At 33.5% G+C, this 72,089-nt stretch overlaps 4 protein-coding genes across 4 annotated transcripts in view; 2 read left to right on the plus strand and 2 right to left on the minus strand.

The window, feature by feature from the left end:
* Positions 1 to 5,228: 5,228 nt before the first annotated feature.
* LOC138943792 (uncharacterized protein PF3D7_1120000-like) lies at positions 5,229 to 5,999 on the minus strand. The gene has a single exon (XM_070314732.1). The coding sequence runs from the start codon at positions 5,997 to 5,999 to the stop codon at positions 5,229 to 5,231; it is 771 nt and encodes a 256-aa protein (XP_070170833.1).
* A 4,722-nt stretch (positions 6,000 to 10,721) lies between these two features.
* On the plus strand, positions 10,722 to 36,218 carry LOC138943793 (fatty acid synthase-like). Its single transcript, XM_070314733.1, has 10 exons — positions 10,722 to 11,009; positions 30,308 to 30,509; positions 30,925 to 31,085; positions 31,373 to 31,690; positions 32,195 to 32,700; positions 32,865 to 33,169; positions 33,404 to 33,805; positions 33,901 to 34,916; positions 35,047 to 35,291; positions 35,522 to 36,218. The coding sequence occupies exons 1-10, from the start codon at positions 10,731 to 10,733 to the stop codon at positions 36,216 to 36,218; spliced, it is 4,131 nt and encodes a 1,376-aa protein (XP_070170834.1). The 5' UTR covers positions 10,722 to 10,730.
* A 17,583-nt stretch (positions 36,219 to 53,801) lies between these two features.
* Positions 53,802 to 55,001, plus strand: LOC138943794 (uncharacterized). The gene has a single exon (XM_070314735.1). The coding sequence runs from the start codon at positions 53,802 to 53,804 to the stop codon at positions 54,999 to 55,001; it is 1,200 nt and encodes a 399-aa protein (XP_070170836.1).
* A 14,212-nt stretch (positions 55,002 to 69,213) lies between these two features.
* Positions 69,214 to 72,089, minus strand: part of LOC138943795 (fatty acid synthase-like) — a 5,283-nt gene continuing 2,407 nt past the window's right edge. The window contains exons 5-8 of the mRNA XM_070314736.1: positions 71,627 to 72,028; positions 70,516 to 71,531; positions 70,141 to 70,385; positions 69,214 to 69,910 (exon numbers count right to left, since the gene is read on the minus strand). Coding sequence (XP_070170837.1) covers positions 69,214 to 69,910; positions 70,141 to 70,385; positions 70,516 to 71,531; positions 71,627 to 72,028 — 2,360 coding nt within the window. The remainder of the gene's footprint in view (positions 69,911 to 70,140; positions 70,386 to 70,515; positions 71,532 to 71,626; positions 72,029 to 72,089) is intronic.

Below are 72,089 nucleotides of genomic sequence, written 5' to 3' on the forward strand. Positions count from 1 at the left end.
GCAGTGGTATCAACGCAGAGTACTCCTTACAATGTCATATACTTGACACTATTCTAAGACGACTTTTCCTTTGCCAAAATTTTTTCGAGGCTTAATTTTTAAATTATAAGCCAAAATAGTTAACGAATTACGGCCGCGTACGTGAGGCAAGCAGGGGTGGCGCAACTCACCGTCCGATGCTGGTGATTACGTGAGGCGCTCGCTGCGATCAACTGTTTGCTACATACGATGGAGTGTATGTGTGAGAGAGAACGTATCGCGTATACACACACATACACATTCTCTCTTTCTCTCTGTCTCTTTCTCCCTCTCTGTCTCTTTTACACCCATCGTATGTAGCAAACAGCTGATCGCACACACGCACTCTCTCTCTCTCTCTCTCTCTCTCTCTCTCTGTCTTTCTCTTTTACATCTATTGCGTATAGCAAACAGTTGATCGCACACATGCACTCTGTCTCTCTCTCTCTTTCTCTCTTTCTCTCTCTCTCTCTCTCTCTCTCACGCTAATTCTTATCTTTTATGTAGTAATTCGTTGCCCTCATACGACTCAATAAGTAATACTTCCGTATGATAGAACGAGTAACTAGCAAACTTTTTTCACTCATAAATTGTACCACTTATCGAACTTTTACGAATTAATCTACGCACTTTATCGATAAATTGAATTTATTAACGATTATAACGGGTAATCACAATCTACCGATTACTACCGATTAATTATTAAAATGTCTCGAAGAAAGAAACGCGTTATTCGATGCGGAAACTGCGCGACGACAACAAGCAAGTTGTATCGGTACTAGCGTTGCCGGCATGCCGGCTGCCGGCTGCCGAACAACTGAATGTATCACATTACGCGTGATCGACGCGGACGCTATCATGTGTCCCGTGATCGGCTAAAGCCTCCAACATTGTAAATTCGATAGTTTCGAAAATATAAAACTATAAAATATGAAAATATAATGACGTATAATAACATCGTTTTTTTAAATAAATTCAGTTTATCGATAAAGTGCGTGAATTAATACGTAAAAGTTCGATAAGTGGTACAATTTGTGAGTGAAAAAAAGTTTGCTAGTTACTCGTTGTATCACACGAAAATATTACTTATTGAGTCGTATAAGGGCATCGAATCTCTACATACAAGGTAAGAGTCAGTGAGTGAGAAAGAGAGAATGTGTATTTGTATGAATACGCGTATACGTTCCCTCTCACACATACATCCCATGTAGCAAACAGTTAATCGCAGCGAGCGCCTCACGTAGTCACCAGTATGGGACGGTGAGTTGCTCCGCTCCTGCCTGCCTTGTGTACGTGGCCCGTAATTCGTTAACTATTTTGGCTTATAATTTAAAAACTAAGCCTCGGAAAAAATTTTGGCAAAAAAAAAATCGTCTTAAAATAGTGTCAAGTATATAACAGTGTAAGGACAGAAGGTTGTTTTGAATCACCCTGTATATACATTTATATATGAATTATATATATATTAATATAGAATTAGAATTAGAATTAGAATATCTTTATTGTTCCCCAAAGGGGTTACAAATATTTACATCCTTTAGCGTATCACATACATTTCCTTAATCTAACTTATACTACTTAAACTACTTAAACTAACTTATGCTATCCTTATTCTATCTTTCCTTCCTGTCTATACACACACACACGCTAAATTCCTAACCCTTCTTAATCTATTTTGGACCTCCGCTTCCGGTTTTTAGTCCTTTACTTCACCTTCTCTCCTCTTTCCTTCCTTTCTCAATCACTCTCTCTCATTCTTTCACTCCCACTCTTCCTCCCCTTCCCCCCCTCTGCCTTATCCTCCCTTCTCCTCAATACTTCCTTCATCCATTCTTCCCCCTCCCCTTCCTCTCCTAATATTCTTTCCACCGCCTCTTGCCAGCTTTCCTCCCCTCTCCTTCTCTCCTCCCGCATCCCTCCCATACATGTTCCCATGTCTCTCTCTCTCTATTACACACCCCTACATACTTTTTTCTCTTCACTTTCCCAATATCTACTTTCCCTCATTTCATTACCTAGCCTAAATCTTGTCACCCTTCCCCACCTCCTCTCCGACCAACCCTTTTTCAAATACTTTGGTATTCCCTCACTCCTTATTCTCTTGTACCATCTATTAAACCTCGACTCCTCTATTCTTTCTTTTCTTTCCTCCCTCTGTAACTCCTTGTCTTTCCTTTCCACTTCCTCATACTCTATCATCCCTCCCTCTCCCTCTCTATTCCATGCCAATTCCTCTAGCCCTTTTTCACTGAAATATCTCTCTCTTTCCTTCTCCCTTTCCGACACTCCTCTCTCCTTTTCTGATCTTTTCTTGATTTCTTCCAAACATTCCTTCGCTAAACCCCCTCCTTTCCCTTCTTCTAGTCTTTTTTCGAAATTCCATGCTCTTCTTGCCGCCCTACTTCTAAGTTTATCTCTTTTTAATTCCTCCCTTACCATGTATTCTGGTGTTCTCCTGTCTACTCCTAGTAACCACTTTAAGAATCTTTCTTCTACCTTCTCTACTCTATCCCTCTCCTTCCAGCCCCATACCTCCGCTCCATAACTTAACACCGTCCAAACTAATACATCAAAAAGCCAGATCCTCTTCCCTATATCTTTTCCAAATTTTCTCTTTTCTATACTCCATACTTGCCCCATAATTCCTACCGCCTTCCTTACCCTGTCTTTTACATGCCCTTCCTGTCTACCATTTGCCTGAAACACGTATCCTAAATACTTTATTTCTTTAACCTCCTCTATCTTCTTCCCTTTCCACATCCACTCTACTCTTTTTCTCCTACCCCCTCCCTTTCTAAATACCATGACCTTTGTTTTCAATACGTTCACCTCCAGTCTCTTATTGTCCATATATCTTTCCGTCCTTGCTAACATTGCCCTCATCTCATCTTCCTCTTCCGCTAACAGCACTATATCGTCTGCATATGCCATGGAGAATATCTTCCCCTCTCCCAACTTAACTCCACCCCAAATTCCCCTGGCAATTTCCTCCTCCATATCTGCTATTACTATGTTAAATAACATCGGACTTAATGGGCAACCCTGTCTCACTCCTCTACCCGTCCAGAATTCTTCATTTATTTTCTCTCCTATCCTCACTCTACTCTTTGTCTCCCCTATCACCTCTTCTATCCTTTCTATCAGTCCCTCTCTAACCCCTCTTTCCCTTAAGGCTCTTACCAGCACTCCCCTGTCTACTGAGTCAAAAGCCGCTTTCAAGTCTATAAACACACTTATTAATTTCTTTTTCTCCCTACTAATCTGTCTTTGCGCCAGATAATTCAATACATATATATTGTCCATCACCCCTCTTCCCTTTCTAAATCCTGTCTGATTCTCTGGTATTATACCTTTCTCTTCTACTTCCTCTCTTAACCTTTCTGCCAGAATCGATGTGTATATTTTATACAGCGTTGACATAAGCGTCACTCCTCTATAATCCGTGACTTTATCTCCTTCTCCTTTTTTCACAATCGGTGCTATTATCCCTTCCTTCCATCCCTCTGGCCATCTCTCTCCTCTCCATACCTTGTTACACGTTTCCCATACCCATTTTCTTATATCTTCTCCCCCGTATCTCCATACTTCATTTGGTATATTATCCAACCCCATAGCTTTGTTTAACCTTAAATTACTCATAATCTTATTTATTTCTTCCAACTCCCAGTATTTCCCTTTCCATCTCTCTTCTATCCCTTCCCCCTCTTCCTCTCCGAACTCTTTCTTCTACTCCTCCTAATAACCCCATAAAATACTCCTTCCATTCCTTCATCTGTATCCCTTCCTCTACTCCTTTCCTTTTCCTCCTCTCCCTATTAACTATCTCCCATACTTTACTTTCCGTTCTCGCCTCTCCTGCTTCCCTTATTAATCTTTCTCCCTCCTCTTTCTTTTTCCTTTCACACATCTCCTTGTATTCTCTCTTTTCCTCTCTATACCTTCCTCTCTTTTCTTCTCCTCTCCTCCATTTCCTCAACTTCAGCCTTACTTCCTTCTTTTTCTCTATACACTCCTTATCCCACCACCCCCCCTTTCTTTTCTCTTCCTTTCCTTTCCCCTTCTCGCTCTCTTCCAAGGCCTTCTTTATCCTTTCATTCATTTTCTCTATCTTCTCTTCCGTCCCTCCTTCTTCCCCACCTATATTTATTTCTCCTATTTCCCTCCTAAATTTCTCTCTCCCCTCCTCATTCCAAACCCCTCTCCTGCCTTTCTGTCTCCCTTTCCTTTTCTTCTTCCAACTGTCTTCCCCTTTTATCCAGCAAATCACCGGGTGATGATCCGAGTCTATGTCCTCTCCTATCTCTAATCTTTCTATTTTTTCCCATATCCCTTCATTTCCTAATACATAATCTATTACCGTGTTTCCCCTCCCCCCGGTATACGTGTATTCTCCTTTTTCATCTCCTTTTATATTCCCATTTATTATACTCCATCCAGTTTCCTCTAGCACCTCTACCAATCTCCTCCCTTCCCTATTACTCTTCTTATCTTTGGAATTCCTATTCTTTCCAATTTCCTCCTCCTCCCCCAAATTTACCCTTTCTCCCATTTCTCCAGTTCTGGCATTAAAGTCACCTCCTATTATTATTCTCCTTCCTTCCTCCTCTCTCTCTTCCATCCACTTCTTTAAACCCTCTATCTTCCTCTCTAAGTCCTCGTTTACATATACTCCCACTATTCTCCATTCCTCCCCTCCTCTTTTCAATGTCTCCGTCATCATCCCTTCCTCCGTCATTTCAATTTCTCCTATCTCCATTTCCCTTTTCCTTCTTATCCCCATTATCATTCCTCCCATTGCTCTTCCTTTTTTATTCTTTCTACTCGCGCATTTAAAACCCTTCTGTAACTTGTTTTTTACTCCCCTCCATCCTTTCTCGTCCACCCATGTCTCCATGAGTACTATGACATCCCACTCTCCAATCCTATCCCAAAAACCCTTATCTTTGTTTTTTAAACCTGTTACATTCCAGAAAGCCATCTTCCATATCTCTTCCTCCTTACCGCCCCCCCCACGAGTCTCTGTTCTCCCTCTCCTCTCCTTCCCCCCCTTATTACTCTCCCACTTGTCCTCCCCTCCCTCTCCCCTGTCTCTATTACTAGTCCCCTCTCAACTACCTTCCCCCTTATTCTCCCTGTCACTCTCTCCTATAACCTACTCTCTCCCCCTTCACTTCCCCTCTTTCACTTTTCAATACTTCCTCTTCCTCATTCTATTTCCACCATTTGCCATCTATTTGCAATCCCCCATTACCTATCCGTACCCTCCTTCCTTCTCCTTCCTCTTTCCTGGCTATCTCCCTGAGCCTCCATCTAACCTTTCTTTCCTCCCATGTTAAATCATCCTCTATCCTTTCCTCTCTTCCCCTCAACTTTTTCTTATTCTCCATAACTTGTCTTTTCTGTTCCATGCTCCCTAACGTCACCACCGCCATTCCTCTCTCTCCTTCCGTCATTATTCCAACTCTTTTCACACTCTCTATTTTTATATTTACACCTAGTATTTCCAAGATCTTTTCTACTCCTCCTCTTACGTCTCCTTTTTCCACTTCTACTCTCCTAATTACTATATTTCTCTTTCTATCCTCTCGTTCCTTCCGCTCTAATTTTCTTTCTATTACCTTTATTTTTGTTTCTAATTCACCTTCTCCTACTACCCCTGCTCCCTCCTTGCCCTCCTCTCCAACTCTTCCTTTCCCTTCCTTTATCCATTTTTCTAATTTCCTTTCCAGATTTTCTATCCTTCCTCTCATTTCCCTTCTCTCTTCCTCCCATTCCCTCTCCCTCTCTCTAAATTCCTCCCTTATCTTTTCCAATTCCTTTTTTATCCCTTTTCTTTGCCCCACTAAACCATCTTTGATCTCTCTTAAATCCTCTCTTATCTCTTCTCCTAGCAATTTTATCCCTGTTATTATGTCCTTTCTTAATTCCTCCCTCAATTCCCTCTCCCATCCCTCTCTATCCTCCTCCTTTCTCTCCCCCATTGCTTTTGGTGATCTTACTATGATTTTACTTGATCTAAAAATAGACTCCTCTCCGTTCTTATTCTCTCTCTCTCTCTTCTTCTTCAAAAACTCTGATATATCTCCTACACTTCCTTTTCTCTCTTTCGAGTGCTTTATCCCACCTTTCTCCATTCTCCCCTGCTTATTTATCCTTGTTTCCCTTTTTCAGCTTCTTGTTTTGTTTCCTTTTCTCTACTTATATTCTCCTTCTCTTCTATATTTGACTGTCTTTGTTTCCCCTCTATCTACTCTCTTTGCTTCGTGCTCTGCCGCTCACTAGCGCTACCCCCACTTTTCCCTATCGCGCGCTGTTTCCCTAGCGCTCCGTCGCGTCTACTGCTCTACCTATTCTATACTCCGTGCCCACTCGCCCCTAGCCGCCGACTCGTAAATGCCCTTTTATTCCCTTCCCTTCTCACTCCCAGTTCTCCCTTCACTCCTTCACTCGCTCTTTCACCTCCACTCGCTCTCACTCAACCCTTCTCTCTCGTCACCCCTCTAATTCTCCTCTCAACCACCGTCAAACAGCACCTTCCACATACACACGTGTCACACTCTACGTACCGGAAACGGAAGTTCATATATATTGATATATAAATTATATATATTTATATATACAAGTATATATAATTATACATGGGTCATTTTTCTGCGGATGATTGCCATACATTCCAGAAAATTTGCCCATATATAATTATATACAAATATATTTGATTATATATAATATATAATATGTTATATTCAATTGTATAAAATTATATGCAATTATATATAACATGATATATAATAATATAAAACTATATAAGATCAAATATAACTTTAATGTAAGGGGAAATTTTTGGTTTGCTTAAATATAATATTTATATATTTGATTATATATAATTATATATGTATACATACATCGTGTCATGACGTATGTACGATGCAACTTTGGTAGCTGACAACAATCTCATAGTAATAACGTATATAAAATTAAGCATTAGTTTAATTCTGAAGTCATTAAACCATTTGCATCTACATACAAAAGCAATAATTGATAACAATAAGGAAATATAAAAAAGAATTAAATCAAAACTCATAGAGATGGTTCACAACGATATATAACTGTATTTTTATTTCTTTGATACACTTGTATAATCATATAATAAAAGATAAAAGAAATAACGGTAATTATTTACATTAACGGACACTTCGCCGATGATCTTGACCTTGACATATGTTGTCAAAGACATAATCCTGAGTAACTTTTCCTTATAACGTAATCGGCGGTCATTGTTTATTAGAAAGTTATTAACAAATAAAGTTTGAGAAATAAAACGTAATTTTTACATGAGTTTGTAATTTCTACGCAAGAAGCGAGATCCATCCGCATCAAGACGTTGTATAACACAAATCAAATTTTCAGAAATAGGTTTGGATTAGGTTGTATCTTCCGAAAGTGGAGCCTTTCCGTAGGGGGAGGGGGGGGGGGCGGAACCCACTGCGTTCACGCATACACTTTCCCATTCACACAACAATTCTGAACTGAACGTTGCTTCGCATTGTAAAGTATATGCATGGATACAGTGGGTCCCGCCTCCCTCCCCCTCTCCTATGATGAGCTTCATTTTTGGAAGATATAACCTAGCCCAAACCTATTTCTGATATCAAACTAAAATTTGATTCAAGTTACGAATGGATAGGACGCATAGCGGTAAATAAATAAATAAATGAACTAACGGCTGAAGTATGAACTATCTTTTTGTAAAGTTTTGAAATGTTGCGCGGAGTAACATTTTTTATGCAATATTAAAAAATAATAATTTTGGATATAGATAAACATGTACATCAAATTCAATTATTAATATTAAACAATATTTCAGAGTTTCGTAATATAATAATACCGTATTTTTAAGGATTTTAGACAGAAAGTCATGTAAACTTTATAAATATCATAAAATATTTATTATTTTCTTTATATAAATACGTTAATTTTAATATTGACGTATTTACAACATTACTTAGTAATGTACTCAGTAAATAACTTTAAAAAGACGATTATATGACGTTATTTCTGTGACGATAATATGTTATCAATAATACCACATCTGTGTTACGTCCTTATTTAGTCGACTTACGTCATATGACGAGAAATTACCTTAAAATAACATTATAATGACGACACCTTTCTACCTGGATAGTTGACTACAGGTGGAAGATATTATTGACCACTGTACATTAACTTATAAAAAAAATATAATTACAGAAAAATCTTACTGTTTTATGAAAAAAGTATCTAGTATAAGTAGTGATCATCAGTTAAAGAAAAATTGAGGATCTTGCTATTTTTAATTTGACAATTACTTTAGTTGAATGGAAGAAATATAGAAAATATTATATGAATACTACGAAACTTTTTTATCATTTCTTTTATCTTTTAATATATGATTATAAGTGTATCAAAGAAATAAAAATACAATTATGTATCATTTTGAACCATCTCTATGAGTTTTGATGATTTAATTCTTTTTTATATTTCCTTATTGTTATCAACTATTGCTTTTCTATGTAGATGCAAATGGTTTAATGACTTCAGAATTAATCTAGAGCCAGCGGCACACAATGCTATTTTATTTGCTGGATCGCTTGCTTGAAACTGTGATAGCAGTTGTGTTGCAAACGGTGATAGAAAGTGACGTCACTGAGGGTCATGCTACAGGCTAGCCTGTTGAAATTTGGTAATTGAACCCGTGCTATTTTTCTAGCATGTTTCTTTACTGGTTCACGAGAAAAGCCAATCAAGGCACAGCCTCAGGTTAGATTATTCTCTGACAAATGTTGAATGGAAAGAAATATGACGTCTACTAATTATAAATAATGCTATTGCATTTTTTCGCCGTTATTGCAGTAGCAATTGCCTGCTCCATATTTATTTATAGGATACCAGTACAAAAGTCATTACGAACCAGCACCAAAGCTTGCATCGTCTGAAGCCAAGCCAGTAACACAGTCAGTAGCATTGCCAGCATAGCTGCCCACACGGTAACAAGCATGCAAATCCAGGTAGCAATCTAGTAGATAAAATAGCATCGTGCCACTGGCTTTATGCATAATTTTATACAGGGTTGGGAACGTTACTCTATAAAAGTAACGCGTTACCGTTATGGTTATTTTTTGTAAAAAGTAACTCGTTACCGTTACTCGTTATTGATTTTAAAAAGTAACGCGTTATAGTTACCGTTACTTTGGAAAGTAACGATTTGTAACTTGTTCGTTATCTTTTTGTTTTTTGTTAGGTTTATGCTGAAATAAACTATTGGATTATAAAATTATTTAATAATCAATATTAAATGTAATAATTTATGTTACAATTAAAAAATCTAAATTAGTCTCTATATAGCAAGCGTTTTTTATATTAAACTTATTTAATGGTTCTAATTTTTTATGTTAATATTTTTACTTTTTAATACACTTATCTTTATAGGAATTTAAATTGTAATTTACAAATTTCAATTTTGTCGAAAATTTTTATCAAACATTGTTTTTAAATATTGATAAGAGAAATATTGATATTATTAAGAGTGTATTCCAATATTCACTCTGTCAGTGTTGTAAAATCTATAAATTACGTTATTGACTATCAGAATGTGGCCTATGAAGGCTACAAAATATTTTTCAAAAAATACATCTATTAAATAGATATAAGATAATAAAGAAGCAAAAAATAACGATAAAAGTAACGGCTAATTTGTTACCGTTACTGTAAAAATGTAACAACGTTACCGTTACCGTTACAAACAGAAAAACGTAACGATCGTTACCGAAAAAAGTAACTGTAACGGTAACGACGTTTCAAATAACGCGATACTTCCCAACCCTGATTTTATATACCTTATTACTATGAGAATGTTGTCAGCTACCAAAGTTGTATCGTACATCATGACATGATGTATACATACTGTATATACTTATATATAATCAAATATATAAATATTTATGCAAACCAAAATTTTTCGGTTAGATTAAAATTATATTTGATTTTATATAATTATATATAATGCTATATATAATTGCATCTAATTTTATACACAATTGCATATAACATATTATATATTATATATAATCAAATATATTTGTATATAATTATATATGGGCAAATTTTCTAAAAAACATGCCCGGAAAAAATGGCCCATGTATAATTATATATATATATATATATATTTATATAATTATACATGGGCCATTTTCTCACGCGAATCTGACGACCAATGTTGGTACAGTCACAAAAAGAATGATCATAAAGATAGTCATAAACAAAGATCAAAAAACAAAAAACCAAGAGAGAAAGACTAATGCGGCAAGTTTAGTTAATTTTTAAATCCAATTCAAACTTTGAAATCAAATTCAAATTTAAGTTTTTCAATCAATCAGTTGCTGAACTTTTAACAAATTCTCCATTATAAGGAAGATACATATAGGTCACAAAAACAAGTCATAAACAAAGTCATAAAACTAAAAACGGCGAGAAAAAGGCAAATACGACAAGATTAATCAATTTTTAAATTCGATCCAAATTTTTGAATTTAAATTCAAATTCAAATTTTCAAATTCATCAATTTTTTGTAATTTGATAAAATAGTAATACAATTATATAGTAATGCTTACATATTACAAGTTTATGCAAATATTTCTTTATTTAAATGTTATTTTTGGATAAAGGTTTTAATAGCGATGGAAACTGGTATAATGGCACCTACTATACATTTTAAATGTCCACGAAAGGATATGACTGCCATTATTGAAGGAAGAATAAATATAATCACTGAACCAACAGAATATAAAGATGGTTATATCGGTATTAATTCCTTCGGATTTGGCGGTGCTAATTGCCACATATTACTGAAATCAAATTCAACAATTAAAATCAATAATGGAGGAGACGATAATTTACCTAGGCTCGTAGCTATATCTGGATGTACGGAGGAAGCAGTTAAAATTATATTAGACGACGTAAGTACAGATTACAATTTCTTCCATAAATAATATAATTTTTCTTATATTTATCTTGTATATTATTACTGTTATTTTAAATTATTTATAAAATTATTCGTTAAATATTTGTTAATAACAAACGATAAAAGAATAACTACACGTGTATTGCACACACAAAAATATGATAATGTATTAAATGCATAAAATATATACAGCAAGTTCATTTGAAAACTTTCCACCCTATTTATATTGTGATCGACTAATTTTTGCGAAAAATGTTTCATACAAAAATTTTATGGGTTCAAGGGAAACATAAAATAGTGCCATTTTGGATAATCGTTTGAAGATCATATAAGGGTCATCTTCAATTTTTTAAATAAAAACCCCAATTTTTCATTGCATATTACGCAATGAAACTTACCTTAACAGCTCTTCAAAATACTATAATACTATAATAAAATTCATTAAGCATTTTCCAAATTATGAGGCTTGAAAGATATATAGTACTGTCAGTATTAGTATTGTACTGTAGCAATTCACAAATGACACTGTTACACTGACCGGGAATCGGGACAACAAAATCAAATTAGAAAAACACGTAGATGTATTTTTTTTATTGGATAAAAGCAATAGCCTGGGAAGAACCCATCCAGCCAGCTGATACACATATATAATTTTGAAAACTTGGCTAAAAACAGCTTAGTTGTTTAACTTACATAGGTTAATAGAAAAATACAATCTTTTGAGAGCTTACAAATTAATATAATTTAAAAGAAACTAAGATAATTTAAAGAAATCACAAATTAAGAAGATGAAAATTATTCAATTACTAATAAAGATTAATACTAATGTTAGAATAACATAAGGAATGAAGAAACAACTTATCGTAAAATAAAAATAACCTAAAATGAATTAAATACCAAAATATAAATAGAAAAACTATATAAATTAATGAAAAACTATAACTAAATTTACATCTAGATATTCAGATTTAAAGATTTTTTTTTTCAATGAGATGAATATAACACAAAATTTGGGTTCGCAAAATAACTGTGTAACAAGAACTTAAAATAATCAAATCTTTTTGTCAATATTTATAAAAAATGATTCCAATGATATATTTATCATTATTTAAAACCAATAAAATAGATTCAATTGGCAAAGGCAATATATTATACACTCTGCATACCTCCTTCATTAATGAAGCCCTTTCTCGGTCAAATAGCGAATATTCCCAAAAAAAACATGGTTGGCAGTATCCAGCTGGTTACATGACACAAAAATTGGGGAGTTTACAATACGGAATCTGCACAAACTCTCGCTAAAGGACGTATGTGAATTTCTTAATCTGCAAATGTTTACAACTATTTTCCTACTAAGAGATAATTTATGAAACCAGCTGCATCTAGAAAAAGAAAAGTAATTATTAAAATAAAAGGATCCACGGTCAGAACCAGAAGTCTTACACCAATCAAAGAATTTTTCAAACATTTCATCTTTCTACAGAAGCTTGAAATCCTGAGTGGGAATATCAATTTAAGTATCAATACCTAATCTAACTGCTATTTTAGCTATGCGATCCGCTAATTCGTTACTACGGATTGCTTTATGAGCGGGAATCCAAACCAGTTTAATGTCAAATCCTGTATTTTTGAGAGAGAGAGAAGATCTTCTCTAATATTAAAAATAAGATAAGATTTCTTGCCAGAAACATCAAAACGAGATAAAACAGGAAGGACCGATTTTAAATCAGAAAAAATTGTAACAGATTTAATACCTCTTTCACGAATAAAATCAATAGTCTTTAACAAAGCCATTGCCTCGACCGTAAAAATAGAGATAAAATTTGAAGCTCTGAAAAGTCTAGATAAAGATTCATCAAGATTAGTAATAGCCAAACCAGTAAATGTAGCCTCTTTTTGTTTCGAGCAGTCTGTAAATAAACAAAAGAAATTATCAAGATTGACAGCAAATTTATTTCTAAAAACTAAATCAGGCTGACAAACATGAGAAAGATAATGCCCAGATTCTAAGTCGATAAAAGGTATATACGAGATAGATTCATAGTTTTTAGAAAAACCTAAAGGTTTTTCATTTTTTTCCAAAAGATGAGAGTAATTTTTCAATTCTAAAGTTGATAACCAGAGGAATAATCAAAAATCTAATGATTTTAGTGGGATTATCACAATTAGCACAAGATTTAGTTAAAAAATGTTTGCAAATATAATCAAATCGAATAGACAAAGGAGGCTCTTTGGCTTCTCCCAATATTACATTTGTGGGAGTTGAATTCCTCAATTCCAAAACGAATCTAAGAGCTTTATATTAAATCCGATTTAATTCCAGAAAAAAACTTTTAGAAAGTTTGTGGAATAGAAAACCTCCATATTCAATCCTAGAACGAATTAAAACAATAAATGATTAGTAATCTAGGATCTGTATCCCACCAAGTGTGTCTAAGGCATTTAATAGTATTAAGAGGATTCTGACAATTATTATAAATGTGGTCAATAATAAGAGTCCAGTTCAAAGTCGACGTAAGAATTAAGCCTAAAAATTTGATTTTCGTTGAATTTTTAATAAACGAATCCTTAAAATGAATACCTAAATTATCACTAAGTCTTTTACCGAAAGAAATAAAAGTTTAGTTTTTTCTGAGGATAACTCCAAACCTAAATTATTCAAAGTGAAATTCACTTTGTTAATAGTTTCTTCCAAAATATTAAATTTTTCTTGAGTAGAATTTATGGATGAATAAATAGCCACATCATCAGCATATTGTAAAAAGTTAGAGGATTTTCCAAGAGTGACAAATCAAGAACATATAAAGTATATAAAATAGGGCTTAGAACACTACCCTGTGAAAGACTTTTGAATGTCTACATCCTTCTCATCCATTTCACCATATCTACAAAGCAATTGACAAGAAGAAATCAAATTATATATAAATTTAAGAGTGAGGAAATTTCAGCTTAACTAATAAATTAATCAAAATGTCAGAGAGCACATTATCTTATGCTGCTTTAATATCTAGAAATAGGAAAGAAGTAGTTTTACCTAGTTTAAATGCTTTAATAATAAAAAAATATAAAATAGATAAGTTGTCAATACAGGACCTATTACGACGGAAACCAAACTGAGAATTTGGAATAATATCATAAAATTCAACCCACCAAATTAATCGATTACAAATAAGTCTTTCCAGTATTTTATTAACACAAGACGCCAACGAAATAGGTCTCATTTTGCATTCATCATTTTTCGATATGAAACAAACTAAAAATATATGCTATTTCGGAGGAAAAATCCAAAATGCAAAAATATCATTTAAAATATCAAGCAAATAAATGAGTCCTATTTGGGGAAGTGTAGAAATTATCCGGTATCAATACTATCAATGCCTGGGCTAGAATTGAGTCTTAAATTCTTAATTACAAAATCTAATTCTTGTTATGAAAGAAAAAAAACCAAGAAAGGATCATAAAGATGTTGATCAAGAATAGGGGGTGCTGGGACAACCCAAGGAGGACACAAGTCTGAAATTAAATCTCTAACATTCGATTCCTTTTGAGAATTAAACATGTTATTATTGTCTTGATAATTCTATCTATTATTAAAACCTTTGACCGTAGCCCATATTTTTGAGGGATTAGTCTTTACATAAATTTAAACAAAAGTCTCGGAATAAGTCTTTTTTAATTTTTCTGAGACCTGAGCGGGCTTTAGATTCACATTTTTTAAAATTTATAAAATTATTCCAAGAACGATTTCTTTTGAAATTAATTAACGCACATTTTCTAGCGCTGATCAATTCGTCACAATCTCCATTTCTCCATAAACATGATAGGGGTTGATGAATATGTTGTGAAATATTTTTTTTTCCATGCGTCTTTTATCAGGAGTAGCATTCTTGAGCGTCTAGGATGATGTTCGTAAAAGCATTAAATCTAGATAAAATATTAGGAAAATTTTCTTTAGAATATAAATCTGAATTAAGCGAATTTTCTACAATATTCTTAAATAATTTCCAATCAGTTTCGAGAGAATAAATTTTTTGTGGTTTCTTAAAAAGGGTATAATAAGAAACTCTAGAAAATAATGCGATAGTGATTGGGAGATGATCACTACCCCAAGTATCATTACATATAGACCACTCTAAATTCAAACAAATATCCGAGGTCGCAAAAGAGAGATCAATATATGATTCAGAACCCGGATTAATCGAACTGCAGAAGGTGGAAGAATTTAAACAAACAAACTTTAATTCAACTAAGCTTTTTACTAAAGAGTAACCCACTGAACAACATCTGTCATTACTCCAACTAGAATGATGTGCATTAAAATCATTATCAACAATGCTTCTATCTTGAAATTGATTGAAAAATGACTTCCAGTCGGAGGTACTAAGTCTAGGACTATTTGGCAATCCGTAACACGAAACAACAGTAAATTCACCGAAAAAATCATAAATATCCGCAGCACATACTTCTAGAGAATTATTACAGTCAGATACATTTCAAATATTATATTTAAGACCATTTTTAATAAGTATCACTATTCCTCCTTCTCCTCTATGATTTATTCGATCTTTCCTTATAATATCGAATTCTTTAATAATCACAAAATCAAAACAGGTAAGCCATGTTTGAGACAAAATTGCAATATCATAATTTCTAATTTGATAAGAAAACTCAACTAACTTTGCTTTAAAACTTCTATAATTCCATTGAAGGATTTTCATAAGATCGATAAGGAAGTCTCCCCAGAAGAAGTAAGCGAAATTAGAGAAACTTTAGAATTTAACTTTTTAAACCATAATTCTCTACCAGGAAAATCTAGTAAGGAATTTTCAATGATATTAATAATAGATTTTATACTATCTGTCAGTTGAGGTGTCTCCTTGGGAGGGGGTTGGGGGGAGGGGCGATTTACAATCGTCCTTGCCTGTTCCGCTGCAATCTTCCTTGCGTACGAATATCTATCTTTAGATACAAAGTTCTTCAAATCCTTGGATTGGGGAAGATTCGGGAAATGTTTTGACGACAGTATAATAGAAGAAGGATTTAATGAATGTGATAAGTTATTAGATAAACCATCTACGAATTTTCTGGCTTCCAAAAAGGAAATATTGCCTTTAGCCATGAATTTCAAGATATTAGAATGTCTGATAAACGCCGGGCATCTTTTATCTAAAACGAAATGAAAGTCACCACAATTTATGCAGTATTTCTCCGCCGTATATCTGTTTTCTTTGCTGATAATATGAGCCTTACCACAATTTAAGCACTTTTTTTCTTTATTATATATATATATATATGTTTTACCTATATGACCAATAGAATCACATTTATAGCAGATCCTTACCGAAGAAATATAAGGTTGGACTGAAATGCTGATTCTCCATATTTTGATTAAATCTGGCAATATTTGACCTTTAAATTCAAGACAAATACTGTTTGAGTCTTCTCATTTACCTGACAATCTGTTGCAGCTTATCCGTTTAAGACGAAAAGCGTTTTCTGCAGTGAAATTGTTTTCAATTTTAACAAGAGCTAAAATTTCTTCTAAAGAAATGTCCAAGAGGACTCTTTGAATAATCCTTTTTCGTTTTTTAAGGAATCTTGAGATATAGGCTTCAATTTTTCTATCTTTTAAAAATTTATTTTGGATAGCACGATTTGCTTCCGCAACAGAGTTGAAAGTAAGCTTCCAGCAGGATCTAGATATGGATAACATACAACGTATTCAACATCAACCACAAACAATATTCTAGCAAGTTCAAGGATTGGAAGAGGTCTGGGTTCTTTTTCCAATTTATTTACATTGAGGAAAATGTAAAAAGATCCTTTGTTTTATTATCAAAAAGACAATCTTGAGCAATGTTTAAATCAGTTTTATTATTGACATTAGGTGAACAGTCTGAGCTAATAGAACTAATACCTGAAACTTTCTTAAGTTTCTTATAAAGGTTTCTTATTACGTTTTGCTTTTATAACTAATGGAAGACTTTCTGTTGTGCTTCTAGCCGCTAAGGAAGAGGTCTTTCGGGATTTGTACGCCCAAAGGATTAGGATCCACCCTCGAAATACGACCCTTCCGGACGTTAGGTAGAAATGAGTATATTTTGCAAGATTCTGTACACTTTTCACTTATTCGCGATTATAATAGTCGGGCGCGATATGTACGGTACTTCGATACTGTACGATAATATTACTGAGCGAGCGAGCGAGCGATGTTACTGAGCTATGTTACTGACATATATTTCTGAGCTAGCTCGCGGTGTATCTTGCGCTTATTGTATATCTTAATTAATTAGGTCGTTGATTAGAGAGGGATGTGGTGTTCCTGACCGCAGTATGTCTCGTGCTCTGCTTGTCAATCTGTCTCGTCAGCTGCTTATTCAGCTTCCGAGAACTTGATCGTGACTTCCTTCTCTTTAGTCGCGTATTTTTACTTTATTTCATTAATAATCTTTTATTCTTTATTCTTTCTTAATTCCTTTTCCTTGGGCTCTTTTCCTAATTTTAATGCTTTGCTTTAGTCAGCTCTTTCCTAATCTTTTCTCTACTTCGCTTGTTTTATCTTTTAATATTAAGAAATTGATCGGGTTACGACATCCCTCCCCCTTTGGAAAAAGAAAATTAACTATACTTGAATTTTCGTTTACATATTGTTTGCTATACATTTTTCTCATTTTACAATTGTTTCTTATATCTACTTTATTTTAATATAATATCGCAATGTTAGTTATCGCGGTGTCGGTTTCTATCTCAGTTGTTCTATTCGATCCGCTTGCGGTGCCGTAGATGTGCTCTTGAATTATTCTCGGTTTACACATCGGATTTGTATTAGTTTCTGGTAATTTTTTCTTTTCTATCTTACATTTCTTTTTAGCGTATATAATTGCTATTATGGTAATTATTATTATTATTATTATTCCTGTGCAACTTGAAGCTACGGGATATATAATGTGTTCGTTAGTAGGAAATTAATCGTTATTTAAGTCTTCGTTTGTTTCGTCAAGTCTTTCGCTTAAGTCCCTTAATTTTGTCGGGTTTCTAATGACTTTTCGTAATTTTATGGGTGTAATTTTATCCAATGTTTTTTCGTTTCGTTTGCCGTGTGTCATCGTAAGATTGTAATCAGGTAGATTCGTCTGTATGATTGTTATTATTGCAGGCTTTTTTGTTCGTATTATGACATCTTGTGTTGTTTTTACATAATTCACATTTTTTAGTATGATTTGCCCGCTTCTTTTTATTTCTAGTTTTCGCGTTGCGTCGTTTTCGCACGTTATTTCGATCGGTTGATTTGCTCGTGTAGAGTATATGAGTTCGCATTACTCAGCGCTATCCATATTGTTGTATTCGTGTGTACCATATGTGCCGAATTTTACAATTGTTTACGTATGTTTCTAACTGTACATTGTACTTCGCATAGCGCTCCTTCGTCTAAGTCTAAATAATGTACGGGATAATTCTGTTCGCAGACATATTGATCATTATTTCGCACGCATTTATTTAGGTCGTTTACGGTAGGCGTAAAATATATTCGGCTATCTATCGCTATTATTGGTTGATTTACTTCTATAAATATAAATGTATTATTAAATTTGTGCGTAGGTAGTGAGATTGCCTTTATTATTTCATACTCGAGGTATATGATTAGTGGAATCTTTATAATCGTAAATATATTTGTATTATCGTAATATGCGCTGATTGTTAAGAACGTTTGTTCTCCAATCTTCTGCGAATATTTGAAATAGGAAGTGCGTTTCCTACGGTATTTGTGACGCTGTTTCCTTGAGGTTCTCTAGAATGCTTTCTATGAGTAATAATCTTATGTTGATTACCCCTCTTTTCGCGTTAGTCAGGTGCGCGATAATGTCCATAAGATCGTTTGTTAGATCTTTTATTATAGTATTTAATATTATAAAGTGTTCGTTGAGATCTTCTCGTTGTCCATAGCCGACTTCCGCTTGTATCCAAGCTTGTCGCATCTTCTCTTTTATATTTTTAATTGTTATATTTATAACTGTTATAATTGTTCTTCATTTTCTTGCAGAATTTTTTCAACATTATCCACATGCGCAATTGTTTAATATTTTAATCTGATTTTTCATCGCGTGTTGCAGCGTTTGCTGATTTCTTTGCATGAGATTTAATTGCTCCTTTATAATTTTTTCGTCGTCTGCGTCCATTGTGCCGAGGAGTGTTTTGGCTATCGTTCCTAGACCGTCGATTAGCCCTCATTTTGTTTTCTTGGGTGTTTGATACGCAATTTTCAGACGTTTTAGCAATTTTTCTGCTTGTCGTCTGTCTTTTTCTGCTATTTGTAGCAGGTTGTGGCAGGTTTCTTTCATTTTTGTTTGCAATGGTTTATCGTAGCATAGGGCTCTCGTCTGTGCCATATAGTATCTCAATTGTTCACGTCGGTGGTTTATTGCGGCAATGTCTAGTTTTATCACCATTTTCCACGTGGATTCAATTTGATTTATCTTGCCCATTTTTTCGAAGTAGATACCCGGTTCATATTTAAATTCTTTTATTTCGGCTTGGGTATTCAGATCGACTTCCTCACAGGTGCTCCATGCAATAAGACTCCTGTAATAGAAAGCTTAGTATTATATTATAATATTTTCTTAGAATCGTTTGTGGTGCATTTCTTTTTCTCTAGATGCATATGCAGCTATTTTTGCTTTTGTCTAGCCCTTCCCAGGCTTTTTATTTGCTCTTCCATTCAATCTGTCTTCCGGCGTCGTCTTGTCTTGAGCGTTTCCGTTTTATTTTCTCTCGCGCTGTTTTAACGTGTTTTCATAGCTCTGAATTCGAGTGAGCTTCGTTTCGCTGTGAGACAAGATTCGGTGCACGATAACGGGCGTCGCGCGGGGCAGGATCCGGAGGAGCACGACCATTTTGCTCGCTCCTTTCGGGATCAAATCTCGGCGCCCGTACTTGTTTGCGAGATCGACTTACTAGGTCTTCCAGATCTAGTAATTGATCGTGCCGTTGATTTTGTGCCTGAAGTGGCTGAAAAAAATTGTGGACGCTCCGCCGCCCCATTTCAATCGGGCTCGCGGGCTTGAGTTCCGCTGGGATCCGACTCCTCGTTTCGTAGATCGTGGTTGGTTTCTCAATCCTAAGCCTCGTCCTGTGGGTCGTGGCGCCGTGGCGCGGAGGCCTCGATCCCGTCGGCGCGGTTCGTCCTGGGTCGCCTCTTCTTCAGGCCCTCCTGGGTCGTGGTGCTAGACGTGGAAGTGTGGAGCGTTAAGGTAGGAGTATATTTTATTGTTAATTTTCCTTATTATCTATCTTATTTTCTTCTTATTCGTGCATTTTTCTTTCTCTTTCATCTTTTCTAATCTTTTTAATTTTTAATAAATGGTCTCAATTGGTTTATGTGGACGCGTATGGTTTTCCTTCCCCTTTTTATTATGTAGTTTACTTCCGAATTCTTTTCGGTTATCGTGTAGGGTCCGGTCCATAGGGAGTCCAATTTCTTCGATCGTCCTCGGCGAACTGTTTCGTCGTACAAGAGGACTTTTTCTCCTATCTTGACTTTGATTTCTTTAGTCCTTTTATCGTAATTTTCTTTAATTTTTATTTTTTCGTTCTTCAGATGCTCCTTTGCAACTTGCTGTGAAGCGTGTAATTTTTTTTTTAATTCCTGAGCGTAATCATCGTATGTATACATGGGCTTAGGCAGTTGCAACAGTGTTGTCGGTAAAGTTGTTCGGTGCCCATAGATTAATTCGAAGGGGGTAAACCCTGTCGCCGTATGCGGTGTCGTATTGTACATAAACATCGCGTAAGGAATCCATTCGTCCCAATCCGTTTGATAGGCGTTTTTATAATATCTGAGATATTCGGCTAGGGTCCGGTGAGATCATTCTAGCGCTTCGTTGCTTTTTGGATGATACGCGGTTGTTTGAATCTTTTCAATTTTTAGTAGTTTACACATGTTTTTAAATATTTCACTTAAAAAATTTGTTCCATGATCTGTTAACATTTTTTCTGGAGTACCGTGCTCGAAAATTATTTTTGTCGCGAACTCTTTTGCAATTATCGCGGCATTTTGATTCGGTACAGGAATTGCTTTGCTAAATTTTGTTAAATTATCTTGGAACGTTAAGATATATTTATTTCCATTATTCGTAATAGTTAGTGGACCTACAATATCTAAGGCACATTTTTCAAAAGGCTTATCGGCAGTATCCGTTATTATTAGCGGTACTTTAATTTTTTGCGATAATTTGTTTTTCTGACAAAATTCGCATTTTGTTATACATATAATCTTCGACGTCTTTTGTTAATCCTCGCCAATTGTGCATTAGGCGAATTCGATTAATCGTGCGCTTCTTTCCTTGATGCCCTCCCACATGGTGCATCGTGGTATTCGTATAGAATATGTCGCTTCTTGTCTTCCGTGTATTCTCGCGTTATCTTTGTGTCGTTGCTCTCATCCTTCTCGACTTTGTTGATATCCGCCACGTGTCGATTTAGCGCGTCAACGTTTCTGTTCACTGTCCCGGCCTTGTGTATGATCTCATAGTCGTATTCTTCTAATTTTAATCTCCATTTAATTAATCGAGATCCAGGGTCAGTTACATTAAATAACCATACGAGTGATTTATGGTCGGTAGCTATTGTAAATGTTGTCCCATATAAGTACGGTCGGAAATGTTTAATGGCCCATACTATTGCTAATAGTTCCTTTTCGGTCGTATTATAGTTTTGCTCGGCTTTTGCTAATATTCGACTGGTATATGCTGTTAATTGATCCTGGCCTATTTGTCCTTGCGATAATATCGCTCCGATTGCATAGTCTGATGCATCGGTCGTTACAATAAACTCTTTTTCAAAATCTGGATATTTTAATAAACCCATACAGCACTAAAGCTTGCAACAACATTGCTGCAATATTGCAATATTGCATATTGTAGTTTAATGTTGCAGAAATATTACAAAGACATTATTTTACAATATAACTTTAGTAATGTTACAGCAACATTTCAAAAATATTCCAAAGAAAGTATTCGATAATCGCTATTTCATTCGTTTACCGCTATGCGGCGCATATTGCGCTATCTATTCCGCATTTAATTTTTAGTCACGATGATTATATAAAGTTTACAAAGAGCGGCTAATAAGATTAGAGATATAATAACTATTTTTATTAGTTTAAATTGTATGATATAACCCCAATACAGGGGACTCAGACATTGGACTAAGAATTCTTTTAATAGTTTCCATTCTTATATAAAATCAAAAATTTGATAATAATTTTTGATTTTATATAAGAATGGACAAACATACAAAAGATACTTCAGATTTTAATAAATAAATTTTGAGATTATATGAAGACAAGAGAGATGTGAAAAAACTTGTTGTATGCGTAAATCCACCACAATCTTTTTGCATATCTGAATATTTCGGATACAAAGAGATTGTGAATTTACAAAATTGCAAATTGAGTTTTTTCTTATTTCTCTTAGATATTATTTGTCACTGAAGGAAGTCGAATGTGTACCGAAAAATTTACAATTTATAATTTCGTTATTATTATAATACAGAAAATCTATATACACACTAAATCCTGATTCTTATATGCCTAATTTCTTATTATTTTTTTCATATGTTAAAGATATTATGTCGATAAATATACATAAAGCATTATTGCATATACATATATTATATTGCTATGTTGCTGCAATATTATATTGCAATATTTCTGTAGGCGGACATTTTACTGTTGCTGCAATATCATAACAACGTTGCAGCAACATTTCGTAATGTTTCTGCAATGTTGCAATCTTGCAGAAAAATGTTGCTGCAACGTTGTTGCAATCTTGCGGTGCTGTATGGAAAGGTGCCGTCGTTAATTTTTCTTTGCGCACTTCAAATGCTTGTTGTTGTTTCTGCGTCGACTCGAATTTATTTTCCTTTTTTGTTAGCTTCGTTACTGGTTTCGCAATTTTCGAAAAATTTCCAATAAATTTTCTATAATATCCGGCTAATCCTATGAAAGCTTGGATATCTTTTACTTTTTTAGGCGTCGGAAAATTTCTTACGGCTTCCAATTTAGATGGATCCGGCGATATTCCGTTTTCTGCAATTATATGACCTAAATATGTCATTTCCTTTTGTAGGAATTCGCATTTGTCCGGCTGTAGTTTAAAGTTATTTTCTCGCAGTCTTCGTAAGACTTCGACAAGTCTTTTATTATGTTCCTGTAAACTAGCTTCGTAGATTACGATGTCGTCTAGATATATGGTACTAGACATTTTATTCCTTGTATGTCTATCAGTATTGAGTTCATTAGCCTTTGAAATGTGACTGGCACGTTTTTTAATCCGAAGGGCATTCTATTGTATTTGTAATGCCCGTGAGGTGTAGAAAAAGCGGTTTTGCATTTGTCGCTTTCTTCCATCGGAATTTGGTAGTATCCGGATGCTAAATCCAGGGTTATAAAGTACTTGGCATTTCCCAGCTGACTTAATATATCCGTTATATTCGGTAAGGGAAATGAATCTCCTATAGTTAGATCATTTAATTTTCTAAAATCTACGACTAATCGTAATTTTGGTTTTCCTGATGCATCGGCTTTCTTAGGGACTACCAATAACGGTGCGTTCCATTGACTCGTGCTTGGTCGGATTATTTTATTTTTTAACATTTCTCGGACTTGTCGATTTACATCCTCTTTATGCTTCTCCGGCAGGCGGTAAGGCCGTACGTTGAACGGTGAGCTATCTGCTTGCGTTGCAATCTTATGCGCGATTATGTGCAAGTCAGTGGTTCTCCTTCGATCTAGAATATATCGCTGTAATTTTCGCATATCTCTTTTATTGCTCTTAATTCTTCCTTGCTTAAATGGTTGATTCGAAGGGCTCGTACCTTTTCGGTACGCGGAATGTCATCTTCTCTTTTTTTCGCTTGTTTGGCATTTATTTCCACCGTGTTTTCTTGTGCGATTTCTTCAATTGTTACTTGCGGCATTAACATTTCGATTACATTATCAGTCGTGTTTATTATATTTGCGGGACATAGATAATTTTGTGAGTCGACCAGGCAGCTTCCTATAAATACTCCAGGTGCGGCTTCTTCCGCTTGGATGATACCTATCGTATTTTTATTCGTAGCTACTTGTATTATTGTTTCACTACAGGGTTGCAATGTGGTCTTTTGATATGGATATAATTTCAAAGCATTCCGTCCGATTCTTAGTTGTTTCTTCAAGTAGTTGCAACTGGCTCCCTGTTTTTTCAGGAAGTCTACTCCTAATATTCCGTCGTATTCGATCGGAAAATCATCTTTTACGACGTATATTCTATGTTTCATTCTACCGTCGTTTAAATTTATTGTGGTGTTGATTCTTCCTATCGTATATACCACTTTATGTCCTGTTATACTCCTGTAAGTGCTATTTTATCTTCTGTTATTAGCGTTTCGTCTTTTAAGTATTTCACTTTAATTACTGATATAGCGCTCCCGTGTCGAACAATAAATTAATTTTTCCTTTCTTTGATTCTCGTATGGGTAAAGCGACTAAATCTAGTGATATATGCGTTCGCGGGGTACGCTTCACGTGTGTAACACGATATTCGATTGCGGGTTGTTGTTGCTTCGTTTCTTCTTTGTCTTCCTCGTCACTACTGTGTGCACTGTTAAATCTCCTTTTCCCTTGCTCGTTGTTTTTACGATTTTTATTTTCCAGTTTATATTGTATGGTTCGGCTCGATTGATCTCTATTGGGTCGTCCGTGTAATAACGAACATTCTTCGCGATCATATCCGGATTTTTTGCAATAATTGCAATATTTATTTATCGTATTTACGCGGAGTTGTCTATCGGGTTTCTGCAATGAAAATCGATTCGCGTATCGGTTGGTTCGACAATCTCGGCCGTAATGGCCAGTTTTTCCGCATTTTTGACATTGCACGTTAATTTTATTTTCCTGTTTATAAGTCGATGTGAACTTTATTTTGCTTCGCGTGCCGATCGCGGGCGGTCCTTTAACCTTTTCTTCCGCGCTGGCCGCTGCTATTGCTTCTTGCAACGTAGCATATCCTCGCGATCGAATAATTGTTTTAATTTCGTCCTGCAATCCTATTTGGAAATCCTCTAAGGCTTGCTGTTGTATTATTTCCATTATTGCGCATTTACTATTTACTGTATGATGACGTCTTTCCATCATTGACTCGTATAGCTCCATGGCTAATATGTCTGCTCTAAGTTCGTAAGTTCGTACGCTTTCTTTTGGTTTCTGCTTTAGCGTGTTAAATTCAATTTGTAGATGGGTCGTACTCTTTTTACTTGCGTACCAGACCTCTAATTTTCGTTTCAATTGTGCGAAATGTCGAATTTTTCGCGTTTAAAAATCTAGCATCGCTCTGCCTTTTAATTTTATGCATAATATTGCTTCTAATACCGTTACTTCATCTAACGGGTCGATATGTTCTACTGCATATGTAGTCGCGCTCAAAAATTCTTGTAGTTTATTTGGTGATCCGTTGAATTCCGGAATCATTCCGCAAGCCTCTTTTAATGGTAAAAATCCGCGTCCTCTTCGATGACGTACATTTCGGGGGTGGATTCATACGCGGTCTCGGTTCTTTCTCCCGGCGGAGTTCTATGCCCGTTGTTTTGTCGGGGTTACGGTCCTCTAATTCTTAAATCGTATATCTCGGCATGCATACTTCTAATTTCCTGTCTATTTCCTCTCTCATTTCCCGCAATATTTCCCTAAGTTCGTCGGCTGCTTCGTCCGTTTCTTTCTGCGGTTTGTGTTGATCTCGCGCGTTTGATTGTGTCGCTTTTCTAATTGCTTCTTCTTGTAATCGCTCAATTCCCTCATCGATATCTTTCAATGTGATGGGTTGCGATGCGGAAGCGTTTGAGTTATATATGTCTCGAGTGCAATAGATTTTGTCGGCGTCAAAGATATTCGAATCGTATGACGTTAGTGAGAATTCGCGGCGGTGTGTTAGTCTACTAGACGCGCTTATTGATGATCTCAACATCCAGTTCTATATTATTCGCTATTAAACTGTTATCTATTTCGCCGAATGAAAATTCGTGTTCGATTATAACGTTTGCTCCGAGTTGTGGTTCGGACAAATTCTGGCTTGAATTTAATGCGCTTAAATTTCATCGCACATTATCCCGGAGTGCTTCTGCTGCTACTCTTATAGGGCTTACTCCGCTATTTCTAATGGTTCTATGCGCTGGTTCGCTGAATAGCCACGATTTATTCGCAATGTTTTTTTGTTGTGCGTTTCGGTTTGCCGACATGCACGCGTTTACAAATTTTAATTTCTCGACTTACAATAATACGATGAGCAGCATTATCTCTCGTTCGATGTCGGCCGTCGGGTGTCGATCGTCGCGTGCCGTTGAAATAGGTCGGTGCGCCTTCTCAGGTTGCGCTTATCGTTGTCGCCTCGATATGCCGGGTGATTCGAAGTTCCGTATAGACTTCCTTTTCCTTCGGTTGTAGGTGTCGACTGTCTGACGGAGTTATCCTTGCTGTCTCTTGTTCTGTCGATTCCACGGAATTTTTTTTCCTCGTGATTATGGACCTTTGCCGGTGTTGATCTTGTTAAAGCTGGCGTATCCCACCGCTGCCACCAATTAATGTTATGCCTCTAGCCGCTAAGGAAAAGATCTTTCGGGATTTGTACGCCCAAAGGATTAGGATCGACGCTCGAAATACGACACTCCCAGACTATATTTTGCAAAATTTTGTACACTTTTCACTTATTCGCGATTATAATAGTTGGGCGCGATATGTACGGTACTTCGATACTGTACGATAATATTACTGAGCGAGCGAGCGAGCGATGTTACTGAGCTATATTACTGAGCTATGTTACTGAGCTATGTTACTGAGCTCGCGGTGTATCTTGCGTTTATTATATATCTTAATTAATTAGATCGTTGATTAGTGAGGGATGTGGTGTCCCTGACCGCAGCATGTCTCGTGCTCCGCTTGTCAGTCTGTCTCGTCAGCTGCTTCCGAGAACTTGACCGTGACTTCCTTCTCTTTAGTCACGTATCTTTACTTTATTTTATCAATAATCTTTTATTCTTTATTCCTTCTTAACCCCTTTTCCTTAGGCTCTTTCCCTAATTTTAATGCTTTGCTTTAGTCAGCTCTTTCCTAATCTTTTCTCTACTTTGCTTGTTTTATCCTTTAATATTAAGAAATTGGTCGGGTTACGACATTTCTTCAAGATTACTCTTGCTCAAGCCTATGCGAGAGGTCGAACTCTCGCCTTCAGATGTCGAAGATTCTAGAAACCGCTTGGATCTTTGATTTTACTCAGATTCAAATTCCAACTTTCCTTCTTCTATTCTGATTTTTACATCGTTTTGAAATGAATTAGGATCATTATTGGAAGATTTGTTAGCAGAATTTACGAAGACTTGCAAGCCCTCTCTTCCTCTTGCGATCGTATGATTCCTTTGCGCTGGTATGATCCCGATTTCGTACAAATTACAAATATACGAAAACTAGAATAAAAATAATAAATGTAAACAAACTTTAAATAGAAGAAGATCGTTTGCGCCCTTGAAAAATATATAAAAATATAGAAAACTCTCTTTGATTCTTGTTAAATTGTATTTGAAATAACTTCCAATGCAATGTTATCGCTATGCGGGCAAAAGACGATCTCCCACATAGACGTATAATATATACACTGCGTGTCTCTGTATCTCCCGTAGTCAGAACGCATCAAAAAATAGAAAAAGGTAGTTGCCGTACGATCACCAATCTGTCTTTGTCTAAAGATGCGTGGTAGAAACGCTTTCGTTGACTGGGAAACAGAAAAGTAGAGGGAATGAAAAGACGAAGATAGAATTATAATACAAAGCATGTTATCTCTATCTAATATTTAACAATCTCCATTCCTTAATACTCGGTCTAGACTATACTATTCTATAGAAGAATCAGGTTATATAAAAGAAGATTAAGTTACGAGTCTTTTGCAACCCATAATGCAATGCAAAGAATCGATTATGTGCAGTCGCTATTGAAAAGAGATGCTAAATATTGAAAAGAGATGCTAAGTAAAGTAAATTATGTTATTGGCTCTCGCGGTCTTTCGCAATGGATTGTGCAAGTAAATATATACATTAAATATGAAGACTTAACTTTCTTTTATATAATCTTATGGAAAAACAACGACACTTCTGTCCTCTAGCGATTGACTTGCAAACATACTTGTGATGTTATTCCACGGAGACACTGATGCCAGAATTGAGACGCGAACAACACGACTTCGTAATGCGCAGAACGCTCTGCGCATTACATGTACACGATTTACGCTTGGTGTGTATCCCCTCCATTACGGAGTCGTGTTGCTCTCAATTCTGGCATCACTGCACGGAGATATCGTTTCAGACATATCTCCTGTGAATTTAACTTGGAATGTGAGTTTTTTGAGTTGTGACATTATTCTTCTAGGAGTGTATGATATATCATGTTATTGTCATTTAATCATAATACTCAATCCGAAGTTGGCCATATCGCAGGGTCGAAAATGAAAAGGTTGCCCGCGATATTTCAAATTGATAAAACAATAATATATAAAATATTTATATTATATCATATATCGTTGTATTCGTTTCAAACAGCGCTACAATTTTTTTCATATCGAAATATTTATTTTATTATAAAATTATGAATATCTCTCTGTTCGTTAACACAGATAGCAAACTGCTTTTAGATGATAGCTTTTAAAAGCAACCATTATGTAAACAATAAAGTTCAGTTTAAACTATTTAATTTAATATATATTTATTACGGTCTATCTCTTTTAGTTTAAAAGATAAAAGAGGGTGGCTATTTTTGGTGGGACATTTTATATATATATATATATATATATATATATATATATATATATATATATATATATATATACATACATACATATATACAAGGTGTCCCATTTTTAACAGTCAAAACCTGAGAAAGCTCGAAAACTGAGCCCGATAGACAAAAGTGTTTCCGACAAAAATTGCATGGTTTTTGGGGGACTAAATGATGAAAATATGGACTTCCCTTGAGTGACCTCAAGAACAGGTCAATGTGATCGATGTTTTCTTAAATGGAAACCTACATTTTTTATTACACATTCTTGTAGCTTATCTCGAGAGTTTTCCAAAACTCTATAATAAAGTATTTTTTCATTAAGTACTTTTAGAGTTATTTTATATCTTAATTTAATATATTTTGATATAAAAAATAAAATATCTTGTATAATTTAGTTTTCGATAATCTTATCGTAATACTTTTATGTACAGAATAATGAAACAAATCAATTAGTATAAAAAGATAATCGTTTTTAAGAAAAAGTATATAATTATTTACAATAAATTTTTTCAAACAATTATTTGTTTTTTTTTTACACTAATTGATTATTTTGTATATAAAAGTATTACGGTAAGATTATCGAAAATTAAATATTTTGCGAGATATTAAATTTTTTATATCAAAATATATCAGATTAATATATAAAATAACTCAAAAAATACTTAACGAAAAATTACTTTATTATAATGCTTTGAAAAGCTCTCGAGGTAAGCTACAAGAATATGCAAAAAAAATAGGTTGCCATTTAAGAAATTAAAGGTGACCTTCACGTGACCTTGACAACGTTATTCAAGGTCATAATAATATTGCTATATAATGCGCCATATCAAACCCTACAACTTTTGTATAAAATATTTTCTTCTGTAACATAATCCCTTCAAGATTTTAGGGGGTCCCGGTCTTTATTGGACACTGTATATATACATATATACAGAATGACCCGCAATGACCACCTATTAAGTACATAGCATTATTTCTTATCAAAAACTGAGACGAAAAGTCCTGAGCCATTTTTTCGTATAACGCTTAATAAAGGAGTTATTATTGAGTAAATTCTGGCAAATCACCGCCGACCTTTAGCCAGTGCACGTCGGTGAGTCGCGCGCCCTTAGTTGCGGCGGCACATATTTCACAACGCGCGGCTAAAGGTCAACTGATTGGCCAAGTTTTACTCAATGATAACTCTTTTATTAACTCTTTTATTTTTATAAAAAAATGGGTCAGGACTTTTCGTCTCAGTTTGTGGTAAGAAATAATGCTATGTACTAGGTGGGTGATCATTGCGGGTCACCCTGATATATATATATATATATATATATATATATATATATATATATATATATATATAATATCAATTTAAAAAAAAATTAATTTTAAGAATAAGCTATTAATTACGATATAAGATATCTTTATAGGTCTGTAACACGAAATCTCTATAGGTCCAGAGTCGATCGATAGATGTAGAATATATTTCTCTCCTACATCATATTCATAGTAACAATATCAAAGGTCATCCCTACAGAGGATACATAATTACTGGATCCAACGTATCCGATAATGCAATAATGGAACGAAACTTATGTAGAAAAAGACCGGTTTGCTTCATATTTTCTGGAATTGGATTTCAATGTCTTAACATGGGTAAGTAAATCACAAAAATAATATATTACGATGTAATATTTAACAATTATTAAGATGTAACATGTTTGTTTGCAATTAAAATTTAACAATTTTTAATTTACACATATGTTGATATTCTTAAGTAATTGTTAAAACATAAAACAAAGTTAACACATATAATATCTTCAGTTTGTGAATTTTGTAATCCTTTGAGTTACATTTATTAGGTATAATGACTAAATTTTGATTAAACTAAACTAAAATATAGTAATAATACTGTAGGAAAAACGTGTAAAATAAAGATCAACAATTTCTCTAGAGATTTTATTTTTATTTGTTTAGATCAAATAAGCAAAAATATTATTTAAGACTATGTATTACACGAAATTATAAAATAATGTAATTATATACGAGTATTCTTTTTAAATATTGATAGGTCGAGCTTTAATGAAATTTCCAGCATTCATCAAAACAGTCCAGAAATGCGACACAATTTTAAGACCTTACGGTATATCGGTGACAGATATTCTAACAAATGAAGACAAAGATATTGTCGATAACGTAGTTAGTTTATTTGTAGGTCTTATTGGATTACAGGTACAAACATATATTTATAAATAAAATATATTGTTTATAGTATATGCTGCAGAACTTTTTTGTATTGTCTAATTTTTTACAAAGTATCTTATATTTAAAGACCAATATTTTATAAACAGCTAAAATTAACTATAAATTATATAACTAAAATCATAAAGAGTTTATTACATAGTTATTACATAATTATATATTGTACATAATGCTAAATTTGTAATAATTTATAATAAGATTTTATTCAATAGAAAAATACATTAGAAAGTTGTAATAAAAAATTATATGTATTACAGATCGGAATAGTTGATCTTTTAGCAAGTATTGGTATCATTCCTGATATTATAATGGGTTATTCCATTGGCGAGTTGATTTGTGGATATGCCGATGGATGCTTGACGGTTGAAGAAACGATCATGTTAGCATATTATGTCGGCTTAGCATTTCTTAAGTCAAAAATAATAGAAGGCTTAATGGCCGAAATTAATCTCGATTCCAAAACTGTGAAAAATCTCTGTCCATCGGATATTGATGTAGCATGTTACAATACCTTATGTAATACTGTTGTGAGTGGACCAACGTCCTTTGTAAGAGCATTCCTCGCTAAGCTAAAGGTTTGTAAAAACGCTTAAATAGTATCAAATTATATATATATATGTAAAGTGTTACAAGCTAATAACTCTAAAAATATTTGTCAAATAAAAAAATTGTTTTGGAGAAAGTTTCATATTTTCGAGGGGCCTTTCTAACTACATAAACGTAAAATTTTCTCCGCTCTTCCTCTAAGCGGGGCGAGGGGTAACTTTAAAATCTTAAATAGAACCCCCGCTTTTTTATTGCATATTTTTATAGCTTATCTCAAGAGCTTTTCAAAACACTATAATAAAATATTTTTTCATTACGTACTTTTTGAGTTATTTTATATCGTAATCTGACATATTTGATATAAAAAATAAAATATCTTGTTAAATATTTAGTTTTCGATAATTTTACCGTAATACTTTTATGTATAGAATAATGAGACAAATCAATTCGTGTAAAAAAAATTATATATATATATATATATGCTTACAATCATGTTTAATTTTAAATAAATAATAAAGTTTATTCTTATTTAGAATGACAATATTTCTGTAAACGAAATTTCCTTTGGACATATACCTCTTCATAGTCGTTACGTCGAACCCGCAAGAATTAAACTTTTGGAATACTTGAATCAAATATTGCCACAACAAGTATTTCCAAGCTCAAAGTGGTTGAGTGTACCGAATGAGTCTTATGAATGGTTCAGTGCATTTCCAAAGTCAAGTCTAGCAGAATATTACGCAAATTATTTGCTAGCCCCCGTATTATTTTCAGAAACTTTACGCTTTATTCCAAACGACGCAGTGACGATTGAGATAGCGCCGCACGATATTCTACAATACATTCTTAATAATTCTTTAGATACCACAGTGACAAATGTCGCTTTATACAAATTCTCTCACAAACCAAATATTGAAATATTTTTACACGGAATTGGAAAACTTTATAATGCAGGATTACAGCTGCAAATCGCAAATTTATATCCAGAAGTTAAGTTTCCTGTAAGTCGTGGTACACCGATGATTTCTCATCTTATAAGGTAAATTCTACTTAATGTAACACAAGATTTTTTTAGTCATATTCGCTATAGAAAAATAGTGAAATTTTAAAAAGCAGAGAATTAAATTGTATTATTTTTAACGACGGTAAAAGAAACGCGATATAATATTTTATATATTATTTAATTAATGATATTTATTGTAGATGGGATCATTCCAAAGATTGGTATACATATCGTTATATCGGACAAAGAACAATTGACAAAGGAGAAGTAATTGTTACTATTAATGTATTAAAGGAAGATTTTATATATATGACTGGACATGTTATTGATGGAAAAAATTTATTACCGGCTACAGGATATCTTTTGCTTATATGGAAAATGATCGGCTGGTTAAAGGAACAAGATTATCTCGATATACCAATTATATTTGAAGATGTCAATTTTCTACGCTCTACAATATTATCAAAACAAAACTCAGTCGATTTAATTCTTATGATACAAAAAGGTAACTTGTACAATTAAATAAATCTTGCAAACTAGATATACAAAGAATGAAAAATTTTTGCATAAAATACAAATGAAAGATAAGACTATATAAAATATAAATTAAGAAAAGATTTGTATCCAATAAATAAATTATTAGAGCAATCTGTCAATAGTATGACCGTAGATTTGAGCAGGTAAATACAGTATTAGCACTAACTGCGTTTACAAGAAACTGATATCGATATTCTTACAGGTAGTGGCAAATTCGAGATAATGGAAGGGAGCAATGCTGTCGTTACTGGAACAGTACGAATTCCAATTAATATTGAAGACGAAAAAATATGTATTACATTTATTGATCGTAATGACAATGATGAAGAGGAGATGAATATGAAAGATATTTATAAAGAATTGAAGCTTCGTGGTTATCAATATACTGACAAATTTCGTGGATTAAAAAGCGCGTCAATTAGGGGAAAAAATGGTCATATTGTCTGGACTGACAACTGGACAACATTTATTCACAACATGTTACAGATGATGATTTTAGGACTGGATTCGAGAAATCTCTTTGTACCAACCAGAATTCGTAAAGTAGTAATCGACCCAGAATCTCATATAGAACAAATTGAGAAGCTTCCAAATGAAGAAAAACGTATGTTGCAGTAATATAAATAAACACAATATTTAGCCCGATATTATTTTCCGAAAAATATATGTATAAAATTGCACTATTGTGTCATATTGCAGAAATCCTTGTACAAAATTATAAGCATTTAGATGCTTTGATATCCGGAGGAATTGAAGTAAGCGGCGTCGTGGCTACAACTATATCTCGCCAACAAAGATCAATCCATCCCGTTCTTGAAGAGTACAAGTTTGTTGCTCATCGGGATCTAGATGTAATGTCTTTAGAGGATATAACAAGAATGTCGGTGCATATTGCGGTCGAATGTTACAATATGATAAACGTAAAAATCATCGAATTTGTGGAAGATAGCGATCAAGTGATGCCGGAGGATTTAAATTGTTTATTTGTGAATAAAATTCTAGATGATTTACCGCAAATTCAATCCGATATCAAACTGATAGCAACACATAAGCGATTCAAAGATATCACCTTGCCTGACAATATTTCTACAATAGAATTTGATGAACTGACAAAAAATCAAAATTGTTTGATGATTATAGGTTTTGGAATCTTAACAAAAAATAAAAACGAATTATACGAACAATTATTATCTGTCATAATGTCAAAGGGATTTCTTCTAACATTCGAAGAGTTGGATGCTATTTATGATTACTCATGTCTGGATAAGTATTGGTTAAAAGTAATTTTGGAGAAATGCACCAACGATAAGACAATTATATTATTAAGAAAAATACACAATATTAAGAGGAATGAGCAGATTGTGCTTGTAAACAATTATGAATTCTCATGGATAGACAGACTTAAATCATTCATGAACGTAGAAAATGAAATTACGAGAATTATAATCGTCGCAGAAGGGGACTTTGATTGCGGACTAATCGGCCTTGTAAATTGTTTACGAAAAGAACCAGGTGGTAAAATGATTAGAGGTGTATTTATTCAAGATAAAGATGCGCCTATTTTTTCATTGCAAGAATCGTTGTACATGAAGCAACTACAACTGGATTTGCCCATCAATGTTATACGTTCTGGTAGCATTTGGGGTTCTTATAGGCATTTTCCATTACCATTACTACAACCGAAACTCGTACAGAGTGCTTATGTTTCTCAAATGGTACGTCAAAAAGATTCAGTATTTAAGAAAAATTGCAATAATGTTTTGTGATATTTTTATTTATAAATTAAGTAATGATTTACTGTAATTTTAATAGGATTAAAATAATTGTTATATTTATTTATTTTAGGTGCGAGGTAATCTCAGCACTTTTTGTTGGGTGCAAAACAGAATATCTATGATCAACAATGACGAAGAAAATCTGATAAGAATAGTTTACGCATGTATCAATTTTAGAGATATCATGATAGCTAGTGATAGACTCATTTCGACTTCTGTCGCATCTTTCGAACGAAATAATAGCTTTTTAATCGGAATGGAATTTGTTGGTTTTAATAAAAATGGACAAAGAATAATGGGATTGTGTTCAAATGGGTAAGATAGTAAGATAGGTCACGCACAGATGTTAATTAATATATTTTTAGTAAATAAACAGTTCAACATATTTTTTTTTATTTAAGGTAATGAAGCTTTTGATGAAATAAAAAAATGAAAAATTATTATATTTTGCATGTTTTTTTTGTATATATAGGATATCATTGAAAATAAAAAATTTTTTTAAATGTAACTTTAATATAATAAATAATATAAATCATTATTTTTAGGTTTGCAAATATTTGCGTAGCTGATAAATATTTCAGTTGGATCATACCTGACGAGTGGACGATGGAAGACGCTGCGACGGTTCCTTGTGTATATACCACTTGCTATTATGCTTTGTATTTGAAAGGTAAAATGAAGAAAGGCGACAAAGTATTAATTCATTCTGGTACGGGAGGCATTGGTCAAGCAGCAATTAATCTTGCACTTGACCAAGGTTGCGAAGTATTTACAACGGTTGGAAGTATCGAGAAACAACATTTTATAAAAAAAACATTTCCTTCTATTCCCGAGGATCATATCGGAAACTCTCGAGATACAAGTTTTGAACAAATAGTTATCCAGAAGACGGAGGGTCGCGGAGTAGATATCGTATTGAATTCTTTAGCTGAAGAAAAACTGCAAGCATCCATCCGTTGCTTAGCAAAGGGTGGTCGTTTCCTCGAAATTGGAAAGTTTGATATGATTTCCAATAGTCCTTTAGAAATATTTGCATTCTCAAAAGGCATTAGTTTCCATAGTGTAATATTGGATAATTCTTTTTATGACAGACCAGAAAGTAAGATAATATTGTCGAATAAACTAATAGAAGGTTTAAAGGAAGGGGCTATCAAACCATTGTGCAGAAAAGTCTTTGAAAGAGATGAAATAGAAGCTGCGTTTAGATATATGGCTGCTGGAAAGCATATTGGCAAGGTATGATCATTTTTTGGTATACATACAATACCCAGACAGCACAAAACATCCTCAGGATCATCCTGAATATGCCCAGGACGGTTCAGGACATTTGTAGTAGGATGTTTTAAGATATATTATTATAAATATATTTATAAAAATTTAATATGCATACATAATTATTTTTAGTTGTGTCGGCTATTTAATATAATTTAGAAATCTTAAGTATTATAATAAGTATTAATGTCCTATAAATGTCCACTGGATAACCCCTGAATGTCTGTAGGATATATCTGCCCTGTCTATTATATTGGATGTCTTTTGGATTTCCAGAGGACATATACATGTGCAATTAATTGTTAACATTAATTTCATTTAATATTAATAATTGAATTTGATGCGCACATTTTCATATATCCAAAATTATTATTTATTTAATATTTTATGAGAAATGTTACTGTTCGCAACATTCCAAAAACTTTACAAACAATAGTATTCAATCGCTAGTTCGTTTGTTTACCGCTATGCGACACGCGAACTCGTATTTGAGATTTGGTCATGAGAATTATAAAGCTTGCAAAGAGCAACTGACAGGAAATTACAAATGTAATTATTTTCTATCAGTTCAATTTCTGATGCAATCCCAATATAGGGAATTCAGATATTGGATTGTTTAGAAAATATTACACAACTCAAACCCGGGAGCCAAACCTAAAATATTCATGTATAGCACGAAAGCCTCAAATATTAAAGAACGGTGAACTATTTTTAATATTAGATTTTTAATATTGGCAGTAAATAACAAAACATAATTTTAATTTATATTGAAATTTTAAAATTTACTCCTTGAAACATACGAAAAATATCCCTAACATATTCTATAAAAATCCTTAGGATGTTCCACAGGATCTCCCTGGATTCTCCAGAGGTTAATATACGGCTATCATTTACTCTTCCTCAGGACATCCAAAGGAGATCTGAGGATTACAATGGGATGTCCTGAGGATATCCTACATGTATGTCCTGGATGCCCTTTGGACGTCCTAAGGACATCCTTGTGCTGTTTGGGTAGGCAATAAATAAATAATAATTTTGGATATATGAAAATGTGCGCATCAAATTCAATTATTAATATTAAACGAAATTAATGTTAACAATTAATTGCACATGTATATGTCCTCTGGAAATCCAAAAGACATCCAATATAATAGACAGGGCAGATATATCTTACAGACATCCAGGGGTTATCCAGTGGACATTTATAGGACATTAATACTTATTATAATACTTAAGATTTCTAAATTATATTAAATAGCCGACACAACTAAAAATAATTATGTATGCATATTAAATTTTTATAAATATATTTATAATAATATATCTTAAAACATCCTACAAATGTCCTGAACCGTCCTGGACATATTCAGGATGATCCTGAGGATGTTTTGTGCTGTCTGGGATAGTTCAAAAATAGAGAAAAACTAATTAAGTAATAAGAATGCAGACATGTAGTATGTCCGAAATGTAAAAATATAGTCTCAATTTTAAGTGTAGATTACCATTTTATTAATATTGACATAAAATACAATAATTATGTTATTTACAGTCTGCGTTAGAGCTAAATAAGTGCAGTACATGGGAGGAAAAATTAAAACTATTTACAGCTCACCTTTCGGAGAAGATCAATGTATTAAGTGTTGAAAATCAAAAATTCTTATGTACAACAGTTTACGATCATCTAATGGCTGTACAAGATTATGATATATTTTTATTGCCACCTTTAAAATCATCTATAATACTCTTAAAACCTACACTTACGCCTATCACTTTTTTTGAAGAGGATTATGGTTTACATAAGGTAAACTTTTGATTAAAGAGTACACAAACACATTTTATCATTTTTATGATGTTTTTTACAAGAGAAATTATTTTTAGGTTACTGAAGGTGCAGTGAAAATACATTACGTACAAGGTTCTCATATCACAATGATGGACAAAGTAGCATCATTTATTAACGAAGAATTCTAAAATAAATAGCTCTGTATCAATATTAAATTATCACTTAAAGAATATTATTGGAAAAATTATATAATTAAATATGTTTCTATCAAAAAAAATATAAAATTTGTAAAAATGTGGATACGTAAAAGTATTTGACAAAATAAAAGTTAGATCTATATATATTTGTTTATATGAGTATGCTGTTTGTCCGATAATAACTGTATCACGGGTATCACTGTACAGCGGGTTTGAGGACGAGTAGGGAAGTTTTCTATCATTTTGCCAGAATTAATGAGAAATTAATTTTTAAAAATTGACTAATCCGTGGGAGTAAAAGTACGCGGCGAAAAAAAACATTTCACTTTTACGCGATTGCTAGATACGATACATAATTAAACTTGATTATTAATTAATTATTGATTGCTGGATTACTAATTTCAGTGTGTTTTATCGCACAGAAATTATTGGGAAAATCACATAATGCAAGAGAATTTTTCTATTCAGTTTAATTTGTTTTACTTATACAAAAATGCTGGTGATACAATTATGCTTATACGCATCAATATATATATATATATATATATATATATATATATATATATATATATATATATATATATATACATATGATTATGCTATTATACATATTCAAGATCTAAAAGAAAGAGAATCCAGAAAATAAGAAGAAAAATTTATTACTAGCTTACAACGTCCAAAATAATTATTTCACAATTATGTTTGAAATTAAAAGCAGACAATTCTAGCAAAAATAGAATTCTATAAAACTAACTAATGATGACTGCGACTTATACTAGAGAGAAGAATATGATATTTTACAATATCGGTGAAGAAGAGATACATAAATATATTCTAAAAATATATTCTACATGCAATTCTTACTATTTCATAATAGATTAAATTGTTTTTTAAAACTGCATGTATTACATGAATAATCCTGCACACATAAGAGCATATACGAATTATTTTATATATAACCATATATGCTAATGATTTATTTATAATAAATAAATAATCAGTGCATATGCTCTTATGCAAAATAACTCGTGTATGTTCTTATGTGTGCAGGATTAGATACATAATCAAAATTCAAAATTATTAATCTAACTTAAATATTACAACAAATTTGCTAATATAAAGAAATGTCTATTAAGAATGTCTATTAAGAATGGCCCAGTAAGAGCCCAGCGCAGTATTAGAGACGCATATAAATTTATTGTAAAAATAACTCAATGTAACATAAATAAGCGTAGAACGGACGTTTCGGTTAATCTTTTAGCTATCATCAGCGCATGGATTAAAATTAAAATTAACCGGAAGATAAATCGTTAAAAAATCCAATCAATATTCATTAACTTTCGAATATGTAAGTAATGGAGAAATTGGCCATCTTATCTGTTACGTCCTGGCGATTCCACGATTCCTTCCTTCCGCAAAGTGTCGGCAATGATCGTCGATTGGTGAGACAAACGATCGCTCAGTAAACAGACCAACGTAAAAAGTCGGTGAAACCATGAAGGTTTCCTCAAGATAATATAAAATTTTCTAACGAGATACCCAACAAACACAGCTGCATCTATAATAATAAACATTTTCCAACAAATATTCAATAAACGCAGCTGCATCAATAGCAATATAAATTATCATAGGAAAATAGGACCTTTTCTTAATCTGAACACGTGCAAGGTATCTTCGAACGAATATCAAACTCATCAATGGACGATCACCACGGGTAAAACGTGAAAAGTAGGAGAAACACCCGCTTAACGAAGATACTGGCACATTTTTAATTTGCTAAGATCGAAAAATCCCCACTTCTGCGCAAATTCAGTTCGTCAAAGTTTTGGAAGATTCCCACTCTTAGAATTAGAATACGCCCCAAAAAGAAGATTATAAAAAGAGAACTCGCAAACACATCACGCACTATTTCTCCGGTCTTCAACTTCACGCAGTCTTACTCTGTGCTTTTGCACCGTAATTCACGAGTTAGGCACTTGTGCCACCAGTGTCCTTACTTGGCATCATCTCCAGGCCAACCACGAATCGAACATCAGGCTGCCGATATGAGACACAGAGCGAAACACAGTATAAATTGGCCACCCCTCTGCCTCTGAATTACTACTTAAAAAAATAAATTTAATTGAATAATAGTTCTTTTCCTCCTTTTTGTCTTGTTTCTTATTTAACTCAAAACTTTCCAAAGAATGTCTCATTCCTTTAAATCATCAACCCGTTCGGGCGATAAATCTTAGGAAGTTTTAACTCCTGATCTTAATCTAACACGTATGCGAGCGACCAATTTTATACTTCTGATCGTTATTAACATATACAACATATTTACTTATACTTATTGAATTTGATTTTATTTTTCTTATCCTTTAATCAAATACACTTTTATATTGTATTAACCAATCGGAGCACCTAAATGTTAACGATAGAATCTTTCCCTTGCATTCTGACTGATGCTCTCCGTATTAATGTAACACACCTGCAAATTAAAACACACATGCATTCACCGAGAAATTAGAATCAACAATATTTTATTTTTTATTTTTATATAATCATGTACATTCATCATTTATTTTATTAAATATGAATAAATTCATACTTTGTTTATTTAAAAATTAAAAAAATTACTCGTTATTAAAACCCCCATTCATTCCTAGTCGAAATATCGCACTTGATCCCATCCCGCGTAAAAGAGATTAAATTCTCTTACCGAAAAGGGACTACCGAACAAACGTCTGAATTACCAGCGTAATAGCGACTCAGTCGTTTATCTGTTTTTCAGACTTGTCAGTTTCGACCCGATTCCAAACGCCACGAGACGTTTAACTTCGGGATAATATAGGATAGTTGTTACGCCCTTTCGTCGACTCATCCTTCCCCGAATCTGGACGTAACATATCAATAGCAGTGATGCGTTTGAATATATCATGACGATTGAGAGATCTTGGTTGTACGGTTTTTAAAATTTTGCGATTAATCGACTAACAAGAGGACCTTGCAAACTCGAAAATTCTGATTTTGATGAAACTTTACAGACATGTAGGGAAGTCAATAGATAAATTTAGAAATTTTTAGTTGCTGCCCGAAAACTGTTCTAAGGGGTGAAAGCACCCTCATATGTAGACCGGCTTTTTGCTATTCTCGGTATATCTCAAAAACTATGAGATATCATAAAGTGTTTTATACAAAAGTTTTAAAAAAAAGTTTGTTAAAAACAATTCTATTTAACTGCATTAATAAACATTTGAAAAAATAATTTTTTGAAAAGAATTCTGAAAAAATTTTCGTTTTAAATATTTTTTCAAATTTTTATTAATGTGGTTAAATAGAATTGTTTTTAAATAAAATTGTTTTAAAATTGTTGTTAGTATAAAACTTTTGTGTAAAACATTTTTTGATATCTCAAATAGTTTTTGAGATATATCGAGAAAAACAAAAAGCCGCTGTATGTATAAGGGTTACTTTTACCCCTTAGAATCATTTTTTGGCAACAACTAAAAATTATTAAATTCATCTATTGACCCCCTACATGTCTGTAAAGTTTCATCAAAATCAGAATTTTCGGGTTCGCGTGGTTTCTTTGTAAAAATTTGCGATACGGTCTATCTTTCGGTTAATTTTAATTTTAATCCGTGGGCTGGTGATGATTAAAAAATTAGCCGAAATGTTCGCTCTACATTTATTTATGTTACATTGAATTGTTTTTACAATAAACTTTTATATGCACCCCTTACTGCGCTGGGCTCTTATTGCTATTATGTCCCATTCTTAATAGATTTTTATATTAAGAGCCTTATTCTTATATTTAATATAGAAATGTGATTATACACTATTCTTCTGAATAACATTTCTGGATAATTCAATCAGTAATCACTTTACATTACTTTTATATCCAAATAGTATTTATTTAAAAAATTATTGATAAAAAATTATTAGAGCGTATGCGCTTTTACAGGTGCAAGATAACATATAATATGTGCAGTTTTACAAAATAACATGGTCCATTAAGAAACAGCAGCAACTATATAAAGGTTCTCTTTGGAATATATTCACATCTTACTAACCAATAGTATAGGATAGCATGTCTTGGTCTCTAATACAAATTGCAGTTATCGTTAGTCAATTTTATAGAATTCTAATTTTGCTAGAATTGTCTGTTTTCATTTCAAACATAATTATGATGTAGTAAGCTAGTAAAAATTTTTCTTTCTATTTTCTTAAACCTACTTGTGTATATCCACTATTTGAAAATTGATTTTTCCGGTTCAAACAGATCATTCTAAGAATATAATATAGTATACCAATATATTTTATCTAAAATGTGTTAAAATTATATACATCGTATGAGTTCGTATAACGTATTTTTTTCAAAAACTAAATTATACGTGCTTATACGATTTTATGGGATACATATTAAATGGCGGAGAAAATTTTTTGACGCAAATTTTAAGATCAATGTAATTTTTTTTTAAATGGTATCATATAGTTTTTTCTGTATAATTTTGTAACATATTCTGAGTAAAATGTTTTTTAAAACTGAAAAATCTATTTTTATGTGAAAGATACACACAAATGTATTTCAATTATGCGGAAAAACCAGCAGATAAGAGCCAAGGCGCGGATACTAGTGCGCGAACTAATTATTGTTGAATTTTATTAACAAATGTGCATTAAAAATATACGCTTTGGACTGTTTTTTGGTTCATCTTCAGCTTGGATATGAATATGTAAAGATTAGATCGAAATTTTAAAATTTGACCTACACAATATTTGTTATTATAAAAAAAATCAAATTTCAAATTAGAATTAATTAGAAAGAAAGGCTCATTAAAACTCGCGTAAGGTCTGTACAAATTAGTGAACAACGTCCACACGCTATCGCCATATGTATATTTGTCGGTGGTTTATGGTTTATAAATGTAATGATGACCCATGTTGACCGGTCGGTACGTTCACATAAACAACGATCATAAACTGTTTTATGATCAAAGATGATCATAAACAAAAGATTTAAAAAAGCAAAAATTGCGAGAGAAATACTAACGCGGCAAGTTTGGTTAATCTTTACTTCCAATTCAAACTTTGAAATCAAATTAAAATTTAAGTTTCCTAATCAATCAATATTTGAATTTTTTGGCAAGTTCTCAATTATACAAGAAATACATACAAGTCACAAAAACAAGCCATAAAACAAAATAAAAACAAAAACGGTAGGAAAAAGAAAACGAGATAACTTTAATTAATTTCTAAAGTCAATCCAAATTTTTAAATTTAAATTCAAATTTTAATTTCCAAACCCATCAATTTTTAAATTTTGCCAAGTTTTCCACTACAGTGAAGATACGTAACAAAGATCACGAAAACAAGACAAAAAAACAAAAACATTGGGAACAAGGCGAATGTGGCAAATTTAATTAATTTTAAAAATTTAATCTAAATTTTTAAAATTAAATTTAAACTCCATATTTTTAAATCGATTAATTTTTTGACAAGTTCTTCATTATTGTCATAAATGGTGTAAATATTTTGTATTACCCTGCTGGCCATTCTTTTGCCGCTTAATGAACAGCACTCCGGAGACGAGCCTTTTACCGAGCGAAGTTTTACTGTCTAAAATTTCGACTCCATTCCAGTAAAATTCATGATTGATCTTAAGTCTGTAGTTCGTAATGACTCAGAGCTGTGATTGATATGTTTCTACATATGTGATTTCGACGTTCGGAAATCCTTTTCTTTAGCTGTCTACAAGTTTGTCCGACATAAAATGCGTCGCAATCTTTACACAAAATTTTGTACATTAAGTTGTTGTGCTCAATCCTTAAGGATTCAGTCTTTTTGTACTTTGACAAAATCATTAAGTTTGTCAAAACCGGCATATGATAATCTCGTATCAAGATCGTAGTGTAAGACAGCGAGTTAATTTGTAGTTTGTCAGGAGAATGGCTTTTTCAAAAGGATAATAGTTTAACAGTTGAACCATGAATTATTGAATGAACTGTATATATAAATATTATAGTGAACGTGATAAATCGAATAAAGCAATAATTTAAACACTTATCGAAACACGTATTTATTGGTCAACTCATAAACTCGAACACAGAACTAATAACGAACTCAGAATATAAATGTGATTAATCAATTAAGCATATCATACAAGAACAACGAGACACGTCCGATCTGATTCACGGTTTACAGTAAAAGACGCTCAGGCATCCCGACGATCTCACAAACACACCTGTTGCTATGACAATTCTCTTTTGTTAAATAAATAGTTTATGTATCTAAGGAAACACGTTGCTATCATCATTTGAATATAGCGCTTGTATTTATCGATAAAGCGCATGCGCGAGCGCCACTAGTAATTTCTCTGACTATGAGACTGCCAATATCTTACAGTAGAAAAACTTATTTAGATTGCTTTGAAAAGATAGTAATGTAAGATATCGTAAAGAATTGAATGCGATTCCACTGGTTGATTGTTTCCTCTGGTCACAGCTGTCGGTTGGTTTTTTGTAAATTAGAATTTTATACGTTCACAAATCGTACTAGAAATGTAAGCCAGGAGATAACTATTGTCTAGGAAAATGGCAATTATCAATTTTAAGTTTTTCTGGTGAAATCTCGGGTATGACAATAAAAAGGCTCGGTCCACCAAACCAATGATGGTTTCTCTCTTATGACATAGTGAATGGTTAGATTTATAATTCAGGTATCTCCTAAAGAAGGTGAATTTATGATACTATTCCGAATTCTATTACATTGTTATTTACAATTATTGTGACGTCTAGAAAATTGTGTTTATTGTCTACTTCTTCCTCCATAGTGAACTGTAGCCTCGAATAAAACGAGTTGAAGATAGTTAGAATCTCAGTAAACATAGAGGAAGGAATCGCCAAAACTATATTGTCCACATATCCATAATAAAAAGGCAAATTGAAACGAACATATCTAATAGCTCTGTTTTAACTATGGCTTTTTTTCAATGTTATTATACACATATAATTATATTTGATTATGTATGGACTTTTTTCGGGATATCATAATTGCATTCAATTCATCGGTGAGAGATAACGTATATATACTCATTGTACTCTCTTTATCATCCTGAAAACATTTTGAACTATAATACGCAAAGTTGTGATCTATTATAAATAAAATGTTTTTGCTAAGCATTAATTTCTCTACCACAGACATCTTTATTATAATTAGAAATTTAATAAAAAAGAAGAATTTCATATTTTCCATAAAAACATTTACACATTGTTTCTTTCCGCTACTTTGTTGCTATTTAAAAATTTGCAAACATACTGCACAGTTTATATCTAGTAGTCTGATAATGATTTATAAAAATAGAACAGAGAAAAATAAAATAGAACATAGAAAAAAAGGATAGTAACAAATAGGATGGTAACAAAAATAAATATAAAACTTTATATTATTTAACAATAATTTTTAGATAATGATGCGGAATACATTACAGGATGTTGGAGAAAATTAATTACACAGAAATTCCTAACGAAGAGAACCATGAAAAATGTTTAAGGCAAGAGGCTGCAAAATGAGCATTTATTACATCGCCGGGAGTGTTTAGAAGAAGTCAAAAATAAATTAATGCAACATTTTGCGGACCCTAGAAAACATATTTTTTATATTACATTTATAGCATTTTTATGCCTGCTTTCTTATATTTTACAATGTTGGAAATTAAAAGTTATTCAATTAAATTACACAGAATTATATGCTAAAGTTTTATAACAGAATTTTATTTTCTCCGATATAGACTTTTACCATGGTGGAAAGAATGGACATATCGTAATGGTTGGTTTTCGTGCGAGGCAGACTCCATTTGGCAAGACTTGTATAATATGTAAGTGAACAAAACTGATAATAAAATTTCTAAATTCTTAAGTTGCACTCAAAATATTGATATCATCATTTGAGAAGCCTTCACTTTCGCACAGTACAATTGGACACGTCGCAATCGCACACTGTGATATTAGACACATAAAGTTGCGCACCGTTCGATTGGACACATTTCAATTGCGCACGGTTCGTTTAGACACATTTTATTTGCGTACCGTTCAATTGGACACGTTGCTTTTGGACACAACACATATTTTTGTATAATTTAAAATACATACACACATGTATGCATGTATAATTTAGAAATTTTTTGACGTTTATTATTAATTTCATTTGGTAAATAAACGTTTCTTACTGTTCGTTTACACACAGTTCGTTTGCACACAGTTCTTTCGCGCACAGTTCTTTTGCACACATTTCTTTTGCGCACATTTCTTTCGCGCACATTTCTTTCGCGCACAGTTCTTTTGCGCACATTTCGATCAAGCGTATCGCATCTGAATATTGATACATTCTGACTGTTGATATATTTAAGAAAAGGCTGTTACAACTGTGATTTCTTGCTGTCAGATTTGCTGTAATCGCTTATAATTAGAAAAAGAAGATGAAAAAGCTTATAATTATAAATATATTTCTACTTTTTATATGGTACGTGCTGTCCATAAATAATAATTAATAATTTTATTATACCATTTTGTATCTTTGCCTTGGACATAGTTATTATGACAGATTTCTTAACGTCTCGTAATGACACAGCGTAATAATTAATTTTTTATTTTTAAAGAGTCAAACTTGACTGTAAATCCTCCAAATCTTTTTTTCCGGTCGGTGTCATTGCACACGTAACAGACACAACGTAATGTAATCAGGAAGTAAGAAAACATATCAGTTAAATATAAAGTTAAATTAATTGTAATTTTCATCTGAGATAAATTCTTCTTTGAGCTTCAATTAGATACATCACAATTTCAGTAAGTATTGTATATTCAAATACTTCGAAATAAGACAAGAATGCAGTTTAATGATATTCCAAGCAATAGTCCAAGAAGTAATAGATCTTTCTTATTTTCAGTGATGAATCATATCTTTGTTATACCCAGTAAGCAATTTGATAACAAATTGTTGCCAAATTGGCATCAAATTCGCTCAAAACTTGGTAACAAATCCAGTGCCATCTGTGTCCGCATTAAGCTTGTGTTTTGGTGACAAAGCTTGTTGACATAACCTGACAGCAAATTGACGGCAAAAACCGAGCAAAGCTTGACATGATTTGACGTCAAATTGATGGCAAAAATCGAGCAAGATCTGCGCAAGACAATCTGATAGCAGATTGTCAGCAAAAACCGAACAAATTCTGCAGCTTTTGGCCATTCATATAAAAGTATATATTTAAATAGATTTAAAGCCTTAACCCTAAGTAACAAAATGATGATAAGTTTTGGTCATAAAATGACCATTAGATAATTAGACATTATATAAAATCATATATTAATATGTTAAAACATATAGGTAAATTCAAATAACTTAATTTATAAAATTAAAGATCTTTTTGGACAAAAATTGTTTGAATAAGTGAAAATCAAACAATTATCTGTCCGATTTGCAAAAAATCAATTCAATATCTGAATTTCCTGTATAAGAATTGTGTCAAAAATTGAACTGATAGAAATATATATATTATAATATTATTAGCATTTTGTAGGCTTTATATACACTCATGACAAGAATTTGAATACGGGTATAGATAATGAATAACGCGCCGCATAGCGATAAGCGACTGAACTATTTTATAATACTTTGTAATAAGCTGCAGATTTTGTTCGGTTTTTGTTGCCAATTTGCCATCAGATTGCGCACTCCAGATCCTGCTCAGTTTTTGCCGACAATCTGATGTCAGTCATGTCAGCAAGCTTTGCTCGGTTTCTGCCGCCAATTTGCTGTGTAGTTATGTTAGCAAGCTTTGCTTGATTCTTGCCGGCAATCTGCCAGCTTAATCGGTAATAACAACTCTTGTACCAAATTTGTAGCCTTTTTGCTGACAATAATTTGTAGCAAGCACTTGGCAATATCTGTTAGAACAGACCTGGCTGACTGGGTAGATAGCATATCATGGTATTTTGTGCAATATCTCCATCAATTCCGTGAAAGAATTCTGTGTATGAAATTCTAATATATTATGCTATTTATTAACATTTTTTAACGCTTATTTCAGATATAAGAGAACTGAGAGCCATGTATGCTATACATCCATAGTAATTTGCACAGCAGATTTGTCATCGAGCACTAAAAAAGAATTCATTAACAAAATACGAGATTCTTTTAAGCGAGAGTTTATTAAAATTTTCTCCGCTATTAGAATCTTGTGAAATGTTATGAAAATATCGATATCTCCATCAGTGTTGTGAAAGAAGTCATTTACAATACAAGTTGTTGTTTCCGTAGCTTTAGGGTAATCTGCTATTTAATAAACTGTACGTACGTATACTATAATATAATATAATAATATAATATAATATACTCATGAGATTTGATAATATTTCTACTAAAGTTATTCTGTATATGAAATTCTAATATATTATGCTATTTATTAATATTTTTATATTTAGGTGATACTTTTGCTGAAATCCTATCGTAAATGCATACATTGGCTAGTAAGTACATACACTTGCTAAATTTACGCTTTTACTATATTATATATATATATATATATATATATATATATATATATATATATATAGTATGATGTAGCCTTTTGTACTTTTGTTTTGATTGCTTGTAATGGACAATAAATGTCATTGTACAAACATGCTTTGAGAATAAAAGATTAATTTCCCAAAAATATAAATAGATGAGTAGTAGAACTAGGAGAGTTCTAACGCCGGTCCTCCGAGGGGTATGCGGGGCGAGGGGAAACCGTGATTGCGAGGGGGAATGACGTCACGCGGGCGGAGGGGGATTTTGGCGGCGCGGGGGAATGCCGACAAGGTAATATAGTTTTTCAAACAGAAACATAAAAAACCATTATCCTTTTCATTTTTTCTAGGAAGATGGGTTTATTGGGGGTCGGGATATGTTTATAATCGGCTTATGTATTACAAAGGTGGGTGCCGATGTCCGGATCGTCGAATTTACATTATATTATATTATATTTATATTATATTATAAACAATATATATATATATATATATATATATATATATATATATATATATAGCGTCTCGTAAGATTGCACGTGCGGCCGAATCGGCGCGGTGTATTACAAAGGCGGGTTATTATATTTATATTATATTATGAACAAATAGCGTCTCGCAAGATTGCACGTGCGACCGAATCGGTGCGGTGTCCTCTTCATTTCTTTTCTAGGAAGAGGATAAAGAAAAGAAAAAAAAAACAAACAAAAAAAAGATATAATAAAAGATAAAAGATTAGTGGAATTTCTTGGTGGAAAACTAAAAGATACCGACTAGATAATAAAGTTCTTCTAACAAAATACCCAACAAGCACAGCTGCACATAATGACAATAATTTTTTTTCTAACGAAATATTCAATAAACACGACTGGATCCGCAGCAATAAAAATACTCATAAGAAAATAGAATTTTCTCTAACATGATCACGTGCGAAGGAACCCTCGAACCGATATCCAAACTCACCAATCGACGATCACTACGAGTAAAATACGAAAAGTAGGAGAAACACCTCGTCTAATGAGAACACTGGCATGATTTTTAACTTATTAAAGTTGGAAGATCTCCACTTATGCACAAGTCCAATTCGTTAAATCTTAGAGAGACCTTACTCCCACGCAATTTTTTTAGGAAGTGTCGATTTTGTCACTGTGAAAATGGAAAGAAATAATTTCGAGGCAATATTAGACGAGTCGCCTTTTTTCCGATGCGACAGGACACTCATATTTCAGATACTTTATATGTATTTCATATTTTTTATATGTTAAAATAAAATACAATTTGTATGAATTAAATCACATTGTCCTTGTGTATCCAAGAGTTGTGCGATCCATCGAATCCCAGCCATTTCACGTAAACCTCGTCACCTCTCCTGCGCAGTACTTTCTCCACGAGATACACGTCCGGATAAGTCGCGCGATGCAACTTGTATTCGTAGAATGCTCCAGCAATAGATTTTCCGCGATAGTCCTCGAGTAGATAGGTTACGGGATTAGTATGCTGCACTTTAATAATCTTAAACACCTCGGTGGTCCAATTTGGTGTGTAACCCTTCTCGGAGATCGTCTTATACTTACTAACGCGTACCGGGTTACCTACTTTAAATCTTGCTGGTGCCGCAATCTTTACGTTGCTGTATACTGTATTTAAAAGTTTATCGGTGATCGCGGGGGTAACATCGATAGGTCTCATACGGATAGTGCGATGCTTGCGCGCGTTGTAATCCGACACGAGTCGCGGCAACGCGTCAACCCACTTGTAAGTTCCGTTCAGCGTAAACATTTTCCACATGTCATTCTTTAACGTGCGATTAAATCGTTCGACAACCGATGCCTTCAACACCGAATACGTGGAATAATGATTGATGTCGTGTTTTCTTATGAGACGTTGTACGTCGATGTTGTAAAATTCCTTTCCCATATCGGTTTGCATGTTTTGCAGGCATCTCTTACTATCTCGAATTATCTCAGCGATAGCATCAGCCGTCTCACTTCCACCTTTACTCTTGAGCGGTACGGCCCACGCGTACTTGCTCAGCACATCGATGACGGTGAGTATGTAGTGGTAACCTTTGTTGAAACGAGAGTACGGACGCATCTCAACGATGTCAACTTGCCACAGGTCATCGTAACCCCGCACTATGACGCGTCTTCGGGGAAAATTTCTTCTCGCCGAAACATGCAGTTCCTCGACGAGTCGTAGCTTCTCGATATTTTTACGTCCGTTGGATTTTAACGATGTCATGTTTTTAGCGGTACGGCTAGTCGGCGCGTAATAATATGTGCAAAGAAATTACATTACGATTTATATCTCTAACCTTTTTTTTTTTAACCATTTAATAGTCGTTTATTTCCGTTTATTGTCATTCAATAGCCGTTCTTTATCATCCGCTACCATTCGTTGCCGTTCGATAGCCGTTCGTAGCCGTTCCTGCTTGCGCATCTCCGCGTTGTCCCCCATCGATCGTAATCTGTCGTCGCAATTCGTCACGCGTATCGCCAAAGGTTGTCGCACGAATCTCATTTTCACACTGTCGACTGAGGAATGCTGGATCGAACGCCTATTTATAGATGCGCGGAACCGCAAATCGCTCAGTAACAAAAATGTTCGTGCTGCTGTTGAGACCTTCCGATATTTGCAATTTGAGCGCCGAACAATTACAATTTGTGCCGAAAGTCGTTCTGTTGCGAATGTGCGGCGATCACGTCCACTACATGTGGGACAAGCTTCCCGAACATATAAAAGCTGACTCAGAGGTTCAACAATATCGGCGTTGTTACGAACATTACAATCAACCGTGGCAGCGAACGCACAGACGGTCCAGCACCGTTAATAAAAAATTGTGACAAATGCCAGGAAAAATTATAAGAGGTTGTGGTTTCTTAAATCGTGCGATAAACGAACTTCCTTTCGAGTTACATATTCCCGGCTATCAGTTTTGCGGTCCAGGCACTCATTTGGAAAAACGATTGGCGAGAGGTAATCGGGGTATAAATCCATTGGACGCGGCGTGCTGCGAGCACGATATAGCGTACTCCTGGAGCAACGATCTCACCGAGAGACACGCGGCTGACAAGATACTCGCCGAGAGAGCGCGAAAACGCATCGTTGCGAAAGATTCGACTCTCGGTGAGAGAGCCGCAGCCACAGCTGTTTGGGCAGCGATGAAAACCAAGACAAAAATCGGTATGGGTATGAAGACGAAGACGAAGACGAAGACGAAGACGAAGACGAAGACGAAGATGAGGACTACGCGGAAAAGACCGACGAAAAAACGGATACTTCCGACAGCGAAACGAGGCGGTGTATTGCCGATTCTACCAATGTTGGGCGCGCTCGGATCCTTGATCGGTGGAGCGGCCGGCATGGCCAAGGCGGTGAACGACAGCAAAGCCGCGCGCCGTCAGCTGGAGGAGCAGTAACGTCACGATCGCGCGATGAAAGGCAGCGGGACTTTATCTCGCTCCGTATAAATACGGACAGGGACTGTATCTCGGTCCGTACAAACGTGGACAAGGAGTGGCAACGAAGAAAAAAAAAACGTCGAAAAGACGCTAAAAATGCCCGCGGGTGTGACAACAAACATACAATTAGAACAATTGGCGAAACGTATGCGTATACCGTACTTTAGAGGGGTTTTCATGCGTGATTCGTTACCGATCGGTGGTATATATCGAAACGAGAGCGGCATCGTGAATTTGGATATCACCAAAGAACCGGGTACTCATTGGGTAGCGTACGCAAAGAGGGGAAATCGTGCTATATATTTCGACGGTTTTGGTAATCTTCGACCGCCGAATGAATTGGTGCGATATTTTGGACGGAACGTTACGAAGATCGAGTACAATTGCACGTCCTTTCAAACTTACGATCAAAGCATCTGCGGACAATTGTGCCTGCGGTTTCTCCGAACGGTCGACGGCAATCGGTGTGAATTTAAAGCCTGACGATGCGTCGTTAAGACTCAGTATTCGTTAAACAGTTTTGTCGACATGTCTATGACATTCACGCTAACTCACGGAAGAGTAGCGTCCTCGCGGCACACTACCATCCAGCTGTAGATTTGAGCGACGGTGATTACGAGCTCGGTCTAACTAATTTTGAAACTTATCATACGATATCGAACGTGAATTCCTCGAATAATAAATTTTATTTCGATGAAGATGACACGGAAATTACGATTCCCGAGGGATCGTACGAGATACACGCAATACACGAGTTTTTGAAACGTGCAATTTCACGGAAACGCCCGCGACGCGTAGTTCGCTCCGGCAATCGTGTCGACAAACGCGGTGATATCACGTTGATATCGCAAGAGGAGACCGTTCAAGCGAACGGTGACGAAGACGAGGCTGTAGAATACCCGATAGTGCTCCGTGCTAATTACAATATGATGAATAGCGAGATCAAGTGCGCATTCAGAGTAAACTTTAACAAACCCAACAATATTGGATCGCTGCTGGGATTCTCGTCGAAGCGTATATTGCAGCCGAAACAGTGGTATCAATCGGACATACCGATTAATATCATCAACGTAAACATTATCCGCGTAGAGTGTAACGTGACCGCGGGTGCATTCAGCAACGGCAAACGTGTTCATACGATACATAAATTTTCACCGAGCGTTCCGCCAGGATATAAGATATCGGAAACGCCGGCGCAGATCATTTACCTGCCGATCATCGCGCGGAGCATTACGGATCTAACGATACGCGTCGCGGATCAAGACGGACGATATCTCGATTTTCGAGGAGAAGAGATTACCATCAGATTGCACGTACGACGGCGACAAAATTAGCGTGCGACACATGAGATGCTCGTGTTGAACGACTCGAAACACGCGAAAGATAATAATATCTTTACGGTACCGATTGATGATATCATCCGATCATCATCATCATCATCATCATCATCATCATCATCATCATCACCATCATTAGGTTGCGCTAAAAAGATCAGAAAGAAGCTCAACGCATCGAACGTTAAATTTTTACAATCTTTGGGATTCGCGGTGCGAAATATCTAAGAAAACATGACCGATATCCTTAATATCGGAGGTGAGCCGGTCTTTGACGATCGTATCGTCAAGATCGAGACTCACACGTACAACCCGTACGCCAATACGACGTTTGAGCACAGCGATGAGATACGAATACCCATACAACAACAGGATCTATATACTTTGCCGTATGAGAGTTTTCTGTACATCGAGGGAAAACTAATGATAAACAAACCAGCTGAAGAGTTTGATGTTGTACTGGGGAATAATTGCGTCGCGTTCATGTTTGATGAGATTCGATACGAACTCGACGGTGTGGAGATTGATCGTAGCAGAAATGTGGGAATAACCAGCACACTCAAGAACTATGTAACGATATCATCCGATAGAACCGTGATTATGAGAAACGCCGGCTGGGATTCGCCTATTAACACGAATGGATACTTTAATTTTTGCGTACCGCTCTACATGTTATTGGGATTTTGCGAGGATTACAGGCGCGTGGTGATTAACGCTCGTCACAAATTGATCTTAATACGATCGCGCAACGATAACAATTGCCTGATTGGAAATTTGGTGTTGGAGCCTGTGATCGACATATTCAAGATACAATGGCGAATGCCGCACGTCGTATTGAACGAGATTAACAAGTTATCGATGCTGCGCGCCTTGGAAAGCGGACAATACCTCAGTATGGGTTTCCGCTCGTGGGATCTGTACGAATTTCCGCTATTGCAGCGTACAACCAAACATTCGTGGCCCATTAAGACCGCGACTCAGCTGGAGAAGCCGCGATACGTTGTTTTCGTTCTGCAGACAGGTCGGAAGAACGTCATGTCCGAGGATACGAGTCGATTCGACGACTGCAAATTGACCAACGTGAAACTCTATCTGAACTCGGAATGTTATCCGTACGACGATATGAATCTGGATTTCGATAAAAACAGATGGTCGATTTTGTACGACACGTATCAACGTTTCTGCAAAAATTATTACGGATACGAGTATCTCGAGCCGAGTCTCACTGTCACGCAATTTTTACGTAACGGTCCATTCGTGATCATCGATTGCTCTCGACAAAACGAATCGGTCAAAAGCGCAACCGTGGATGTGAGATTGGAATTCGAGTGTAAGGAGAACGTGCCGCCGAATACCACAGCGTACTGTCTCATCATACACGATCGCGTGATTCAGTACAATCCGTTGACCAATGTTGTGCGCAAAATCACCTAAGTGTGGGGGGAGGGGAGAATGAGACGATATAAAATCTATAATACATCAGGATCAATCGCAGTCTTCTTCTTCTCGACGTGTTGATATAAAAAACGTCATGTCCGTACCAACGTTCGTGGACCTATAAGGATTCTTCGTCGGGATGAAATTTGTCGTAAAGGAGAGTACTCTGCGTTGATACCACTGCTTTCTGGCGCATTACATTTTTACATACCCCCTACTATGGAATCTCCTCACAAAATCCGACAAATCGTGTGCTTCCTGGCTGATCGCGAATCACCATGGATTACGATGGGAAGACGGAAACGTACCGTACAGCATGGCTAAATGCTTGATTACATCAGCCGTGCTTGAAACAGAAGAGGATGGCGATACGTCGACTCTCGTGTACGTCAAGGGATGCCAGAAACGAGAATGGCTGGTGGATTTACTTGAGAATTATGCGAGAGAAAACCTAATCATCGAGACTTTGGATGCTAATTACGAAGATATTGAATCTTTAAATAATCTAGATGTTACACTAATACTATACGATGTGGAAAACATGTTAAGAATTGCGCGTTACAGAATGTATTAAAAATATTTAACTGGTGGTTGCAACGTTAAAAAAATATTTTTATAAATAAAATGTGTAAACGTATTTAATGTTTTTTATTTCTTATTCTCCCCACTCCTTTCCTCGCAAGTTGTTTCTAAGAATTCTTTTAACATTGATTGCCCCTTCTCCTAAATTTTCTGAGCATTAATCTCCCACCACATCATATTTTTGAAAATAGCGTATACTCGGTTAGTTTTTACACGATCAGTGTCGCGTCAACCGTTCTACTTCTCATAACTTAGAGAAATGTACTCCGCCGAAGGAAACAGCAACGGTGGCAGACGCATGAATTATTACGTTCCTCGAGATGAAATTAGACCGTACAAGAAACCGCTTGATTTGTAAGTATCACAAATTTATATATATATATATATATATATATATATATATATATATATATATATATATATTTTATGTTTTTTTTCCATGCTATTTCATATTTAATCATATTTTTCAGACACGGTAAATCTCGTTGTATACCACGTATTTTGATTGTTTAATATTTATAAACCCCGGAATTTGTGTATCGCCCGCATATTGATACTATAAATCAAAATTAAAATATATTATAATATATAATATAAAAAAAATAATTGATATCATATATAAAACATAAGTTTAATATAAAACAAATATTACTCACTCTTTGAAAAACCACCAGATTTAAAATGGCTCTCAGTAGCCCCATCACGAGGTCTTCCGCCCACCATGCCGCATTAAGGCGGCCTCGACACAAAACAGCATCGATCAGCGATGGCATATTTAAAAAATACAATAAAAGAAATTTTGTAACTTTACTTCACTTCACTTCACTTCACCACGTAATGTTCTCACTGGTTCAGATGAGAATGTCCTGTCGCATCGGAAAAAAGGCGACTCGTCTAATATTGCCTCGAAATTATTTCTTTCCATTTTCACAGTGACAAAATCGACACTTCCTAAAAAAATTGCGTGGGAGTAAGGTCTCTCTAAGATTTAACGAATTGGACTTGTGCATAAGTGGAGATCTTCCAACTTTAATAAGTTAAAAATCATGCCAGTGTTCTCATTAGACGAGGTGTTTCTCCTACTTTTCGTATTTTACTCGTAGTGATCGTCGATTGGTGAGTTTGGATATCGGTTCGAGGGTTCCTTCGCACGTGATCATGTTAGAGAAAATTCTATTTTCTTATGAGTATTTTTATTGCTGCGGATCCAGTCGTGTTTATTGAATATTTCGTTAGAAAAAAAATTATTGTCATTATGTGCAGCTGTGCTTGTTGGGTATTTTGTTAGAAGAACTTTATTATCTAGTCGGTATCTTTTAGTTTTCCACCAAGAAATTCCACTAATCTTTTATCTTTTATTATATCTTTTTTTTGTTTGTTTTTTTTTTCTTTTCTTTATCCTCTTCCTAGAAAAGAAATGAAGAGGACACCGCACCGATTCGGTCGCACGTGCAATCTTGCGAGACGCTATTTGTTCATAATATAATATAAATATAATAACCCGCCTTTGTAATACACCGCGCCGATTCGGCCGCACGTGCAATCTTACGAGACGCTATATATATATATATATATATATATATATATATATATATATATATATATTGTTTATAATATAATATAAATATAATATAATATAATGTAAATTCGACGATCCGGACATCGGCACCCACCTTTGTAATACATAAGCCGATTATAAACATATCCCGACCCCCAATAAACCCATCTTCCTAGAAAAAATGAAAAGGATAATGGTTTTTTATGTTTCTGTTTGAAAAACTATATTACCTTGTCGGCATTCCCCCGCGCCGCCAAAATCCCCCTCCGCCCGCGTGACGTCATTCCCCCTCGCAATCACGGTTTCCCCTCGCCCCGCATACCCCTCGGAGGACCGGCGTTAGAACTCTCCTAGTTCTACTACTCATCTATTTATATTTTTGGGAAATTAATCTTTTATTCTCAAAGCATGTTTGTACAATGACATTTATTGTCCATTACAAGCAATCAAAACAAAAGTACAAAAGGCTACATCATACTATATATATATATATATATATATATATATATATATATATATATATATAATATAGTAAAAGCGTAAATTTAGCAAGTGTATGTACTTACTAGCCAATGTATGCATTTACGATAGGATTTCAGCAAAAGTATCACCTAAATATAAAAATATTAATAAATAGCATAATATATTAGAATTTCATATACAGAATAACTTTAGTAGAAATATTATCAAATCTCATGAGTATATTATATTATATTATTATATTATATTATAGTATACGTACGTACAGTTTATTAAATAGCAGATTACCCTAAAGCTACGGAAACAACAACTTGTATTGTAAATGACTTCTTTCACAACACTGATGGAGATATCGATATTTTCATAACATTTCACAAGATTCTAATAGCGGAGAAAATTTTAATAAACTCTCGCTTAAAAGAATCTCGTATTTTGTTAATGAATTCTTTTTTAGTGCTCGATGACAAATCTGCTGTGCAAATTACTATGGATGTATAGCATACATGGCTCTCAGTTCTCTTATATCTGAAATAAGCGTTAAAAAATGTTAATAAATAGCATAATATATTAGAATTTCATACACAGAATTCTTTCACGGAATTGATGGAGATATTGCACAAAATACCATGATATGCTATCTATAACAAAGATATGATTCATCACTGAAAATAAGAAAGATCTATTACTTCTTGGACTATTGCTTGGAATATCATTAAACTGCATTCTTGTCTTATTTCGAAGTATTTGAATATACAATACTTACTGAAATTGTGATGTATCTAATTGAAGCTCAAAGAAGAATTTATCTCAGATGAAAATTACAATTAATTTAACTTTATATTTAACTGATATGTTTTCTTACTTCCTGATTACATTACGTTGTGTCTGTTACGTGTGCAATGACACCGACCGGAAAAAAAGATTTGGAGGATTTACAGTCAAGTTTGACTCTTTAAAAATAAAAAATTAATTATTACGCTGTGTCATTACGAGACGTTAAGAAATCTGTCATAATAACTATGTCCAAGGCAAAGATACAAAATGGTATAATAAAATTATTAATTATTATTTATGGACAGCACGTACCATATAAAAAGTAGAAATATATTTATAATTATAAGCTTTTTCATCTTCTTTTTCTAATTATAAGCGATTACAGCAAATCTGACAGCAAGAAATCACAGTTGTAACAGCCTTTTCTTAAATATATCAACAGTCAGAATGTATCAATATTCAGATGCGATACGCTTGATCGAAATGTGCGCAAAAGAACTGTGCGCGAAAGAAATGTGCGCGAAAGAAATGTGCGCAAAAGAAATGTGTGCAAAAGAACTGTGCGCGAAAGAACTGTGTGCAAACGAACTGTGTGTAAACGAACAGTAAGAAACGTTTATTTACCAAATGAAATTAATAATAAACGTCAAAAAATTTCTAAATTATACATGCATACATGTGTGTATGTATTTTAAATTATACAAAAATATGTGTTGTGTCCAAAAGCAACGTGTCCAATTGAACGGTACGCAAATAAAATGTGTCTAAACGAACCGTGCGCAATTGAAATGTGTCCAATCGAACGGTGCGCAACTTTATGTGTCTAATATCACAGTGTGCGATTGCGACGTGTCCAATTGTACTGTGCGAAAGTGAAGGCTTCTCAAATGATGATATCAATATTTTGAGTGCAACTTAAGAATTTAGAAATTTTATTATCAGTTTTGTTCACTTACATATTATACAAGTCTTGCCAAATGGAGTCTGCCTCGCACGAAAACCAACCATTACGATATGTCCATTCTTTCCACCATGGTAAAAGTCTATATCGGAGAAAATAAAATTCTGTTATAAAACTTTAGCATATAATTCTGTGTAATTTAATTGAATAACTTTTAATTTCCAACATTGTAAAATATAAGAAAGCAGGCATAAAAATGCTATAAATGTAATATAAAAAATATGTTTTCTAGGGTCCGCAAAATGTTGCATTAATTTATTTTTGACTTCTTCTAAACACTCCCGGCGATGTAATAAATGCTCATTTTGCAGCCTCTTGCCTTAAACATTTTTCATGGTTCTCTTCGTTAGGAATTTCTGTGTAATTAATTTTCTCCAACATCCTGTAATGTATTCCGCATCATTATCTAAAAATTATTGTTAAATAATATAAAGTTTTATATTTATTTTTGTTACCATCCTATTTGTTACTATCCTTTTTTTCTATGTTCTATTTTATTTTTCTCTGTTCTATTTTTATAAATCATTATCAGACTACTAGATATAAACTGTGCAGTATGTTTGCAAATTTTTAAATAGCAACAAAGTAGCGGAAAGAAACAATGTGTAAATGTTTTTATGGAAAATATGAAATTCTTCTTTTTTATTAAATTTCTAATTATAATAAAGATGTCTGTGGTAGAGAAATTAATGCTTAGCAAAAACATTTTATTTATAATAGATCACAACTTTGCGTATTATAGTTCAAAATGTTTTCAGGATGATAAAGAGAGTACAATGAGTATATATACGTTATCTCTCACCGATGAATTGAATGCAATTATGATATCCCGAAAAAAGTCCATACATAATCAAATATAATTATATGTGTATAATAACATTGAAAAAAAGCCATAGTTAAAACAGAGCTATTAGATATGTTCGTTTCAATTTGCCTTTTTATTATGGATATGTGGACAATATGTTTTGGCGATTCCTTCCTCTATGTTTACTGAGATTCTAACTATCTTCAACTCGTTTTATTCGAGGCTACAGTTCACTATGGAGGAAGAAGTAGACAATAAACACAATTTTCTAGACGTCACAATAATTGTAAATAACAATGTAATAGAATTCGGAATAGTATCATAAATTCACCTTCTTTAGGAGATACCTGAATTATAAATCTAACCATTCACTATGTCATAAGAGAGAAACCATCATTGGTTTGGTGGACCGAGCCTTTTTATTGTCATACCCGAGATTTCACCAGAAAAACTTAAAATTGATAATTGCCATTTTCCTAGACAATAGTTATCTCCTGGCTTACATTTCTAGTACGATTTGTGAACGTATAAAATTCTAATTTACAAAAAACCAACCGACAGCTGTGACCAGAGGAAACAATCAACCAGTGGAATCGCATTCAATTCTTTACGATATCTTACATTACTATCTTTTCAAAGCAATCTAAATAAGTTTTTCTACTGTAAGATATTGGCAGTCTCATAGTCAGAGAAATTACTAGTGGCGCTCGCGCATGCGCTTTATCGATAAATACAAGCGCTATATTCAAATGATGATAGCAACGTGTTTCCTTAGATACATAAACTATTTATTTAACAAAAGAGAATTGTCATAGCAACAGGTGTGTTTGTGAGATCGTCGGGATGCCTGAGCGTCTTTTACTGTAAACCGTGAATCAGATCGGACGTGTCTCGTTGTTCTTGTATGATATGCTTAATTGATTAATCACATTTATATTCTGAGTTCGTTATTAGTTCTGTGTTCGAGTTTATGAGTTGACCAATAAATACGTGTTTCGATAAGTGTTTAAATTATTGCTTTATTCGATTTATCACGTTCACTATAATATTTATATATACAGTTCATTCAATAATTCATGGTTCAACTGTTAAACTATTATCCTTTTGAAAAAGCCATTCTCCTGACAAACTACAAATTAACTCGCTGTCTTACACTACGATCTTGATACGAGATTATCATATGCCGGTTTTGACAAACTTAATGATTTTGTCAAAGTACAAAAAGACTGAATCCTTAAGGATTGAGCACAACAACTTAATGTACAAAATTTTGTGTAAAGATTGCGACGCATTTTATGTCGGACAAACTTGTAGACAGCTAAAGAAAAGGATTTCCGAACGTCGAAATCACATATGTAGAAACATATCAATCACAGCTCTGAGTCATTACGAACTACAGACTTAAGATCAATCATGAATTTTACTGGAATGGAGTCGAAATTTTAGACAGTAAAACTTCGCTCGGTAAAAGGCTCGTCTCCGGAGTGCTGTTCATTAAGCGGCAAAAGAATGGCCAGCAGGGTAATACAAAATATTTACACCATTTATGACAATAATGAAGAACTTGTCAAAAAATTAATCGATTTAAAAATATGGAGTTTAAATTTAATTTTAAAAATTTAGATTAAATTTTTAAAATTAATTAAATTTGCCACATTCGCCTTGTTCCCAATGTTTTTGTTTTTTTGTCTTGTTTTCGTGATCTTTGTTACGTATCTTCACTGTAGTGGAAAACTTGGCAAAATTTAAAAATTGATGGGTTTGGAAATTAAAATTTGAATTTAAATTTAAAAATTTGGATTGACTTTAGAAATTAATTAAAGTTATCTCGTTTTCTTTTTCCTACCGTTTTCGTTTTTATTTTGTTTTATGGCTTGTTTTTGTGACTTGTATGTATTTCTTGTATAATTGAGAACTTGCCAAAAAATTCAAATATTGATTGATTAGGAAACTTAAATTTTAATTTGATTTCAAAGTTTGAATTGGAAGTAAAGATTAACCAAACTTGCCGCGTTAGTATTTCTCTCGCAATTTTTGCTTTTTTAAATCTTTTGTTTATGATCATCTTTGATCATAAAACAGTTTATGATCGTTGTTTATGTGAACGTACCGACCGGTCAACATGGGTCATCATTACATTTATAAACCATAAACCACCGACAAATATACATATGGCGATAGCGTGTGGACGTTGTTCACTAATTTGTACAGACCTTACGCGAGTTTTAATGAGCCTTTCTTTCTAATTAATTCTAATTTGAAATTTGATTTTTTTTATAATAACAAATATTGTGTAGGTCAAATTTTAAAATTTCGATCTAATCTTTACATATTTATATCCAAGCTGAAGATGAACCAAAAAACAGTCCAAAGCGTATATTTTTAATGCACATTTGTTAATAAAATTCAACAATAATTAGTTCGCGCACTAGTATCCGCGCCTTGGCTCTTATCTGCTGGTTTTTCCGCATAATTGAAATACATTTGTGTGTATCTTTCACATAAAAATAGATTTTTCAGTTTTAAAAAACATTTTACTCAGAATATGTTACAAAATTATACAGAAAAAACTATATGATACCATTTAAAAAAAAATTACATTGATCTTAAAATTTGCGTCAAAAAATTTTCTCCGCCATTTAATATGTATCCCATAAAATCGTATAAGCACGTATAATTTAGTTTTTGAAAAAAATACGTTATACGAACTCATACGATGTATATAATTTTAACACATTTTAGATAAAATATATTGGTATACTATATTATATTCTTAGAATGATCTGTTTGAACCGGAAAAATCAATTTTCAAATAGTGGATATACACAAGTAGGTTTAAGAAAATAGAAAGAAAAATTTTTACTAGCTTACTACATCATAATTATGTTTGAAATGAAAACAGACAATTCTAGCAAAATTAGAATTCTATAAAATTGACTAACGATAACTGCAATTTGTATTAGAGACCAAGACATGCTATCCTATACTATTGGTTAGTAAGATGTGAATATATTCCAAAGAGAACCTTTATATAGTTGCTGCTGTTTCTTAATGGACCATGTTATTTTGTAAAACTGCACATATTATATGTTATCTTGCACCTGTAAAAGCGCATACGCTCTAATAATTTTTTATCAATAATTTTTTAAATAAATACTATTTGGATATAAAAGTAATGTAAAGTGATTACTGATTGAATTATCCAGAAATGTTATTCAGAAGAATAGTGTATAATCACATTTCTATATTAAATATAAGAATAAGGCTCTTAATATAAAAATCTATTAAGAATGGGACATAATAGCAATAAGAGCCCAGCGCAGTAAGGGGTGCATATAAAAGTTTATTGTAAAAACAATTCAATGTAACATAAATAAATGTAGAGCGAACATTTCGGCTAATTTTTTAATCATCACCAGCCCACGGATTAAAATTAAAATTAACCGAAAGATAGACCGTATCGCAAATTTTTACAAAGAAACCACGCGAACCCGAAAATTCTGATTTTGATGAAACTTTACAGACATGTAGGGGGTCAATAGATGAATTTAATAATTTTTAGTTGTTGCCAAAAAATGATTCTAAGGGGTAAAAGTAACCCTTATACATACAGCGGCTTTTTGTTTTTCTCGATATATCTCAAAAACTATTTGAGATATCAAAAAATGTTTTACACAAAAGTTTTATACTAACAACAATTTTAAAACAATTTTATTTAAAAACAATTCTATTTAACCACATTAATAAAAATTTGAAAAAATATTTAAAACGAAAATTTTTTCAGAATTCTTTTCAAAAAATTATTTTTTCAAATGTTTATTAATGCAGTTAAATAGAATTGTTTTTAACAAACTTTTTTTTAAAACTTTTGTATAAAACACTTTATGATATCTCATAGTTTTTGAGATATACCGAGAATAGCAAAAAGCCGGTCTACATATGAGGGTGCTTTCACCCCTTAGAACAGTTTTCGGGCAGCAACTAAAAATTTCTAAATTTATCTATTGACTTCCCTACATGTCTGTAAAGTTTCATCAAAATCAGAATTTTCGAGTTTGCAAGGTCCTCTTGTTAGTCGATTAATCGCAAAATTTTAAAAACCGTACAACCAAGATCTCTCAATCGTCATGATATATTCAAACGCATCACTGCTATTGATATGTTACGTCCAGATTCGGGGAAGGATGAGTCGACGAAAGGGCGTAACAACTATCCTATATTATCCCGAAGTTAAACGTCTCGTGGCGTTTGGAATCGGGTCGAAACTGACAAGTCTGAAAAACAGATAAACGACTGAGTCGCTATTACGCTGGTAATTCAGACGTTTGTTCGGTAGTCCCTTTTCGGTAAGAGAATTTAATCTCTTTTACGCGGGATGGGATCAAGTGCGATATTTCGACTAGGAATGAATGGGGGTTTTAATAACGAGTAATTTTTTTAATTTTTAAATATACAAAGTATGAATTTATTCATATTTAATAAAATAAATGATGAATGTACATGATTATATAAAAATAAAAAATAAAATATTGTTGATTCTAATTTCTCGGTGAATGCATGTGTGTTTTAATTTGCAGGTATGTTACATTAATACGGAGAGCATCAGTCAGAATGCAAGGGAAAGATTCTATCGTTAACATTTAGGTGCTCCGATTGGTTAATACAATATAAAAGTGTATTTGATTAAAGGATAAGAAAAATAAAATCAAATTCAATAAGTATAAGTAAATATGTTGTATATGTTAATAACGATCAGAAGTATAAAATTGGTCGCTCGCATACGTGTTAGATTAAGATCAGGAGTTAAAACTTCCTAAGATTTATCGCCCGAACGGGTTGATGATTTAAAGGAATGAGACATTCTTTGGAAAGTTTTGAGTTAAATAAGAAACAAGACAAAAAGGAGGAAAAGAACTATTATTCAATTAAATTTATTTTTTTAAGTAGTAATTCAGAGGCAGAGGGGTGGCCAATTTATACTGTGTTTCGCTCTGTGTCTCATATCGGCAGCCTGATGTTCGATTCGTGGTTGGCCTGGAGATGATGCCAAGTAAGGACACTGGTGGCACAAGTGCCTAACTCGTGAATTACGGTGCAAAAGCACAGAGTAAGACTGCGTGAAGTTGAAGACCGGAGAAATAGTGCGTGATGTGTTTGCGAGTTCTCTTTTTATAATCTTCTTTTTGGGGCGTATTCTAATTCTAAGAGTGGGAATCTTCCAAAACTTTGACGAACTGAATTTGCGCAGAAGTGGGGATTTTTCGATCTTAGCAAATTAAAAATGTGCCAGTATCTTCGTTAAGCGGGTGTTTCTCCTACTTTTCACGTTTTACCCGTGGTGATCGTCCATTGATGAGTTTGATATTCGTTCGAAGATACCTTGCACGTGTTCAGATTAAGAAAAGGTCCTATTTTCCTATGATAATTTATATTGCTATTGATGCAGCTGCGTTTATTGAATATTTGTTGGAAAATGTTTATTATTATAGATGCAGCTGTGTTTGTTGGGTATCTCGTTAGAAAATTTTATATTATCTTGAGGAAACCTTCATGGTTTCACCGACTTTTTACGTTGGTCTGTTTACTGAGCGATCGTTTGTCTCACCAATCGACGATCATTGCCGACACTTTGCGGAAGGAAGGAATCGTGGAATCGCCAGGACGTAACAGATAAGATGGCCAATTTCTCCATTACTTACATATTCGAAAGTTAATGAATATTGATTGGATTTTTTAACGATTTATCTTCCGGTTAATTTTAATTTTAATCCATGCGCTGATGATAGCTAAAAGATTAACCGAAACGTCCGTTCTACGCTTATTTATGTTACATTGAGTTATTTTTACAATAAATTTATATGCGTCTCTAATACTGCGCTGGGCTCTTACTGGGCCATTCTTAATAGACATTCTTAATAGACATTTCTTTATATTAGCAAATTTGTTGTAATATTTAAGTTAGATTAATAATTTTGAATTTTGATTATGTATCTAATCCTGCACACATAAGAACATACACGAGTTATTTTGCATAAGAGCATATGCACTGATTATTTATTTATTATAAATAAATCATTAGCATATATGGTTATATATAAAATAATTCGTATATGCTCTTATGTGTGCAGGATTATTCATGTAATACATGCAGTTTTAAAAAACAATTTAATCTATTATGAAATAGTAAGAATTGCATGTAGAATATATTTTTAGAATATATTTATGTATCTCTTCTTCACCGATATTGTAAAATATCATATTCTTCTCTCTAGTATAAGTCGCAGTCATCATTAGTTAGTTTTATAGAATTCTATTTTTGCTAGAATTGTCTGCTTTTAATTTCAAACATAATTGTGAAATAATTATTTTGGACGTTGTAAGCTAGTAATAAATTTTTCTTCTTATTTTCTGGATTCTCTTTCTTTTAGATCTTGAATATGTATAATAGCATAATCATATGTATATATATATATATATATATATATATATATATATATATATATATATATATATTGATGCGTATAAGCATAATTGTATCACCAGCATTTTTGTATAAGTAAAACAAATTAAACTGAATAGAAAAATTCTCTTGCATTATGTGATTTTCCCAATAATTTCTGTGCGATAAAACACACTGAAATTAGTAATCCAGCAATCAATAATTAATTAATAATCAAGTTTAATTATGTATCGTATCTAGCAATCGCGTAAAAGTGAAATGTTTTTTTTCGCCGCGTACTTTTACTCCCACGGATTAGTCAATTTTTAAAAATTAATTTCTCATTAATTCTGGCAAAATGATAGAAAACTTCCCTACTCGTCCTCAAACCCGCTGTACAGTGATACCCGTGATACAGTTATTATCGGACAAACAGCATACTCATATAAACAAATATATATAGATCTAACTTTTATTTTGTCAAATACTTTTACGTATCCACATTTTTACAAATTTTATATTTTTTTTGATAGAAACATATTTAATTATATAATTTTTCCAATAATATTCTTTAAGTGATAATTTAATATTGATACAGAGCTATTTATTTTAGAATTCTTCGTTAATAAATGATGCTACTTTGTCCATCATTGTGATATGAGAACCTTGTACGTAATGTATTTTCACTGCACCTTCAGTAACCTAAAAATAATTTCTCTTGTAAAAAACATCATAAAAATGATAAAATGTGTTTGTGTACTCTTTAATCAAAAGTTTACCTTATGTAAACCATAATCCTCTTCAAAAAAAGTGATAGGCGTAAGTGTAGGTTTTAAGAGTATTATAGATGATTTTAAAGGTGGCAATAAAGATATATCATAATCTTGTACAGCCATTAGATGATCGTAAACTGTTGTACATAAGAATTTTTGATTTTCAACACTTAATACATTGATCTTCTCCGAAAGGTGAGCTGTAAATAGTTTTAATTTTTCCTCCCATGTACTGCACTTATTTAGCTCTAACGCAGACTGTAAATAACATAATTATTGTATTTTATGTCAATATTAATAAAATGGTAATCTACACTTAAAATTGAGACTATATTTTTACATTTCGGACATACTACATGTCTGCATTCTTATTACTTAATTAGTTTTTCTCTATTTTTGAACTATCCCAGACAGCACAAAACATCCTCAGGATCATCCTGAATATGTCCAGGACGGTTCAGGACATTTGTAGGATGTTTTAAGATATATTATTATAAATATATTTATAAAAATTTAATATGCATACATAATTATTTTTAGTTGTGTCGGCTATTTAATATAATTTAGAAATCTTAAGTATTATAATAAGTATTAATGTCCTATAAATGTCCACTGGATAACCCCTGGATGTCTGTAAGATATATCTGCCCTGTCTATTATATTGGATGTCTTTTGGATTTCCAGAGGACATATACATGTGCAATTAATTGTTAACATTAATTTCGTTTAATATTAATAATTGAATTTGATGCGCACATTTTCATATATCCAAAATTATTATTTATTTATTGCCTACCCAAACAGCACAAGGATGTCCTTAGGACGTCCAAAGGGCATCCAGGACATACATGTAGGATATCCTCAGGACATCCCATTGTAATCCTCAGATCTCCTTTGGATGTCCTGAGGAAGAGTAAATGATAGCCGTATATTAACCTCTGGAGAATCCAGGGAGATCCTGTGGAACATCCTAAGGATTTTTATAGGATATGTTAGGGATATTTTTCGTATGTTTCAAGGAGTAAATTTTAAAATTTCAATATAAATTAAAATTATGTTTTGTTATTTACTGCCAATATTAAAAATCTAATATTAAAAATAGTTCACCGTTCTTTAATATTTGAGGCTTTCGTGCTATACATGAATATTTTAGGTTTGGCTCCCGGGTTTGAGTTGTGTAATATTTTCTAAACAATCCAATATCTGAATTCCCTATATTGGGATTGCATCAGAAATTGAACTGATAGAAAATAATTACATTTGTAATTTCCTGTCAGTTGCTCTTTGCAAGCTTTATAATTCTCATGACCAAATCTCAAATACGAGTTCGCGTGTCGCATAGCGGTAAACAAACGAACTAGCGATTGAATACTATTGTTTGTAAAGTTTTTGGAATGTTGCGAACAGTAACATTTCTCATAAAATATTAAATAAATAATAATTTTGGATATATGAAAATGTGCGCATCAAATTCAATTATTAATATTAAATGAAATTAATGTTAACAATTAATTGCACATGTATATGTCCTCTGGAAATCCAAAAGACATCCAATATAATAGACAGGGCAGATATATCCTACAGACATTCAGGGGTTATCCAGTGGACATTTATAGGACATTAATACTTATTATAATACTTAAGATTTCTAAATTATATTAAATAGCCGACACAACTAAAAATAATTATGTATGCATATTAAATTTTTATAAATATATTTATAATAATATATCTTAAAACATCCTACTACAAATGTCCTGAACCGTCCTGGGCATATTCAGGATGATCCTGAGGATGTTTTGTGCTGTCTGGGTATTGTATGTATACCAAAAAATGATCATACCTTGCCAATATGCTTTCCAGCAGCCATATATCTAAACGCAGCTTCTATTTCATCTCTTTCAAAGACTTTTCTGCACAATGGTTTGATAGCCCCTTCCTTTAAACCTTCTATTAGTTTATTCGACAATATTATCTTACTTTCTGGTCTGTCATAAAAAGAATTATCCAATATTACACTATGGAAACTAATGCCTTTTGAGAATGCAAATATTTCTAAAGGACTATTGGAAATCATATCAAACTTTCCAATTTCGAGGAAACGACCACCCTTTGCTAAGCAACGGATGGATGCTTGCAGTTTTTCTTCAGCTAAAGAATTCAATACGATATCTACTCCGCGACCCTCCGTCTTCTGGATAACTATTTGTTCAAAACTTGTATCTCGAGAGTTTCCGATATGATCCTCGGGAATAGAAGGAAATGTTTTTTTTATAAAATGTTGTTTCTCGATACTTCCAACCGTTGTAAATACTTCGCAACCTTGGTCAAGTGCAAGATTAATTGCTGCTTGACCAATGCCTCCCGTACCAGAATGAATTAATACTTTGTCGCCTTTCTTCATTTTACCTTTCAAATACAAAGCATAATAGCAAGTGGTATATACACAAGGAACCGTCGCAGCGTCTTCCATCGTCCACTCGTCAGGTATGATCCAACTGAAATATTTATCAGCTACGCAAATATTTGCAAACCTAAAAATAATGATTTATATTATTTATTATATTAAAGTTACATTTAAAAAAATTTTTTATTTTCAATGATATCCTATATATACAAAAAAAACATGCAAAATATAATAATTTTTCATTTTTTTATTTCATCAAAAGCTTCATTACCTTAAATAAAAAAAAATATGTTGAACTGTTTATTTACTAAAAATATATTAATTAACATCTGTGCGTGACCTATCTTACTATCTTACCCATTTGAACACAATCCCATTATTCTTTGTCCATTTTTATTAAAACCAACAAATTCCATTCCGATTAAAAAGCTATTATTTCGTTCGAAAGATGCGACAGAAGTCGAAATGAGTCTATCACTAGCTATCATGATATCTCTAAAATTGATACATGCGTAAACTATTCTTATCAGATTTTCTTCGTCATTGTTGATCATAGATATTCTGTTTTGCACCCAACAAAAAGTGCTGAGATTACCTCGCACCTAAAATAAATAAATATAACAATTATTTTAATCCTATTAAAATTACAGTAAATCATTACTTAATTTATAAATAAAAATATCACAAAACATTATTGCAATTTTTCTTAAATACTGAATCTTTTTGACGTACCATTTGAGAAACATAAGCACTCTGTACGAGTTTCGGTTGTAGTAATGGTAATGGAAAATGCCTATAAGAACCCCAAATGCTACCAGAACGTATAACATTGATGGGCAAATCCAGTTGTAGTTGCTTCATGTACAACGATTCTTGCAATGAAAAAATAGGCGCATCTTTATCTTGAATAAATACACCTCTAATCATTTTACCACCTGGTTCTTTTCGTAAACAATTTACAAGGCCGATTAGTCCGCAATCAAAGTCCCCTTCTGCGACGATTATAATTCTCGTAATTTCATTTTCTACGTTCATGAATGATTTAAGTCTGTCTATCCATGAGAATTCATAATTGTTTACAAGCACAATCTGCTCATTCCTCTTAATATTGTGTATTTTTCTTAATAATATAATTGTCTTATCGTTGGTGCATTTCTCCAAAATTACTTTTAACCAATACTTATCCAGACATGAGTAATCATAAATAGCATCCAACTCTTCGAATGTTAGAAGAAATCCCTTTGACATTATGACAGATAATAATTGTTCGTATAATTCGTTTTTATTTTTTGTTAAGATTCCAAAACCTATAATCATCAAACAATTTTGATTTTTTGTCAGTTCATCAAATTCTATTGTAGAAATATTGTCAGGCAAGGTGATATCTTTGAATCGCTTATGTGTTGCTATCAGTTTGATATCGGATTGAATTTGCGGTAAATCATCTAGAATTTTATTCACAAATAAACAATTTAAATCCTCCGGCATCACTTGATCGCTATCTTCCACAAATTCGATGATTTTTACGTTTATCATATTGTAACATTCGACCGCAATATGCACCGACATTCTTGTTATATCCTCTAAAGACATTACATCTAGATCCCGATGAGCAACAAACTTGTACTCTTCAAGAACGGGATGGATTGATCTTTGTTGGCGAGATATAGTTGTAGCCACGACGCCGCTTACTTCAATTCCTCCGGATATCAAAGCATCTAAATGCTTATAATTTTGTACAAGGATTTCTGCAATATGACACAATAGTGCAATTTTATACATATATTTTTCGGAAAATAATATCGGGCTAAATATTGTGTTTATTTATATTACTGCAACATACGTTTTTCTTCATTTGGAAGCTTCTCAATTTGTTCTATATGAGATTCTGGGTCGATTACTACTTTACGAATTCTGGTTGGTACAAAGAGATTTCTCGAATCCAGTCCTAAAATCATCATCTGTAACATGTTGTGAATAAATGTTGTCCAGTTGTCAGTCCAGACAATATGACCATTTTTTCCCCTAATTGACGCGCTTTTTAATCCACGAAATTTGTCAGTATATTGATAACCACGAAGCTTCAATTCTTTATAAATATCTTTCATATTCATCTCCTCTTCATCATTGTCATTACGATCAATAAATGTAATACATATTTTTTCGTCTTCAATATTAATTGGAATTCGTACTGTTCCAGTAACGACAGCATTGCTCCCTTCCATTATCTCGAATTTGCCACTACCTGTAAGAATATCGATATCAGTTTCTTGTAAACGCAGTTAGTGCTAATACTGTATTTACCT

The sequence above is a fragment of the Polyergus mexicanus genome, unplaced genomic scaffold (assembly GCF_030449975.1).
Source record: "Polyergus mexicanus isolate NDT 795.1 unplaced genomic scaffold, iyPolMexi1.0 SCAF_40, whole genome shotgun sequence".
NCBI lineage: Eukaryota > Metazoa > Arthropoda > Insecta > Hymenoptera > Formicidae > Polyergus > Polyergus mexicanus.

Excerpts from the sequence above, each read along its gene's own strand:
- LOC138943792 (XM_070314732.1), bottom strand. The coding sequence starts at position 5,999 with ATGGGGGAGAGAAAGGAGGAGGATAGAGAGGGATGGGAGAGGGAATTG.
- LOC138943793 (XM_070314733.1), top strand. The coding sequence starts at position 10,731 with ATGGAAACTGGTATAATGGCACCTACTATACATTTTAAATGTCCACGA. Across the intron at positions 31,086-31,372 it reads TAGGTCTTATTGGATTACAG|ATCGGAATAGTTGATCTTTT; the intron begins GTACAAACATAT and ends TATGTATTACAG. Across the intron at positions 34,917-35,046 it reads GTGCTTATGTTTCTCAAATG|GTGCGAGGTAATCTCAGCAC; the intron begins GTACGTCAAAAA and ends TATTTATTTTAG.
- LOC138943794 (XM_070314735.1), top strand. The coding sequence starts at position 53,802 with ATGACCGATATCCTTAATATCGGAGGTGAGCCGGTCTTTGACGATCGT.